Source organism: Aegilops tauschii, chromosome 7, assembly GCF_002575655.3.
Source record: "Aegilops tauschii subsp. strangulata cultivar AL8/78 chromosome 7, Aet v6.0, whole genome shotgun sequence".
In the NCBI taxonomy this organism is placed as follows: Eukaryota; Viridiplantae; Streptophyta; class Magnoliopsida; order Poales; family Poaceae; genus Aegilops; species Aegilops tauschii.
Genome location: NC_053041.3, coordinates 122,666,409 through 122,738,497, shown reverse-complemented (window position 1 = coordinate 122,738,497; position 72,089 = coordinate 122,666,409). Strand labels below are relative to the sequence as shown.

At 44.4% G+C, this 72,089-nt stretch overlaps 4 protein-coding genes across 6 annotated transcripts; 3 read left to right on the top strand and 1 right to left on the bottom strand.

The window, feature by feature from the left end:
- The first annotated feature begins 37,102 nt into the window (after positions 1–37,102).
- Positions 37,103–39,286, top strand: LOC109785527 (uncharacterized). The gene is made up of 3 exons (XM_020344117.3): positions 37,103–37,313; positions 38,424–38,584; positions 38,678–39,286. Exons 1-3 carry the CDS (start codon positions 37,224–37,226, stop codon positions 38,835–38,837), a joined length of 411 nt encoding a protein of 136 aa, XP_020199706.1. The 5' UTR covers positions 37,103–37,223; the 3' UTR covers positions 38,838–39,286.
- Positions 39,287–39,618: 332 nt separating this feature from the next.
- Positions 39,619–54,426, top strand: LOC120967855 (uncharacterized). 3 transcript variants are annotated; one of them, XR_005761677.2, is made up of 4 exons: positions 39,619–40,288; positions 40,442–40,528; positions 40,846–40,963; positions 53,931–54,426. XR_005761677.2 is itself a non-coding variant. In XM_040394107.2 (3 exons), exons 1-3 carry the CDS (start codon positions 39,866–39,868, stop codon positions 40,909–40,911), a joined length of 576 nt encoding a protein of 191 aa, XP_040250041.1. In that variant the 5' UTR covers positions 39,619–39,865; the 3' UTR covers positions 40,912–41,222. The 3 variants fall into 3 exon arrangements, 1 of the variants encoding a protein (XP_040250041.1); XM_040394107.2 differs by lacking the exon at positions 53,931–54,426 and having other exon boundaries at positions 40,846–41,222; XR_005761678.3 differs by lacking the exon at positions 53,931–54,426 and having other exon boundaries at positions 39,620–40,288; positions 40,442–40,625; positions 40,846–41,222.
- On the top strand, positions 44,311–45,165 carry LOC141026917 (uncharacterized). Its single transcript, XM_073503797.1, has 2 exons — positions 44,311–44,949; positions 45,067–45,165. The coding sequence occupies exons 1-2, from the start codon at positions 44,311–44,313 to the stop codon at positions 45,163–45,165; spliced, it is 738 nt and encodes a 245-aa protein (XP_073359898.1).
- Positions 54,427–56,946: 2,520 nt separating the features above from the next.
- Positions 56,947–59,076, bottom strand: LOC109785529 (pathogenesis-related protein 1-like). Its single transcript, XM_073503796.1, has 3 exons — positions 59,049–59,076; positions 58,772–58,971; positions 56,947–57,051 (listed from the first exon to the last, which is right to left on the bottom strand). The coding sequence occupies exons 2-3, from the start codon at positions 58,967–58,969 to the stop codon at positions 56,947–56,949; spliced, it is 303 nt and encodes a 100-aa protein (XP_073359897.1). The 5' UTR covers positions 58,970–58,971; positions 59,049–59,076.
- Between the last annotated feature and the right edge of the window lie 13,013 nt (positions 59,077–72,089).

Below are 72,089 nucleotides of genomic sequence, written 5' to 3'. Positions count from 1 at the left end.
AATTCACGGAAAATTTTAGCATGACCTTTGCTAAAAATAGGACATATGGAGTACCCGAATTTGCCGGGACGGAAGTTAATCGACATTCCGGCAAACTCAAGGGCCTCTCGGGGTACCTGCAAAATCATCACGACACGATGGTCGGAGACAAAACCCAGCAAACTAGCAAAGTTACTGACGTGTTTACACTAGTAGTGGGAAAATCTCATGGTAAGACCGGACTGGCAGTCCAACGTGAAGGCCGACACATTTTCATCTCAACCGTGCAGTACAATACAAATGCAATAGTCATGAAATTCAAAACTATTCAAACCAGAACCTTGTGGTAGGGAACCAGCTTGCAATCGTACAATAAATGTAGTAGCAAATAGGACCATTTGGACATGTCTTTTTCAAACCCTCACAAAGATCAAATACACCTCAAAAGTTATTGACAAATAAAAGTCAAAAACCACAGAAATTGTTTTCTGTAAAAGATGATCATCATCTTCACAAGTCTTTCTCAATGTGATCAATTGATGGATCAACACGTAAAACATGTCCAATAAGAGCATATAATTCAACAACTCCACTCAAAATGAGAGCTGAAAGATGCAGGGAGCACAAACAGCTCAGAAAAATCAACCTCATAAATGCCATAAAAGTAGTCTTGCAAGCACTTCATATAAGAAAGCATTTCTCTTTTTTTAGGGAAGAAAGCATTTCTCTTTAATAATGAAATAAATCATTAGATATGTTCAGAAATAAATGTTCCCCAGAAACACTGATTTGATATATAACTGAACAACACATATCAACACTGAAAATCAATTGAGGCTGCTATAGCCTACAGGTGACCCAATATTCATATGTCCTTGAGAAACATGAAGATCATGCTAAAGCAAAGTGTCCAATCCAACAACTCCAACCAGTAAAAGTTCACAAACACCTTTATCAACAATTGAGTTAGGTGGGTGATATTGTTCTTGCAACTTGTTAGCACTGTTCAAGCAAGCATCAAAAAGAACATGTCTACAACTATCAGACCATCACAAGTATCAATAGAACATGTCTACAACTATGTAACAAATCATGTCTAGTTGATCTGATGTAACAAATCTGACCATCACAAAAATCAAAAGAACATCTCTACACCATCATTCAGGCCATCACAAGCATAATAGAGCAATGGTGTTTTCTTCAGTTGCCTTTGATCTGGCTGCTCGGAATCCACTGACCTTCAGATCCGCTGACCAATCCACTAAACTGTTGTTCATCAAAAGGAAAAATAAATGAGCATATGTGGTGAGTAGAAGGGATTAGGGATTTAGGGTTTCTGTATGGGGTTAGGGATTGGGATAGGGAAGATGGCTATGGGGGGCTACAGGAAGAAGCGGCCAGGCGGAGGCTCCAGTCCCGTGACATCCGGTGATGGAGGGGAGGGGCGCCGCGCTGATGGCAAAAGCGGGCGGCCATGGGCGGCGGACGGTGGGACAAGCAGGGAGGTGGGCCGGCGGGGCGATGCGAGGCGGCAGGACTAGGCCGCATGCGGATGCGGGGGAGGGGTGGATCTATCGGCCGGAGAGAACGGAGAAGAAGGACGAGGACGTGGGTGATGGCCTGACCTGGGTTGGAGGAGGCCGGGCGGAGGACGGTAGGGCGCGTCGCGTCCGCGCTCGCTGGCCGTCGCTCGTCAGAGGGAGGAGAGAACGGGCGGGGCGGGGCTTCGAGGAACCAGGTGGACGCGGGCCTCCTCCTCCTAGTGCTCCAGTGGCGACTCCGGCGGCGGAGCGGGCGCGGGGGTCGTCGGGTGTGGGGGGTCGTCGGTGGCGGTGGAGAGCGGGCGCGGGGGGTTTGCTCGGCGGCGGTGGAGAGCGAGAGCGGGCGAGGGGGATCTGGCGAGGGAGGGGATCGATCTGGCGAGGGAGGATTAGCGAGGGGGGAAGGTTAGCAATGGCGCACCTCCTAGGGGTGCGCCATAAGTACTTTGATAGCAATGGCGCACCTTCCCCTGGTGCGCCATTACTAACCTTTTTTTAGTTGCATCTAATATATTTTTAGAAAATGACGATCAAATTTGAAAACATTTATGAATGTGAAAAAATATCATCAAATTTGTTATTTGAAAATATTTATGAATATGAAAAAATATCATCAAATTTGTTATTGGAAATATCATCAATTTTTTTGGATTTTTAGTTGCATTCACTTGTGAATTGGTAAAACATTTATGAATATGAAAAAATATCATCAAATTTGAAAAAATATTCATGAATTCAAAAAGTGCCCATGAAATTTAAAAATATTCATGAGTTCAAAAAATAACTAACTTTTTTTTGGATTTTTAGTTGCATCTAATATATTTTTAGAAAATGACGATCAAATTTGAAAACATTTATGAATGTGAAAAAATATCATCAAATTTGTTATTTGAAAATATCTATGAATATGAAAAAATATCATCAAATTTGTTATTTGAAAATATCATCAATTTTTTTTGGATTTTTAGTTGCATTCACTTGTGAATTGGTAAAACATTTATGAATATGAAAAATATCATCAAATTTGAAAAACTATTCATGAATTCAAAAAGTGCCCATGAAATTTAAAAATATTCATGAGTTCTAGAACAGAAGAAATATCATTTCAATATGTCGAAATACAATCAAGAAATAAAGACTACAATTTAAATACAATCGATCTTAGCTAGCTATCTTTTCACAATCTTCTTGCCCATCTTTTTCGCAAATGGAGTTCTTCTGTTGAACGGACGTCCTTTAGGTAGGGTGGTCCTGCTTCTTCTTGTGGTGTATGGCACTTCATCGTCGTCGTCATGTTCCATCTTCGGGTCGCCGTACTTGTCGAAGTCTTGCTCATTGGTGACTCCATCCATTCCGATGATCTTCCTTTTACCTCTCCTCATGACAACACGACTGGGCTTTGACGGGTCAGTAATGAAGAAGCATTGGTCCACTTGGGAAGCATGTACCCATGGCTCATTTTTCACGATGACGTTTGCGCCCGCGGTCTTGGATTTGGCTTCGGGTATAACCATGGTGGTGAAATACCGGTCTTCTTTTAGGACGCTCTTGGCCCATCTGACACGGAACATCGGGACCTTCTCTCCAGCGTAGCTCAGCTCCCAGATCTCCCCGATCCTTCCGTAGTATCTGTCCTTGTCGTTACCGGTGTAGGATTCCATCGTTACCCCGGAGTTCTGATAACCATCACTCTTCATGTCCTTGTCATCGGTGTAGAATGTGTAGTCGTTGATATCGTACGCCTCATAGGTCATCAGGTTGTGCTCGGCGCCCTATGACAAGGCGAATATGAGTTTTTCTTCCGCGGAAGAATCCTCATGTAAAGGGTACGACAGAAGCTTCTCCTTGAACCAACGCGTGAAACATGAGTTGTGCTCTTTGATTATATCTCCGTCTGTCCTCTGTTGGCCTCGGTCATTGTACGTCTTCTCAATAAAGGTTTTGTGCTCTACCACCCAAGGATCGACCACGTCTATGTGTTGTAGCGCGATTAGGTTTGCTCTTTCAAAGTCGGCGAGTCGACCCTCGAAGTCGACATACATTTCGCGGCGACCATCGCGGTGACCCCATCCAGCGAGCCTGCCGAGGTGCCTGTTGACGGGCAGACCAACGGGGTTCTCGATGCCTAGATAATTCGTGCAGTAGGAGATGCACTCTTCGGTCAGAAAGCCCTGGCTATGCTTCCCTCTGGACGTGACATGTTGCGAACGTATCCTTTGATGACACCATTCATCCTTTCGAACGGCATCATGCCGTGCAGGAACGTCGGCCCGAGTTGGATGATATCCTCCACGATATGGACCAGCAGATGCACCATAACATCGAAGAATGTGGGCGGGAAGTACATCTCAAGCTCGCATAGTATCACCACGATCTCTTCCTGTAGCCTTCTGAGTTGCCTCACGTCAACCGACTTCTGAGAGATGATGTTGAAAAAGTTGCATAGGCCAAATAGCGTTTCACGAACGTGCACGTCCATGATCCCACGGATTGCAACTGGAACTATCTGCATCATCAGCACGTGACAGTCGTGAGACTTCATCCCCCTGAACTTCTGCTTCGCTGAGTCTAGGTATCTGCTTATCTTCCCCGCGTAACCGTAAGGAAGTTTTACTCCTACGAGGCAGGTGAAAAACTGCTCGATCTCCTCCTGACTTAGAGTGAAGCACGCGGGAGGGTAGTCATTTCCGGTCTTCTTGCCATTTTTCCCTTTGCGACGAATTTCCGTGTCCTGCTTCGCCTCATCATCATCATCATCATTAGCGTGAAGCTCCTCCCTGATGCCCATTGATTTCAAGTCTGCCCTTGCTTTCGGCCCATCTTTGGTCCTCTCTGGCATGTTGAGCAGGGTACCAAGCAGACTCTCGCACATGTTCTTCGTGATATGCATGACATCAAGGCTGTGAGGCACACGGAGGATCTTCCAGTACGGCAAGTCCCAGAAAACAGACCTCGTTTTCCATACCTTCAGCTGTGGCTCTGGTGCCTTTCACTTCTTTCCCGGCTCTCGCGCCTTTTGCTTCTTTCCCGGCAGTGGGCAATCTTTCCAATTTTTCAATAGCTCGTCTATTTCCTCGCCGCTCCTCGTACGCGGGCGTCTTTGGGGTTGGGTTTCACCATCGAACAAATCCTTGCGTTTTCTCCATGAGTCATCGTCGCGAAGCCACCTTCGATGTCCCATGAACACGGTTTTCGAAGACCTGGGATCTCTATCTAGCTGGCGATACGTTGTGTCATCCATGCACCTCACGCATCCAGAAAATCCGTGGACCACCTGCCCCGCGACATATCCATAACCGAGATAGTCGTGCACCATCGTGAGCAGTGCGGCTCTCATAGGGAAAAATTATTTCTCTGCGGCGTCCCACGTATTGGCTGGCGTTTTCCACAGTGTGTCTAGCTCCTCTTTCAGCAGCCCTAGATACAGATTGATGTTGTTCCCTGGTTGTTTCGGCCCTTCAATTAGCATACTCATGTGAATGTACTTCCTCTTCATGCACAACCAGGGGGGAAGGTTGTACATCCACACAAACACAGGCCAGGTGCTATGTGTGCTTCTCTGGCTACCCAACAGATTGACTCCATCGGTGCTCGCGCCCAGCACGATGTTCCTTGGATCGTCCCCAAATTCTGGGTGTTCGAAGTTCAACGCTTGCCACTGGCTCGCATCCTTAGGGTGACTCAGCATCTTGTCTTTTTTATGTATCTCCGGATCATTTCCGTCATCTTCTCGCTTCTTCTCCTCCCTATCCGCGTGCCAACGCGGGAGCTTTGCTAGCTTAGGGTCTGCGAAATACCGCTGCAGACGAGGAGTGATCGGAAAGTACCACACCACTTTTCGAGGAGCTTTCTTCCTCTTCTTGTATCGAGTGACGCCGCACACCGGACATATGGTAGACTCCGCGTGATCGTCCCGATAAATGATGCAATTGTTCATGCACACATGGTATTTCACGTGCGGTAAATCCAGAGGACACACGATTTTCTTCGCCTCCTCGAAACTGGTCGGGCACTTGTTCCCCCTGGGAAGACGTTCGTGCCAGAATGACATGTTCTCGTCGAAGCATGCGTCGGTCATTTTGTGTTTTACCTTCATCTCCAGAGCCATGAGCGTTACTTTTAGGCGGGTATCCTCGGGCCTGCATCCTTCATACAATGGAGTAACCGCGTCTATCTCCAGTTGATCTAGCTTGGCTTTCTCTCGGGTGGCAGCTCTTGCGTTATCTGTCTGCTTGAGAAGCAGCTCTTGAATATGAGGGTCCTGCACCCAGACCATCGATGGTCCATCGTCGTCTGCTCCGGCATCTTCATCTTCATGATCATGCCTTTCGTCTGCTCCGACATCTTCCTCATCATCAAGTCCGGCATCTTCTACATGATGACTGTGTACTGCATCTACTTCGTGATCATGTTCTAGAGATTCTTCGTCTTCTCGCCCGCCCTCGCCGCGTTTGTCTTGCTGCCCTTCCTCATTTCTTGCCCGGCCCCAATGGACGACTTCATAATCATCTTCATCACCTTGCCACTGATAGCCATCCATGAAACCACGCAAGAGCAGGTGGTCCCGCACTTGTACGGAATCCGGGTCCATAAGGCTCTTCAGCTTGCATCTTCGACATGGACATCTTATCTCCGTCTCGTTCTTTTGAAGCATCTCGGCCTTCGCGGAGCTCAAAAACCTATTCATGATGCCTTCGGTCATCGTGTGGACCATGGTCGCCTGCGGGGTAGAGCAAAACGATATTTTAGAACCCAAAAAAATTTGGCATGACTTTGCCTAAAAATAGGACCAAAAAGAATGCATAGTGCCAAATTCTCACCGAAACGGAAATGAATCAACATTCCGGCAAAATATTGGCAACTATCGCATTTTAAATACCGGTACCTGCAAACACAAACATATGCAACACCACAGACATACGTAGATCTAGGCCATAAAAAGTGCATGTGCACGTTGTTGGAGGGAGAAAAAAGTAGATCTACAACATAAAGAAAGCTTTCCCCTTACTTACCTATCAAAAAAGGTAATTTAACCACTTAATTTGGGTGAATCTATGGTGCAAATGAGGTGAGGAGGAGGAGGCAGCCGAGACAAGCTTGGAGGAGGAGGTGGAGAAAATGAAGTGGGGAAAGTGAGTGTGGTAGGTGGATGTCCAAAATATCTAGCTGCTCTCAGGTTACTAATGGCGCACCACCTAAGAATGCACCATTAGTAACAATGGTTACTAATGGCGCACCTGTTACGTGGTGCGCCATTACTAGTTTTGCAAATAAAAAAATTGTTAGTAGTGGCGCACCGTGGTTGTGGTGCGCCATTACTAGTTTGAACTAGTAATGGCGCACTATACACTGGTGCGCCATTACTAGTTTTGAAAAAAGAAGTAAAAACTTTGTTAGTAGTGGCGCACAGAGCGTGTGGTGCGCCATTACTAGTTAAAACTAGTAATGGCGCACTATGCCCTAGTGCGCCATTACTAGTTTTGGAAAAAAAATTGTTATTAGTGGCGCACCGTGGGAGTGGTGCGCCATTAGTGATATGGACACTAATGGCGCACCTACACATGGTGCTCCACTGCTATATAGAAGTGGCGCACCACATATATGGTGCGCCATTAATGTCCATATTAGCTATAGCCCTTTTCCTAGTAGTGTGAATTCTCCAAACTACACTATATCGGAGAAGTTTGCCCTTATTAAGGATTATATTGATGGGTTGCCTTTTACCGTTGCACATGATGATTTTGATAGATATAATATGCATGTGCTTGCTGCTCCTACTTGCAATTATTATGAGAGAAGAAATATATCTCCACCTCTCTATGTTTCCCATATGATAAAATTGCAAGAAATTAACTGTTTATACTATGCATTGGTCTTTACTATGTGTGCATGAATTGTTCTTTTATGACATGCCGATGCATAGGAAGAGAGTTAGACTTCGTCATTACATGATGTATGTTACTTTGTGCTCACTACTAAATTACAAATCATTGTTGATTCAAATTGGCTTTGATATACCTTGGGATCCGGGTGGATTCACTACTTGAGCACTATATGCCTAGCTTAATGGCTTTAAAGAAAGCGCTGCCAGGGAGACAACCCGGAAGTTTTAGAGAGTCATTTATTTCTGTTGAGTTCTGTTATATAGTTTAAAAACAAAAAAATAAAGAGTGGAACCCAAAACTTTTTCAAAAAGAAAAGCGGAAGTGAGAAAGACAAGCATTGTTGAAGTGGGAGCTAGCCTTGAACTTTGTTCACGCTCACGGAAACTTTGTGAATCTTGATTACAGAAACTTTTCAACAAAAATAATTATCCCCTCGTACAATTCCATTGTATTATAAAAATAATGTGCCAAGGTTTGCCTTTACGATGTTTACAATGCTTATTGGTTTGTACGGTGCAGGACAGAAACTTTGGCTGTAGTGCGCGATTTTACATTTTTTTTACTGGAACGTCAAATGGTTCTGATTCTTTTTGCACTGTCTTTCTATACAAATTTTTTATTTTTCCTAATTTTGGCAGAATTTTTCAAGTACTAGAAGTATGGTTAAGGTTCAGATTATTACATACTGTTCTGTTTTAGACATATCCTGTTTTTGATGCATAGTTTGCTTGTTTTGATGAAACTATCAATTTATATCAGTGGATTAAGCCATGAAAAATTTATATTACAGTAGCTACAATGCCAAAACAAAATATGAATTGGTTTGCAACAGTACTTAGAGTAGTGATTTGCTTTATTATACTAACGGATCTTACCGAGTTTTCTGGTGAAGTTTTGTGTGGATGAAGTGTTCGATGATCGAGAAGGTCTCGATGTGAGGAGAAGAAGGAGAGGCAAGAGCTCAAGCTTGGGGATGCCCAAGGCACCCCAAGTAAATATTCAAGGAGACTCAAGCGTCTAAGCTTGGGGATGCCCCGGAAGGCATCCCCTCTTTCTTCAACAAGTATCGGTATGTTCTCGGATTCGTTTCATTCATGTGATATGTGCAAATCTTGGAGCATCTTTTGCATTTAGTTTTCATTTTTATTTTATGCACCATGATGGTATGAGATATTCCTTGGTTGATTTATAGAATGCTCATTGCACTTCACTTGTATCTTTTGAGTATGGCTTTTATAGAATGCTTCATGTGCTTCACTTATATCATTTGAAGTTTGGATTGCCTGTTCTCTTCACATAGAAAACCGCCATTTGTAGAATGCTCTTTTGCTTCACTTATATTTGTTAGAGCGTGGGCATATCTTTTGTAGAAAGAATTAAACTCTCTTTCTTCACTTATATCTATTTAGAGAGATGACGGGAATTGGTCATTCACATGGTTAGTCATAAAATCCTACATAAAACTTGTAGATCACTGAATATGATATGTTTGATTCCTTGCAATAGTTTTGCAATATAAAGATGGTGACATTAGAGCCATGCTAGTGGGTAGTCGTGGATTGTAGAAATACTTGTGTTGAAGTTTGTGATTCCCGTAGCATGCACGTATGGTGAACCGTTATGTGATGAAGTCGGAGCATGGTTTATTTATTGATTGTCTTCCTTATGAGTGGCGGTCGGGGACGAGCGATGATCTTTTCCTACCAATCTATCCCCCTAGGAGCATGCGCGTAGTACTTTCTTTCGATGACTAATAGATTTTTGCAATAAGTATGTGAGTTCTTTATGACTAATGTTGAGTCCATGGATTATACGCACTCTCACCCTTCCATCATTGCTAGCCTCTTCGGTACCGTGCATTGCCCTTTCTCACCTCGAGAGTTGGTGCAAACTTCGCCGGTGCATCCAAACCCCGTGATACGATACGCTCTATCAAACATAAGCCTCATTATATCTTCCTCAAAACAGCCACCATACCTACCTATTATGGCATTTCCATAGCCATTCCGAGATATATTGCCATGCAACTTCCATCATCATCATATACATGACTTGAGCATTCATTGTCATATTGCTTTGCATGATCATAAGATAGCTAGCATGATGTTTTCATGGCTTGTCCGTTTTTTGATGGCATTGCTACGCTAGATCATTGCACATCCCGGTACACCGCCGGAGGCATTCATATAGAGTCATATCTTTGTTCTAGATATCGAGTTGTAATATTGAGTTGTAAGTAAATAAAAGTGTGATGATCATCATTATTAGAACATTGTCCCATGTGAGGTTATCAAAATAAAAGAGGCCAAAGAAGCCCAAAAAAAGAGGCCAAAGAAGCCCACCAAAAAAAAAGAGAAAAATAAAATTAAAAAAAGAGAAAAAGAGAGAAGGGGCAATGTTACTATCCTTTTACCACACTTGTGCTTCAGAGTAGCACCATGTTCTTCATATAGAGAGACTCTTGAGTTATCACTTTCATATACTAGTGGGAATTTTCATTATAGAACTTGGCTTGTATATTCCGATGATGGGCTTCCTCAAATGCCCGAGGTCTTCATGAGCAAGCAAGTTGGATGCACACCCACTTAGTTTCAGTTTGAGCTTTCATACATATAGCTCTTAGTGCATCTGTTGCATGGCAATCCCTACTCCTCGCATTGACATCAATTGATGGGCATCTCCATAGCCCATTGATTAGCCGCATTGACGTGAGACTTTCTCCCTTTTTGTCTTGTCCACACAACCTCCACCATCATATTCTATTCCACCTATAGTGATATGTCCATGCCTCATGCTCATGTATTGCGTGAAAGTTGAAAAGGTTTGAGAACGTCAAAAGTATGAAACAATTGCCTGGCTTGTCATCGGGGTTGTGCATGATACGAATATTTTGTGTGGTGAAGATGGAGCATAGCTAGACTATATGATTTTGTAGGGATAACTTCCTTTGGCCATGTTATTTTGAAAAGACATGATTGCTTTATTAGTCGGCTTGAAGTATTATTGTTTTTATGTCAAATGATAGACTATTGCTTTGAATCACTCGTGTCTTAATATTCATGCCATGATTAGACATATGATCAAGATTATGCTATGTAGCATTCCACATCAAAAATTATCTTTTTTATCATTTACCTACTCGAGGACGAGCAGGAATTAAGCTTGGGGATGCTGATACGTCTCCGTCGTATCTATAATTTTTGATTGTTCCAATGCCAATATTATTCAATTTTCATATACTTTTGGCAACTTTTTATATTATTTTTTGGGACTAACATATTGATCCAGTGCCCAGTGCCAGTTCCTGTTTGTTGCATGTTTTATGTTCCGCAGAAACCCAATATCAAACGGAGTCCAAACGGGATAAAAACAGACGGAGAATTATTTTGGAATATTTATGATTTTTGGGAAGTAAAATCAACGCGAGACGGTGCCCGAGGGGGCACGGGGCAGGGGGCGCACCCCACGGGGGCAGGCATGCCCTGGTCCCTCGTGGGCACCCCGTATGGCGGTTGACACTCTTCTTTTGCCGCAAGAAAGCTAATTTTATGAGAAAAATCTGGGCGAAAGATTCAACCCAATCGGAGTTACGGATCTCCGGATATAAAAGAAACGGTGAAAGGGCAGCAGACGAGAACACAGAAACGGAGAGAAACAGACAGACAGATCCAATCTCAGAGGGGCTCTCACCCCTCCCACGCCATGGAGGCCAAGGACCAGTGGGTAAACCCTTCTCCCATCTAGGGAGGAGGTCAAGGAAGAAGAAGATGAAGGGGCCTCCTCTCCCCTTCTCTTCCGGTGGCGCCGGAACGCTGTCGTGGCCATCATCATCGCCGCAATCTTCACCAACAACTTCACCGCCATCATCACCAACTCTTCCCCCCTCTATGCAGCGGTGTAACCTCTCTCTTACCTGCTGTAATCTCTACTTAAACATGGTGCTCAACGCTATATATTATTTCCCAATGATGTATGGCTATCCTATGATGTTTGAGTAGATCCGTTTTGTCCTTTGGGTTATTTGATGATCAAGATTGGTTTGAGTTGCATGTTTTATTTTTGGTGCTGTCCTATGGTGCTCTCCGTGTCGCGCAAGCGTGAGGGATCCCCGCTATAGGGTTTGCAATATGTTCATGATTTGCTTATGGTGGGTGGCGTGAGTGACAGAAGCACAGACCCGAGTAAGTAGGTTGTTTGCGTATGGGATAAAGGGGACTTGATACTTTAATGCTATGGTTGGGTTTTACCTTAATGATCTTTAGTAGTTGCGGATGCTTGCTAGAGTTCCAATCATAAGTGCATATGATCCAAGTAGATAAAGTATGTTAGCTTATGCCTCTCCCTCAAATAAAATTGCAATAATGATTACCGGTCTAGTTATCGATTGCCTAGGGACAAATAACTTTCTCGTAACAAAAAGCTCTCTACTAAAACTAATTTAGTTGTGTCTTCATTTAAACAGCCCCTAGATTTTATTTACTCGCTCTTTATTATCACGCAAACCTATCCAAAAACACCTACAAAGTACATCTAGTTTCATAATTGTTTCCGGTAAAGCGAACGTCAAGCGCGCGTAGAGTTGTATCGGTGGTCGATAGAACTTGAAGGAATATTTGTTCTACCTTTAGCTCCTCGTTGGGTTTGACACTCTTACTTATCAAAAGACGCTACAATTGATCCCCTATACTTGTGGGTTATCAATTCTCAAGCCAATCTTCCCTCTGAGTTTTAATCCCCGTGATCACCCGGTATGCCGACCGGACCGAGAAACAACCTCTTTTATCATAGTGCCATGCCCAAAAATCGTCTTGAACTGTTGAGATGATGGGGATGTTTAATATAACTAAGATATCTGGCGCAATAAAATGCTCAGCTAGGACTTGTAGATTCCATGTTTTGGTCGCTGTATCAATTAGTTCAGCAACCATGGTCGGTGGGTTCTGTGATCGCACACATATTGGCCTTAGTTTATAAAATCTAGGCAGCCAATTTTCCAACCAGATGTTTGTGCTCGCTCCGTCCCCTGTCCTCATTATGAGGCCCAGCGACAGGACCTTACGACCTTCTCTGATCGATCGCCACACTTGTGACGGGTTTGAGCCCAATGGTGCTACAAGCAGATCACAATCAGGATAATAGCGTGCCTTCAGAACGCGAGCACTTAGCGAGTTTGGCTCCTGCATAAGCCTCCATGCTTGACGCACCAACAAAGATAGGTTGAAAAGTTTAATGTCTCGAAAACTCATTCCTCCCATAAATTTGGGTTTAGACATGGTCTTCCATGACACCCACGTCGTCTTCCTCTCACCCCTTCTACACCCCCACCAAAACTTCCTGAGAAGTCTATTTATATGTTCACAAAGACCTCGCGGGAGCTTGAAGCATGACATGGAGTATGTCGGTATTGCTTGTGCAACAGATTTGATTAAAACTTCTTTGCCACCCAAAAATAAGCACTTCTGCATCCAACCTTGGACATGTTTCCAAATTCTATCTTTCAAGTATCTAGAGCACCCTTCCTTTGCCTTGCCAACATCAGTAGGGAGGCCCAAATATCTCTCAGATAGTGATTCGTTTTGGACTTCAAGGATATTCTTAATATCAGCTCTCAAAATATTAGGCACTCCCTGTTGGGGAACGTAGTAATTTCAAAAAAATTCCTACGCACACGCAAGATCATGGTGATGCATAGCAACGAGAGGGGAGAGTGTTGTCTACGTACCCTCGTAGACCGTAAGTGGAAGCATTTATCAACGCGGTTGATGTAGTCGTACACCTTCAAGTACCGAACGTACGGCACCTCCGCGTCCAGCACACGTTCAGCTCGATGACGTCCTTGCCTTCTCGATCCAGCAATAGGGGCGAAGTAGTAGATGAGTTCCGGCAGCACGACGGTGGGGTGACGGTGTTGGTGAAGAACAACCTCCGCAGGGCTTCGCCTAAGCACTACGAAAACTATGACGGAGGATAAACTAGAGGGGACGGGGTTGCCGGCACACGGCTTGGTGTTTCTTGATGTGTCTTGGGTGCTAGCCCTACCTCTCTATTTATATGTTGAGCCTTGGGGTCGAAACTTGGAGTAAAAGCCTCCACAAAGTCGGTTTCACCCGAAAGGCAAGAGTCCTTCTCGGACTCCAGGACCAAACGCCAGGGTTCCCGGTGTCTGGCCCCTGGACTCCGCAAAACTTCCTTTTGCGCTTTCCAAAAACCTTGTGGGCTTTCCCCGTTGGCCCAAATAACGTGTTCTTGTACCCAAACATTTCGGGAAACATCCGGAACCCCTTTCGGTGAATTCCGGAACCCTTCCGGAGTCCAAACACTATTATCCCATATATCAATCTTTATCTCCGGACCATTCCGGAGTTCCTCGTCATGTCCGTGATCTTATCCGGAACTCCGAACAACATTCGGTTACCAACATACATAACTCATAAATACTATATCGTCAACTAACGTTAAGAGTGCGGACCCTATTGGTTCGAGAACTATGTAGACATGACCGAGACACTTCTCTGGTCAATAACCAATAGCGGAACCTGGATGCCCATATTGGCTCCTACATATTCTACGAAGATCTTCATCGGTCGAACCACATAACAACATACTGTTGGGGAACATAGTAATTTCAAAAAAATTCCTACGCACATGCAAGATCATGGTGATGTATAGCAACGAGAGGGGAGAGTGTTGTCCACGTACCCTCATAGACCGAAAGCGGAAGCGTTATGACAACGCGGTTGATGTAGTCGTACGTCTTCACGATCCGACCGATCCAAGTACCGAACGCACGGCACCTCTGAGTTCAGCACACGTTCAGCTCGATGACGTCCCTCGAACTCCGATCCAGCCGAGCTTTGAGGGAGAGTTTCGTCAGCACGACGGCATGGTGACGATGATGATGTTCTACCGATGCAGGGCTTCACCTAAGCACCGCTACGATATTATCGAGGTGGATTATGGTGGAGGGGGGTACCGCACACGGCTAAAAGATCAATGATCAATTGTTGTGTCTCCAAGGGGTGCCCCCCTCCCCGTATATAAAGGAGTGGAGGAGGGGGAGGGCCGGCCCTCTCTATGGTGCGCCCTAGGAGGAGTCCTACTCCCACTGGGAGTAGGATTCCCCGCCTTCCAAGTAGTAGGAGTAGGAGTCAAGGAAAGGGGAGAGAGAAGAGAAGGAAGGAGGAGCGCAGCCCCTCCCCCTAGTCCAATTCGGACTAGGCCTTGGGGGGGCGCCCAGCCTCTCCTCTCTCTTTCCCCTAAAGCCCAATAAGGCCCATATACTCCCCGGCGAATTCCCGTAACTCTCCGGTACTCCAAAAAATACCCGAATCACTCGGAACCTTTCCGATGTCCGAATATAGTCGTCCAATATATCGATCTTTATGTCTCGACCATTTCGCGACTCCTAGTCATGTCCCCGATCTCATCCGGGACTCCGAACTACCTTCGGTACATCAAAACACATAAACTCATAATATAACCGTCATCGAACTTTAAGCGTGCGGACCCTACGGGTTCGAGAACAATGTAGACATGACTGAGACACGTCTCCGGTCAATAACCAATAGCGGAACCTCGATGCTCATATTGGCTCCCACATATTCTACGAAGATCTTTATCGGTCAAACCACATAACAACATACATTGTTCCATTTGTCATCGGTATGTTACTTGCCCGAGATTCGATCGTCGGTATCCCAATACCTTGTTCAATCTCGTTACCGGCAAGTCTCTTTACTCGTTCCGTAATACATCATCCCGCAACTAACTCATTAGTTACAATGCTTGCAAGGCTTATAGTGATGTGCATTACTGAGTGGGCCCAGAGATACCTCTCCGACAATCGGAGTGACAAATCCTAATCTCGAAATACGCCAACCCAACAAGTACCTTCGGAGACACTTGTAGAGCACCTTTATAATCACCCAGTTACGTTGTGACGTTTGGTAGCACACAAAGTGTTCCTCCGGTAAACGGGAGTTGCATAATCTCATAGTCATAGGAACATGTATAAGTCATGAAGAAAGCAATAGCAGAATACTAAACGATCGAGTGCTAAGCTAACGGAATGGGTCAAGTCAATCACATCATTCTCCTAATGATGTGATCCCGTTAATCGAATGACAACTCTTGTCTATGGTTAGGAAACATAACCATGTTTAATTAACGAGCTAGTCAAGTAGAGGCATACTAGTGACACTCTGTTTGTCTATGTATTCACACATGTATTATGTTTTCGGTTAATACAATTATAGCATGAATAATAAACATTTATCATGATATAAGGAAATAAATAATAACTTTATTATTGCCTCTAGGGCATATTTCCTTCAGTCTCCCACTTGCACTAGAGTCAATAATCTAGTTCACATCACCATGTGATTTAATACCAATAGTTCACATCACCATGTGATTAACACCCATAGTTCACATCGTCATATGACCAACATGGGTAACGTAGCAGAAATTCAAAATTTTCTACGCATCACCAAGATCAATCTATGGAGTACTCTAGCAACGAGGGGAAGGGGAGTGCATCTACATACCCTTGTAGATCACGATGCGGAAGCGTTGCAAGAACGCAGATGAAGGAGTCGTACTGGTAGCGATTCAGATCGCGGTGGATTCCGATCTAAGCGCCGAACCACGGCGCCTCCGCGTTCAACACACGTGCAGCCCGGTGACGTCTCCCACGCCTTGATCCCGCAAGGAGAGAGGAAGAGGTTGGGAAGACTCCATCCAGCAGCAGCACGACGGCGTGGTGGTGATGGAGGAGCGTGGCAATCCCGCAGGGCTTCGCCAAGCACCGCGGGAGAGGAGGAGGGAGAGAGGTAGGGCTGCGCCAAGAGAGACAGGAAAACTCATGTGTTGGGCAGCCCTAGACCTCAACTATATATAGGGGGGGAGGGGGCTGCGCCCCCTCTAGGGTTCCCACCCCAAGGGGTGGCGGCCAGCCCTAGATCCCATCTAGGGGGGCGGCCAAGGGGGGAAGAGAGGGGGGCGCCACTAGGGTGGGCCTTAAGGCCCATCTGGACCTAGGGTTTGCCCCCTCCCACTCTCCCTGCGCCTTGGGCTTTGGTGGGGGGGCGCACCAGCCCACCTGGGGCTGGTCCCCTCCCACACTTAGCCCACGCAGCCTTCTAGGGCTGGTGGCCCCACCTGGTGGACCCCCGGGACCCTCCCGGTGGTCCCGGTACATTACCGATAGCACCCGAAACTTTTCCGGTGACCAAAACAGGACTTCCCATATATAAATCTTTACCTTCAGACCATTCCGGAACTCCTCGTGACGTCCGGGATCTCATCCGGGACTCCGAACAACATTCGGTAATCACGTACATACTTTCCCTATAACCCTAGCGTCATCGAACCTTAAGTGTGTAGACCCTACGGGTTCGGGAACCATGCAGACATGACCGAGACGTTCTCCGGCCAATAACCAACAGCGGGATCTGGATACCCATGTTGGCTCCCACATGTTCCACGATGATCTCATCGGATGAACCACGATGTCGGGGATTCAATCAATCCCGTATTCAATTCCCTTTGTCTATCGGTATGCTACTTGCCCGAGATTCGATCGTCGGTATCCCGATACCTTGTTCAATCTCGTTACCGGCAAGTCTGTTTACTCGTTCCATAACTCACATCATCCTGTGATCAACTCCTTGGTCACATTGTGCACATTATGATGATGTCCTACCGAGTGGGCCCAGAGATACCTCTCCGTTTACACGGAGTGACAAATCCCAGTCTCGATTCGTGCCAACCCAACAGACACTTTCGGAGATACCTGTAGTGCACCTTTATAGACACCCAGTTACGTTGTGACGTTTGGTACACCCAAAGCATTCCTACGGTATCCGGGAGTTGCACAATCTCATGGTCTAAGGAAATGATACTTGACATTAGAAAAGCTCTGAGCAAACGAACTACACGATCTTGTGCTAGGCTTAGGATTGGGTCTTGTCCATCACATCATTCTCCTAATGATGTGATCCCGTTATCAACGACATCCAATGTCCATGGTCAGGAAACCGTAACCATCTATTGATCAACGAGCTAGTCAACTAGAGGCTTACTAGGGACATGGTGTTGTCTATGTATCCACACATGTATCTGAGTTTCCTATCAATACAATTCTAGCATGGATAATAAACGATTATCATGAACAAGGAAATATAATAATAACCTATTTATTATTGCCTCTAGGGCATATTTCCAACAGTCTCCCACTTGCACTAGAGTCAGTAATCTAGTCCACAGCACCATGTGATTAACACTCACAGGTCACATCACCATGTGACCAACATCCAAAGAGTTTACTAGAGTCAACAGTCTAGTTCACATCACTATGTGATTAACACTCAATGAGTTCTGGTTTGATCATGTTATGCATGTGAGAGAGGTTATTAGTCGACGGGTCTGAACCTTTCAGATCCATGTGTGCTTTACGAATATCTATGTCATCTTGTGGATGCTACCACGCGCTACTTGGAGCCATTTCAAATAACTACTCTACTATACGAATCCGGTTTACTACTCAGAGTCATCCGGATTAGTGTCAAAGTTCGCATCGACGTAACACTTTACGACGAACTCCTTTTCACCTCCATAATCGAGAAAATTCCTTAGTCCACTAGATACTAAGGATAAGTTCGACCGCTGTCATGTGATCCATTCCCGGATCACTATTGTACCCCTTGACCAACTCATGGCAAGGCACACTACATGTGCGGTACACAGCATTGCATACTGTAGAGCCTACGTCTAAAGCATAGGGGACGACCTTCGTCCCTTCTCTCTCTTCTGATGTGGTCAGGTCTTGAGTCTTTACTAAATACACACACCTTGTAACACAGCCAAGAACTCCTTCTTTGCTGATCTATTTTGAACTCTTTCAAAATCATGTCAAGGTGTGCGTTCTTTGAAAGTATCATCAGGCGTCTTGATCTATCTCTATAGATCTTGATGCCCAATATGTAAGCAGCTTTATCCAGGTCTTCCTTTGAAAAAACTCCTTTCAAACAACCCTTTATGCTTTCCAGAAATTTTACATCATTTCGGATCAACAATATGTCATTCACATATACTTATCAAAAATGTTGTAGCGCTCCCACTCACTTTATTGTAAATACAAGTTTCTAACAAACTTTGTATAAACCCAAAAACTTTGATAACTCCATCAAAGCGTATATTCTAACTCCGAGATGCTTGCTCTAATCCATGGAAGGATCGCTGGAGCTAGCATACCTTTTAGCATCCTTAGGATCGACAAAACCTTTCTGATTGTATCACATACAACCTTTCCTTACGAAAACTGGTAAGGAAACTTGTTTCGACATCCATCTGCCAGATTTCATAAATGCAGCTAATGCTAACATGATTATCTTGCTAGAAACCTATACAAGCCACGTAAAAACTTGCAACAACAATTAGAGGACGTCTAACTGGTTTTTGCAGCATGTGCTATGTGATGTGATATGGCCAGAAGATGTGATGAATGATATATGTGATGTATGAGATTGATCATATTCTTGTAATAAGAATCACGACTTGCATGTCGATGAGTATGACAACCGGCAGGAGCCATAGGAGTTGTCTTTATTTTTTGCATGACCTGCGTGTCATTGAATAACGCCATGTAAATTACTTTACTTTATTGCTAAGCGCGTTAGCCATAGAAGTAGAAGTAATCGTTGGCGTGACAACTTCATGAAGACACAATGATGGAGATCATGATGATGGAGATCATGGTGTCATGCCGGTGACAAAGATGATCATGGTGCCCTGAAGATGGAAATCAAGTAGTGACATGATATGGCCAATATCATTTTGCTCCTTTGATCTCCATCTTCGGGGCACCATGATCATCTTTGTCACCGGCATGACACCATGATCTCCATCATTGTGTCTTCATGAAGTTGTCATGCCAACGATTACTTCTACTTCTATGGCTAACGCGCTTAGCAATAAAGTAAAGTAATTTACATGGCGTTATTCAATGACACGCAGGTCATGCAAAAAATAAAGACAACTCCTATGGCTCCTGCCGGTTGTCATACTCATCGACATGCAAGTCGTGATTCTTATTACAAGAATATGATCAATCTCATACATCACATATATCATTCATCACATCTTCTGGCCATATCACATCACATAGCACATGCTGCAAAAACAAGTTAGACGTCCTCTAATTGTTGTTGCAAGTTTTTACGTGGCTTGTATAGGTTTCTAGCAAGAACGTTTCTTACCTACGTAAAACCACAACGTGATATGCCAATTTCTATTTACCCTTCATAAGGACCCTTTTCATCGAATCCGTTCCGACTAAAGTGGGAGAGACAGACACCCGCTAGCCACCTTATGCAACTAGTGCATGTCAGTCGGTGGAACCTGTCTCACGTAAGCGTACGTGTAAGGTCGGTCCGGGCCGCTTCATCCCACAATGCCGCCGAAACAAGATATGACTAGTAGCGGCAAGAAGAATTGGCAATATCTACGCCCACAACTGCTTTGTGTTCTACTCGTGCATAGAAACTACGCATAGACCTAGCTCATGATGCCACTGTTGGGTAACGTAGTAGAAATTCAAAATTTTCTACGCATCACCAAGATCAATCTATGGAGTACTCTAGCAACGAGGGGAAGGGGAGTGCATCTACATACCCTTGTAGATCGCGATGCGGAAGCGTTGCAAGAACGCGGATGAAGGAGTCGTACTCGTAGCGATTCAGATCGCGGTTGATTCCGATCTAAGCGCCGAACCACGGCGCCTCCGCGTTCAACACACGTGCAGCCCGGTGACGTCTCCCACGCCTTGATCCAGCAAGGAGAGAGGGAGAGGTTGGGAAGACTCCATCCAGCAGCAGCATGACGGCGTGGTGGTGATGGAGGAGCGTGGCAATCCCGCAGGGCTTCGCCAAGCACCGCGGGAGAGGAGGAGGGAGAGAGGTAGGGCTGCGCCAAGAGAGACAGGAAAACTCATGTGTTGGGCAGCCCTAGACCTCAACTATATATAGGGGGGGAGGGGGCTGCGCCCCCTCTAGGGTTCCCACCCCAAGGGGTGGCGGCCAGCCCTAGATCCCATCTAGGGGGGCGGCCAAGGGGGGAAGAGAGGGGGGCGCCACTAGGGTGGGCCTTAAGGCCCATCTGGACCTAGGGTTTGCCCCCTCCCACTCTCCCTGCGCCTTGGGCTTTGGTGGGGGGGTGCACCAGCCCACCTGGGGCTGGTCCCCTCCCACACTTAGCCCACGCAGCCTTCTAGGGCTGGTGGCCCCACCTGGTGGACCCCCGGGACCCTCCCGGTGGTCCCGGTACATTACCGATAGCACCCGAAACTTTTCCGGTGACCAAAACAGGACTTCCCATATATAAATCTTTACCTCCAGACCATTCCGAAACTCCTCGTGACGTCCGGGATCTCATCCGGGACTCCTAACAACATTCGGTAACCACGTACATACTTTCGCTATAACCCTAGCGTCATCGAACCTTAAGTGTGTAGACCCTACGGGTTCGGGAACCATGCAGACATGACCGAGACGTTCTCCGGCCAATAACGAACAGCGGGATCTGGATACCCATGTTGGCTCCCACATGTTCCACGATGATCTCATCGGATGAACCACGATGTCGGGGATTCAATCAATCCCGTATTCAATTCCCTTTGTCTATCGGTATGCTACTTGCCCGAGATTCGATCGTCGGTATCCCGATACCTTGTTCAATCTCGTTACCGGCAAGTCTCTTTACTCATTCCGTAACTCACATCATCCCGTGATCAACTCCTTGGTCACATTGTGCACATTATGATGATGTCCTACCGAGTGGGCCCAGAGATACCTCTCTGTTTACACGGAGTGACAAATCCCAGTCTCGATTCGTGCCAACCCAACAGACACTTTCGGAGATACCTGTAGTGCACCTTTATAGCCACCCAGTTACGTTGTGACGTTTGGTACACCCAAAGCATTCCTACGGTATCCGGGAGTTGCACAATCTCATGGTCTAAGGAAATGATACTTGACATTAGAAAAGCTCTGAGCAAACGAACTACACGATCTTGTGCTAGGCTTAGGATTGGGTCTTGTCCATCACATCATTCTCCTAATGATGTGATCCCATTATCAACGACATCCAATGTCCATGGTCCGGAAACCGTAACCATCTATTGATCAACGAGCTAGTCAACTAGAGGCTTACTAGGGACATGGTGTTGTCTATGTATCCACACATGTATCTGAGTTTCCTATCAATACAATTCTAGCATGGATAATAAACGATTATCATGAACAAGGAAATATAATAATAACCTATTTATTATTGCCTCTAGGGCATATTTCCAACACAACACCCAAAGGGTTTACTAGAGTCAATAATCTAGTTCACATCGCTATGTGATTAACACCCAAAGAGTACTAAGGTGTGATCATGTTTTGCTTGTGAGAGAAGTTTAGTCAACGGGTCTGCCACATTCAGATCCGTATGTATTTTGCAAATTTCTATCTCAACAATGCTCTGCACGGAGGTACTCTAGCTAATTGCTCCCACTTTCAATATGTATCCAGATTTGAGACTTATAGTCATCTGGATCAGTATCAAAATTTGCATCGACGTAACCCTTTACGATGAACCTTTTTGTCACCTCCATAATCGAGAAACATATCCTTATTCCACTAAGGATAATTTTGACCGCTGTCCAGTTATCTACTCCTAGATCACTATTGTACTCCCTTGCAAAAATCAGTGTAGGGTATACAATAGATCTGGTACACTGCATGGCATACTTTATAGAACCTATGGCCAAGGCATAGGGAATGACTTTCATTCTCTTTCTATCTTCTGCCGTGGTCGGGCTTTGAGTCTTACTCAATTTCACACCTTGTAACACAGGCAAGAACTCTTTCTTTGACTGTTCCATTTTGAACTACTTCAAAACCTTGTCGAGGTATGTACTCATTGAAAAAACTTATCAAGCGTTTTGATCTATCTCCATAGATATTGATGTTCAATATGTAAGCAGCTTCACTGAGGTCTTTCTTTCAAAAACTCCTTTCAAACACTCCTTTATGCTTTGCAGAATAATTCTACATTATTTCCGATCAACAATATGTCATTCACATATACTTATCAGAAATGTTGTAGTGCTCCCTCTCACTTTCTTGTAAATACAGGCTTCACCGCAAGTCTGTATAAAACTATATGCTTTGATCAACTCATCAAAGCATATATTCCAACTCCGAGATGCTTGCACCAATCCATAGATGGATCGCTGGAGCTTGCACATTTTGTCAACACCTTTAGGATCGACAAAACCTTCTGGTTGCATCATATACAACTCTTCTTTAATAAATCTATTAAGGATTGCAGTTTTGTTATCCATTTGCCAGATTTCATAAAATGCGGCAATTGCTAACATGATTCGGACAGACTTTAAGCATCGATATGAGTGAGAAAATCTCATTGTAGTCAACACCTTGAACTTGTCAAAAACCTTTTTCGACAAGTCTAGCTTTGTAGATAGTAACACTACTATCAGCGTCCGTCTTCCTCTTGAAGATCCATTCAATCTCAATGGCTCGCCGATCATTGGGCAAGTCAATCAAAGTCCATACTTTGTTCTCATACATGGATCCCATCTCAGATTTCATGGCCTCAAACCATATCGCGGAATCTGGGCTCATCATCGCTTCCTCAAAGTTCGTAGGTTCGTCATGGTCAAGTAACATGACCTCCAGAATAGGATTACCGTACCACTCTGGTGTGGATCTCACTCTAGTTGACCTACGAGGTTCGGTAGTAACTTGATCTGAAGTTACATGATCATCATCATTAGCTTCCTCACTAATTGGTGTAGGAGTCACGGGAACATATTTTTGTGATGAACTTCTTTCCAATAAGGGAGCAGGTACAGTTACCTCATCAAGTTCTACTTTCCTCCCACTCACTTCTTTCGGGAGAAACTCCTTCTCTAGAAAGGATCCATTCTTAACAACGAATGTCTTGCCTTCGGATCTGTGATAGAAGGTGTACCCAACAGTCTCCTTTGGCTATCCTATGAAGACACATTTTTCCGACTTGGGTTTGAGCTTATCAGGATGAAACTTTTTCACATAAGCATCGCAACCCCAAACTTTAAGAAGCGACAACTTTGGTTTCTTGCCAAACCACAGTTCATAAGGCGTCGTCTCAACGGATTTAGATGGTGCCCTATTTAACGTGAATGCAGCTGTCTCTAATGCATAACCCCAAAATGATAGTGGTAAATCGGTAAGATACATCATAGATCGCACGATATCCAATAAAGTGCGGTTACGACGTTCGGACACACCATTACGCTGTGGTGTTCCAGGTGGCGTGAGTTGCGAAACTATTCCGCATTGTTTCAATTGAAGACCAAACTCGTAACTCAAACATTCTTCTCCACGATCAGATCGTAGAAACTTTATTTTCTTGTTGCGATGATTCTCCACTTCACTCTGAAATTCTTTGAACTTTTCAAATGTTTCAGACTTGTGCTTCATTAAGTAGATATACTCATATCTGCTCAAATCATCTGTGAAGGTCAGAAAATAACGATACCCGCCACGAGCATCAACACTCATTGGACCGCATACATCGGTATGTATTATTTCCAACAAGTCAGTAGCTCGTTCCATTGTTCCGGAGAACGGAGTTTTAGTCATCTTGCCCAAAAGGCACGGTTCGCAAGCATCAAATGATTCATAACCAAGTGATTCCAAAAGTCCATCTTTATGGACTTTCTTCATGCACTTTACACCGATATGACCCAAACGGCAGTGCCACAAAGAAGTTGCACTATCATTATCAACTTTGCATCTTTTGGCATCACTATTATGAATATGTGTATCACTACGATTGAGATCCAACAAACTATTTTCATTGGGTGTATGACCATCGAAGGTTTTATTCATGTAAACAGAACAACAATTATTCTCTGACTTTAAATGAATAAACGTATTGCAATAAACATGATCAAATCATATTCATGCTCAACGCAAACGCCAAATAACATTTATTTAGGTTTAACACTAATCCCGAAAGTATAGGGCGTGTGCGATGATGATTATATCAATCTTGGAACCACTTCCAACACACATCGTCACTTCACCCTCAACTAGTCTCTGTTTATTCTGTAACTCTTGTTTCGAGTTACTAATTTTTAGCAACCGAACAACTATCAAATACCCAGGGGCTACTATAAACACTAGTAAGGTACACATCAATAACCTGTATATCAAATATACCCTTGTTCACTTTGCCATCCTTCTTATTCACCAAATATTCGGGGCATTTCCGCTTCCAGTGACCATTTCCTTTGCAGTAGAAGCACTCAGTTTCAGGCTTTAGTCTAGCTTTGGGCTTCTTCACGGAAGTGACAACTTGCTTGCCATTCTACATGAAGATCTCTTTCTTCCCCTTTGCCCTTTTCTTGAAACTAGTGGTCTTGTTAATCATCAACACTTGATGCTCTTTCTTGATTTCTACCTTCATTGATTTCATCATCATGAAAAGCTCGGGAATCGTTTTCGTCATCCCTTGCATACTATAGTTCATCACGAAGTTCTATTAACTTGGTGATGGTGACTAGAGAATTCTGTCAATCACTATCTTATCTGGAAGATTAACTCCCACTTGATTCAAGCGATTGTAGTACCCAGACAATCTGAGCACATGCTCACTGCTTGAGCTATTCTCCTCCATCTTTTAGCTATAGAACTTGTTGGAGACTTCATATCTCTCAACTCGGGTATTTGCTTGAAATATTAACTTCAACTCCCGGAACATCTCATATGGTCCATGACGTTCAAAACGTCTTTGAAGTCCCGATTCTAAGCCGTTAAGAATGGTGCACTAAACTATCAAGTATTCATCATATTGAGCTAGCCAAACGTTCATAACGTCTGCATCTGCTCCTGCAATAGGTCTGTCACCTAGTGGTGCATCAAAGACATAATTCTTCTGTGCAGCAATGAGGATAATCCTCAGATCACGGATCCAATCCGCATCATTGCTACTAACATCTTTCAACTCAGTTTTCTCTAGGAACATATCAAAATAAAACAGGGGAGCTAAACGCGAGCTATTGATCTACAACATAGATATGCTAATACTACCAGGACTAAGTTCATGATAAATTAAAGTTCAATTAATCATATTACTTAAGATCTCCCACTTAGATAGACATCTCTCTAATCATCTAAGTGATCACGTGATCCAAATCAACTAAACCATGTCCGAGCATCACGTGAGATGGAGTAGTTTCAATGGTGAACATCACTATGTTGATCATATCTACTATATGATTCACGCTCGACCTTTCGGTCTTAGTGTTCCGAGGCCATATCATTTATATGCTAGGCTCGTCAAGTTTAACCTGAGTATTCCGCGTGTGCAACTGTTTTGCACCGGCCACTTGTATTTGAACGTAGAGCCTATCACACCCGATCATCACGTGGTGTCTCAGCACGCAGAACTTTTGCAACGGTGCATACTCAGGGACAACACTTATACCTTGATAATTTAGTGAGAGATCATCTTATAATGCTACCGTCAATCAAAGCAAGATAAGATGCATAAAAGATAAACATCACATGCAATCAATATAAGTGATATGATATGGCACTCATCATCTTGTGCTTGTGATCTCCATCTTCGAAGCACCGTCATGATCACCATCGTCACCGGCGCGACACCTTGATCTCCATCGTAGCATGGTTGTCGTCTCGCCAACTTATGCTTCTACGACTATCGCTATCGCTTAGTGATAAAGTAAAGCATTGCAGGGCGATTGCATTGCATACAATAAAGCGACAACCATATGGCTCCTGCCAGTTGCCGATAACTCGGTTACAAAACATGATCATCTCATACAATAAAATTTAGCATCATGCCTTGACCATATCACATCACAACATGCCCTGCAAAAACAAGTTAGACGTCCTCTACTTTGTTGTTGCAAGTTTTACGTGGCTGCTACGGGCTGAGCAAGAACCGTTCTTACCTACGCATTAAAACCACAACGATAGTTTGTCAAGTTGGTGCTGTTTTAACCTTCGCAAGGACCGGGCGTAGCCACACTCGGTTCAACTAAAGTTGGAGAAACTCACACCCGCCAGCCACCTGTGTGCAAAGCACGTCGGTAGAACCAGTATCGCGTAAGCGTACGCGTAATGTCGGTCCGGGCCGCTTCATCCAACAATACCGCCGAACCAAAGTATGACATGCTGGTAAGCAGTATGACTTATATCGCCCACAACTCACTTGTGTTCTACTCGTGCATATGACATCTACGCATAAAACCTGGCTCGGATGCCACTGTTGGGGAACGTAGTAATTTCAAAAAAATTCCTCGCACACGCAAGATCATGGTGATGTATAGCAACAAGAGGGGAGAGTGTTGTACACGTATCCTCGTAGACCGAAAGCGGAAGCGTTATGACAACGCGGTTGATGTAGTCGTACATATTCACGATCCGGCCGATCCAAGTACCGAATGCACGGCACCTCCGAGTTCAGCACACGTTCAGCTCGATGACGTCCCTCGAACTCCGATCCAGCCGAGCTTTGAGGGAGAGTTCCATCAGCAGGACGGGGTGGTGACGATGATGATGTTCTACCAACGCAGGGCTTCTCCTAAGCACCGCTATGATATTATCGAGGTGGATTATGGTGGAGGGGGCACCGCACACGGCTAAAAGATCAATGATCAATTGTTGTGTCTCCAAGGGGTGCCCCCCTCCCCGTATATAAAGGAGTGGAGGAGGGGAGGGCCGGCCCTCTCTATGGCGTGCCCTAGGAGGAGTCCTACTCCCACCGGGAGTAGGATTCCCCCCCTTCCAAGTAGTAGGAGTAGGAGTCAAGGAAAGGGGAGAGAGAAGAGAAGGAAGGAGGGGGCGCAGCCCCTCCCCCTAGTCCAATTCGGACTAGGCCTTGGGGGGCGCCCAGCCTCTCCTCTCTCTTTCCCCTAAAGCCCAATAAGGCCCATATACTCCCCGGCGAATTCCCGTAACTCTCCGGTACTCCGAAAAATACCCGAATCACTCGGAACCTTTCCGATGTCCGAATATAGTCGTCCAATATATCGATCTTTACGTCTCGACCATTTTGCGACTCCTCGTCATGTCCCCGATCTCATCCGGGACTCCGAACTACCTTCGGTACATCAAAACACGTAAACTCATAATATAACCGTCATCGAACTTTAAGCGTGCAGACCCTACGGGTTCAAGAACAATGTAGACATGACCGAGACACGTCTCCGGTCAATAACCAATAGCGGAACCTGGATGCTCATATTGGCTCCCACATATTCTACGAAGATCTTTATCGGTCAAACCGCATAACAACATACGTTGTTCCCTTTGTCATCGGTATGTTACTTGCCCGAGATTCGATTGTCGGTATCTCAATACCTAGTTCAATCTCGTTACCGACAAGTCTCTTTACTCGTTACGTAATACATCATCCCGCAACTAACTCATTAGTTACAATGCTTGCAAGGCTTATAGTGATGTGCATTACTGAGTGGCTCGAAATACGCCAACCCAACAAGTACCTTCGGAGACACCTGTAGAGCACCTTTATAATCACCCATTTACATTGTAACGTTTGGTAGCACACAAAGTGTTCCTCCGGTAAACGGGAGTTGCATAATCTCATAGTCATAGGAACATGTATAAGTCATGAAGAAAGCAATAGCAGAATACTAAACGATCGAGTGTTAAGCTAACGGAATGGGTCAATTCAATCACATCATTCTCCTAATGATGTGATCCCGTTAATCAAATGACAACTCATGTCTATGGTTAGGAAACATAACCATCTTTAATTAACGAGCTAGTCAAGTAGAGGCATACTAGTGATACTCTGTTTGTCTATGTATTCACACATGTATTATTTTTCCGGTTAATACAATTCTAGCATGAATAATAAACATTTATCATGATATAAGGAAATAAATAATAACTTTATTATTGCCTCTAGGGCATATTTCCTTCACATACGTTGTTCCCTTTGTCATCGGTATGTTACTTGCCCGAGATTCGATCGTCGGTATCTTAATACCTAGTTCAATCTCGTTACCGGCAAGTCTCTTTACTCGTTCTGTAATACATCATCCCGCAACTAACTCATTAGTTACAATGCTTGTAAGGCTTATAGTGATGTGCATTACCGAGTGGGCCCAGAGATACCTCTCCGACAATCGGAGTGACAAATCCTAATCTTGAAATACGCCAACCCAACAAGTACCTTTGGAGACACCTGTAGAGCACCTTTATAATCACCAAGTTACGTTGTGACGTTTGGTAGCACACAAAGTGTTCCCCCGGTAAACAGGAGTTGCATAATCTCATAGTCATAGGAACATGTATAAGTCATGAAGAAAGCAATAGCAGAATACTAAACGATCAAGTGCTAAGCTAACGGAATGGGTCAAGTCAATCACATCATTCTCCTAATGATGTGATCCCATTAATCAAATGACAACTCATGCCTATGGCTAGGAAACATAACCATCTTTGACCAACGATCTAGTCAAGTAGAGGCATACTAGTGACACTCTGTTTGTCTATGTATTCACACAAGTATTATGTTTCCAGTTAATACAATTCTAGCATGAATAATAAACATTTATCATGATATAAGGAAATAAATAATAACTTTATTATTGCCTCTAGGGCATATTTCCTTCAGTCTCCCACTTGCACTAGAGTCAATAATCTAGATTACACAGTAATGATTCTAACACCCATGGAGCCTTGGTGCTGATCATGTTTTGCTCGTGGAAGAGGCTTAGTCAACGGGTCTGCAACATTCAGATCCGTATGTATCTTGCAAATTTCTATGTCTCCCACCTGGACTTGATCCCGGATGGAGTTGAAGCGTCTCTCTATGTTCTTGGTTCTCTTGTGAAATCTGGATTCCTTTGCCAAGGAAATTGCACCAGTATTGTCACAAAAGATTTTCATTGGACCCAATGCACTAGGTATGACACCTAGATCGGATATGAATTCCTTCATCCAGACTCCTTCATTTGCTGCTTCCGAAGCAGCTATGTACTCCGCTTCACACGTAGATCCCGCCACAACGCTTTGTTTAGAACTGCACCAACTTACAGCTCCACCGTTCAATGTAAACACGTATCCGGTTTGCGATTTAGAATCGTCCGGATCAGCATCAAAGCTTGCATCGACGTAACCATTTACGACTAGCTCTTTGTCACCTCCATAAACGAGAAACATATCCTTAGTCCTTTTCAGGAATTTCAGGATGTTCTTGACCGTTGTCCAGTGATCCACTCCTGGATTACTTTGGTACCTCCCTACTAAAATTATAGCAAGGCACACATCAGGTCTGGTACACAGCATTGCATACATGATAGAGCCTATGGCTGAAGCATAGATAACATCTTTCATCTTCTCTCTATCTTTTGCAGTGGTCGGGCATTGAGTCTTACTCAACTTCACACCTTGTAACACAGGCAAGAACCCTTTCTTTGCTTGATCCATTTTGAACTTCTTCAAAACTTTGTCAAGGTATGTGCTTTGTGAAAGTCCAATTAAGCATCTTGATCTATCTCTATAGATCTTGATGCCCAATATGTAAGCAGCTTCACCGAGGTCTTTCATTGAAAAACTCTTATTCAAGTATCCTTTTATGCTATCCAGAAATTCTATATCATTTCCAATCAGCAATATGTCATCCACATATAATATCAGAAATGCTACAGAGCTCCCACGCACTTTCTTGTAAATACAGGCTTCTCCAAAAGTCTGTATAAAACCATATGCTTTGATCACACTATGAAAGTGTTTATTCCAACTCCGAGAGGCTTGCACCAGTCCATAAATGGATCGCTGGAGCTTGCACACTTTGTTAGCTCCCTTTGGATCGACAAAACCTTCCGGTTGCATCATATACAACTCTTCTTCCAGAAATCCATTCAGGAATGCAGTTTTGACATCCATTTGCCAAATTTCATAATCATAAAATGCGGCAATTGCCAACATGATTCGGACAGAGTTAAGCATCGCTACGGGTGAGAAAGTCTCATCGTAGTCAACCCCTTGAACTTGTCGAAAACCTTTTGCAACAAGTCGAGCTTTATAGACAGTAACATTACTGTCAGCGTCAGTCTTCTTCTTGAAGATCCATTTATTCTCAAATGCTTGCCGATCATCGGGCAAGTCAACCAAAGTCCACACTTTGTTCTCATACATGGATCCCATCTCAGATTTCATGGCCTCAAGCCATTTCGCGGAATTTGGGCTCACCATCGCTTCTTCATAGTTCGTAGGTTCGTCATGGTCTAGTAACATAACCTCCAGAACAGGATTACCGTACCACTCTGGTGTGGATCTTACTCTGCTTGACCTACGAGGTTCAGTAGTAACTTGATCTGAAGTTTCATGATCAATATCATTAGCTTCCTCACTAATTGGTGTAGGTGTCACGGGAACCGGTTTCTGTGATGAACTACTTTCCAACAAGGGAGCAGGTACAGTTACCTCATCAAGTTCTACTTTCCTCCAACTCACTTCTGTCGAGAGAAACTCCTTCTCTAGAAAGGATCCAAATTTAGCAACAAAAGTCTTGCCTTCAGATCTGTGATCGAAGGTGTACCCAACAGTTTCCTTTGGGTATCCTATGAAGACACATTTCTCCGATTTGGGTTCGAGCTTATCAGGTTGAAGCTTTTTCACATAAGAATTGCAGCCCCAAACTTTAAGAAACGACAACTTTGGTTTCTTGCCAAACCACAGTTCATAAGGCGTCGTCTCAACGGATTTCGATGGTGCCCTATTTAACGTGAATGCAGCCGTCTCTAAAGCATAACCCCAAAACGATAGCGGTAAATCAGTAAGAGACATCATAGATCGCACCATATCTAGTAAAGTAGGATTACAACATTCGGACACACCATTACGCTGTGGTGTTCCGGGTGGCGTGAGTTGCGAAACTATTCCGCATTGTTTCAAATGTAGGTCAAACTCGTAACTCAAATATTCTCCTCCACGATCAGATCGTAGAAACTTTATTTTCTTGTTACGATGATTTTCCCTTCACTCTGAAATTCTTTGAACTTTTCAAATGTTTCAGACTTATGTTTCATTAAGTAGATATACCCATATCTACTTAAATCATCTGTGAAGGTGAGAAAATAACGATACCCACCGCGAGCCTCAACATTCATAGGACCACATACATCAGTATGTATGATTTCTAACAAATCAGTTGCTCGCTCCATAGTTCCGGAGAACGGCGTTTTAGTCATCTTGCCCATGAGGCATGGTTTGCAAGTACCAAGTGATTCATAATCAAGTGATTCCAAAAGTCCATCAGTATGGAGTTTCTTCATGCTCTTTACACCAATATGACCTAAACGGCAGTGCCACAAATAAGTTGCACTATCATTATCAACTCTGCATCTTTTGGCTTCAACATTATGAATATGTGTATCACTACTATCGAGATTCAACAAAAATAGACCACTCTTCAAGGGTGCATGACCATAAAAGATATTACTTATATAAATAGAACAACCATTATTCTCTGATTTAAATGAATAACCGTCTCGCATCAAACAAGATCCAGATATAATGTTCATGGTCAACGCTGGCACCAAATAACAATTATTCAGGTCTAAAACTAATCCCGAAGGTAGATGTAGAGGTAGCGTGCCGACCGCGATCACATCAACTTTGGAACCATTTCCCACGTGCATCGTCACCTCGTCCTTAGCCAATCTTCGCTTAATCCGTAGTCCCTGTTTCGAGTTGCAAATATTAGCAACAGAACCAGTATCAAATACCCAGGTACTACTGCGAGCATTAGTAAGGTACACATCAATAACAAGTATATCACATATACCTTTGTTCACCTTGCCATCCTTCTTATCCGCCAAATACTTGGGGCAGTTCCGCTTCCAGTGACCAGTCTGCTTGCAGTAGAAGCACTCAGTTTCAGGCTTAGGTCCGGACTTGGGTTTCTTCTCTTGAGCAGCAACTTGTTTGATGTTCTTCTTGAAGTTCCCCTTCTTCTTCCCTTTGCCCTTTTTCTTGAAACTGGTGGTCTTGTTGACCATCAACACTTGATGTTCTTTCTTGATTTCTACCTCCGTAGCCTTTAGCATTGCGAAGAGCTCGGGAATTGTATTATTCATCCCTTGCATATTATAGTTCATCACGAAGCTCTTGTAGCTTGGTGGCAGTGATTGAAGAATTCTATCAATGACATTATCATCCGGAAGATTAACTACCAGTTGAATCAAATGATTGTTATACCCAGACATTCTGAGTATATGTTCACTGGCAGAACTATTCTCCTTCATCTTGCAGCTGTAGAACTTATTTGAGACTTCATATCTCTCAATCCGGGCATTTGCTTGAAATATTAACTTCAACTCCTGGAACATCTCATATGCTCCATGACGTTCAAAACGTCGTTGAAGTCCCGGTTCTAAGCCGTAAAGCGTGCCACACTGAACTATCAAGTAGTCATCAGCTTTGCTCTGCCAGACGTTCATAACATCTGGTGTTGCTCCCGCAGCAGGTCTGGCACCTAGCGGTGCTTCCAGGACGTAATTCTTCTGTGCAGCAATGAGGATAATCCTCAAGTTACGGACCCAGTCCATGTAATTGCTACCATCATCTTTCAACTTTGCTTTCTCAAGGAACGCATTAAAATTCAACGGAACAACAGCACGGGTCATCTATCTACAATCAACACAGACAAGCAAAATACTATCAGGTACTAAGTTCATGCTAAATTTAAGTTCAATTAATCATATTACTTAAGAACTCCCACTTAGATAGACATCCCTCTAATCATCTAAGTGATCACATGATCCAAATCAACTAAACCATGTCCGATCATCACGTGAGATGGAGTAGTTTTCAATGGTGAACATCACTATGTTGATCATATCTACTATATGATTCACGCTCGACCTTTCGGTCTCAGTATTCCGAGGCCATATCTGCATATGCTAGGCTCGTCAAGTTTAACCTGAGTATTCCGCGTGTGCAACTGTTTTGCACCCGTTGTATTTGAACGTAGAGCCTATCACACCCGATCGTCACGTGGTGTCTCAGCACGAAGAACTTTCGCAACGGTGCATACTCAGGGATAACACTTTTATCTTGAAATTTAGTGAGAGATCATCTTATAATGCTACCGTCAAACAAAGCAAGATAAGATGCATAAAAGATAAACATCACATGCAATCAATATAAGTGATATGATATGGCCATCATCATCCTGTGCTTGTGATCTCCATCTCCGAAGCACCGTCATGATCACCATCGTCACGGGCGCGACACCTTGATCTCCATCGTAGCATCGTTGTCGTCTCACCAACTTATGCTTCTACGACTATCGCTACCGCTTAGTGATAAAGTAAAGCATTACAGGGCGATTGCATTGCATACAATAAAGCGACAACCATATGGCTCCTGCCAGTTGCTGATAACTCGGTTACAAAACATGATCATCTCATACAATAAAATATAGCATCATGCCTTGACCATATCACATCACAACATGCCCTGCAAAAACAAGTTAGACGTCCTCTACTTTGTTGTTGCAAGTTTTACGTGGCTGCTACGGGCTGAGCAAGAACCATTCTTACCTACGCATCAAAACCACAACGATAGTTCGTCAAGTTAGTGATGTTTTAACCTTCTCAAGGACCGGGCGTAGCCACACTCGGTTCAACTAAAGTTGGAGAAACTGACACCCGCCAGCCACCTGTGTGCAAAGCACGTCGGTAGAACCAGTCTCGCGTAAGCGTACGCGTAATGTCGGTCCGGGCCGCTTCATCCAACAATACCGCCGAACCAAAGTATGACATGCTGGTAAGAAGTATGACTTGTATCGCCCACAACTCACTTGTGTTCTACTCATGCATATAACATCTACGCATAAAAACCTGGCTCGGATGCCACTGTTGGGGAACGTAGTAATTTCAAAAAAAATCCTACGCACACGCAAGATCATGGTGATGCATAGCAACGAGAGGGGAGAGTGTTGTCTACGTACCCTCGTAGACCGTAAGCGGAAGCGTTTATCAACGCGGTTGATGTAGTTGTACACCTTCACGATCCGTCCCGATCAAGTACCAAACGTACGGCACCTCCGCGTTCAGCACACGTTCAGCTCCATGACGTCCTCGCCTTCTCGATCCAGCAAGAGGGGCGGAGTAGTAGATGAGTTCCGGCAGCACGACGGCGGGGTGACGATGTTGCTGAAGAACAATCTCCGCAGGGCTTCGCCTAAGCACTACGAAAACTATGACGGAGGATAAACTAGAGGGGACGGGGTTGCCGGCACATGGCTTGGTGTTTCTTGATGTGTCTTGGGTGCTAGCCCTACCCCTCTATTTATATGTTGAGCCTTAGGGTCGAAACTTGGAGTAAAAGCCCCCACAAAGTCGGTTTCACCCGAAAGGCAAGAGTCCTTCTCGGACTCCAGGACCAGAGGCCAGGGTTCCCGGCGTCTGGACCCAGACGCCAGGGACCCTGGCGTCTGGCCCCTGGACTCCGCAAAACTTCCTTTTGCGCTTTCCAAAAACCTTGTGGGCTTTCACCTTTGGCCCAAATAAAGTGTTCTCGTACCCAAACATTTCGGGAAACACCCGGAACCCTTCCGGAGTCCAAACACTATTATCCCATATATCAATCTTTATCTCCGGACCATTCCAGAGTTCCTCGTCATATCCGTGATCTTATCCGGAACTCCGAACAACATTCGGTTACCAACATACATAACTCATAAATACTATATTGTCAACGAACGTTAAGCGTGCGGACCCTACGGGTTCGAGAACTATGTAGACATGACCGAGACACTTCTCTGGTCAATAACCAATAGCGGAACCTGGATGCCCATATTGGCTCCTACATATTCTACGAAGATCTTTATCGGTCGAACCGCATAACAACATACGTTGTTCCCTTTGTCGTCGGTATGTTACTTGCCCGAGATTCGATCGTCGGTATCTTAGTACCTAGTTCAATCTCGTTACCGGCAAGTCTCTTTACTCGTTCTGTAATACATCATCCCGCAACTAACTCATTAGTTACAATGCTTGCAAGGCTTATAGTGATGTGCATTACCGAGTGGGCCCAGAGATACCTCTCCGACAATCGGAGTGACAAATCCTAATCTTGAAATACGTCAACCCAACAAGTACCTTTGGAGACACCTGTAGAGCACCTTTATAATCACCAAGTTACGTTGTGACGTTTGGTAGCACACAAAGTGTTCCTCCGGTAAACGGGAGTTGCATAATCTCATAGTCATGGGAACATGTATAAGTCATTAAGAAAGCAATAGAAGAATACTAAACGATCAAGTGCTAAGCTAACGGAATGGGTCAAGTCAATCACATCATTCTCCTAATGATGTGATCCCGTTAATCAAATGATAACTCATGTCTATGGCTAGGAAACATAACCATCTTTGATCAACGAGCTAGTCAAGTAGAGGCATACTAGTGACACTCTGTTTGTCTATGTATTCACACAGGTATTATGTTTCCGGTTAATACAATTCTAGCATGAATAATAAACATTTATCATGATATAAGGAAATAAATGATAACTTTATTATTGCCTCTAGGGCATATTTCCTTCACTCCCTTGCTGAAATAAACTGAGGACTTATCAACATTGATTCTTTGGCCGGAAGCATTACAATACCTCTATAGTAGATCCTTGATACAAACTGAACTCTCACTTGTTTCTTCAAAAAACAGGAGGGTATCGTCCGCAAACAGGAGGTGATTCACCTCGGGTGCAGAAGAAGCCACCTTGATACCCCGCACTCCATCAATATGATTATTGAGCAAACATGATAGCCCTTCTGCAGCTAGGGGAAACAGATATGGGGATATAGGACCCCCCTACCGCAATCCTTTGGACGGCCTGAAAGCATCCAGACTTACACCATTGAACAATACCGAAAAAGAAGCTGAAGTCACTCACCTCATGACTGTATCCGTGAATCATGGGCTAATGCCCAACTTAAGCATCACCGCTTTCAAATAGGACCATTCAAGTCTATCATAACCCTTAATCATATCTAACTTTAAAGCACATAACCTATTGCTCTTCACTCCTTTTGTTTTCATGTAATGCAAACACTCATAAGCTGTTATAAAATTGTCCGTAATAACACGTCCTAGGACAAACGCCGACTGCTCTTCCGAGATTATGTCCGGAGGAATTGATTTCAACCTGTTTGTTAAAACCTTCGAAGTAATCTTGTAGATTACATTACAAAGGCTTATAGGCCGAAACTGTCCTAAGATTTTGGACTCGCGATCTTGAGAATCATAACGATGAACGTGCAGTTAATCTCCTCCGGTGAATCCTCTCCATTGAGCAATCTAATGATCATACCAGTGATCTCATCACCACATAAATCCCAATGGTTCTGAAAGAAGTGCGCCGGGAAACCATCCGGTCCCGGAGCTTTTGTGGGAAACATTTGGAACAAAGCATCTTAAACGGCCGGCCCGTTACTGTGTAGGCTCTTCGACTCCCTGAAGCGAGAAATAGCTCTCGCTGTGAGGTTGAGGTGCGAAGCAGGCCCAAGAGGCCGGACGGCCAGCCCATCCGAGTCCGTCGTCCACCAAGAAGAGCTACAAAAGGCAGCGGCTCTCGGCTGCCACAACAAAGGCGTGGCCCCGGATCGATCGAGGAAGCAAGCAACTGCACCCAAACCCTAGCCGACGCCCCCTCCTCCTCCTCCTCCGGATTCTTGCGGCGTGCGACGTGCCGGTGCCATGGCGCTGCGCTCTCCCTCCAGCACTTCGCGGCGGGATCTGGTGCCCCGTTATTCGCCGCCGGCGGACTCTCTGCCTCCCACCTCTCAGGTACCTAGTTCCGTTCTCGTTCGATCGATCCACCTACAATGCCCGCAATTCGCTGTTCGACTGCCTTGTTCTGACTTTTTCACCAAATTAACCCCAGCAAACGGGTTTTATGCTAGTAACAAATCAAATTATATGATGCGCCCTGACCTTTTTCCCAGGCAGTAACAAAGATATTGGTTTGATGCAATTTCCTAATTCAGACCCTTGTTAGGAGAGGGTTTCTGTACTTTGTCCCAATAATGGCGAATATTGCCACTGAAATGTGCACAATAAGTGCCGGATTCAAGTGGAGGCCTATCTTACAATAACAAAGATATTGGTTTGATGCAATTTCCTAGTTCAGACCCTTGTTAGGAGAGGGCTTCTGTAATTTGACCCAATAATGGTGAATATTGCCACTGAAATGTGCACAATAAGTGCTGGATTCAAGTGGAGGCCTATCTTTGATTTATGTGCTAAATTTGTTACTTTTGCTTGAAAAAGTGGTGATAATTACTCAGTGGTTGGGCTTGGCCCCTGGCCCCACTCGCACATTGACTACACAGTGGATATGATGAACCCCTTTTATATGCACATAAATCTAAGATGAAAAATTTGGTACTTTTGCGGAGCAGTTTGAAAATTTTGGTGCTTTTGCAGAGTACTCCCTCGGTCTAGTAATATAAGAACGTTTTTCAAGCTAACAGTATTATGGGACGGAGAAAGTAGTTTTTACTGAAGCAATCTGTAGTGGTTGGGCTTGGCCCCTGGCCCCGCTAGCACATTGACTACACTGCTGATATGATGAAACATTGATTCCATGATATATGGGCATTTGAATTACTTGGAGTGCAGAAGAGTATGCCATCCTTATGTTTTATGTTCGCTTAGTGACTTTTTGTGGATTTTCTACTGTACTGTTGTTAAATCATTTCCAAAACCCACTAGTAATATAAATTTGATAGCTGTAGACATATACTAGTGATCAATCTTTTGAAAGTTTGATAGTATGGATTCTAGAAGGACTATTTGCAGCCAGGCATGCTCTGTCGTTAGCATCTCCTAACACTCAGGACTAGCTGCTTTAACTCATGTATCACTATCTCATAATTATCCAATTAATCTTACCAGGGTGGATTCAGCAATGGAGCCAGAGCTGATGTTGCTAGGAAGACAAAGGAGGAGGCTGATCATTTGTTGGCAAAATTAGAAAAGGAGGGAGTGGAGATAGATGGCAAGATAACTAGTATTATTGGTGATGGGATAGGTAGAATCCAAGCTGATGCTGCGAGGTAATTAATTCTGGGGCACTACAACTTATTTGATTTATTATAATCAAATGAAACGATCCTAGCATTAATGCATCATGCACATCCTTTTTATAGGGAGCACATGAATGAACCAAAATGGAAGAGGATTAGACGGCTGCTTGCTATTGCATCTGCTGCTGTTGGTTTCGTTGTGGGTGTGAAATGTGAAATGAATAGGTACCAAAAGGAACTTGCCAAGAATAGGGGACAGATCTTTTGGCAGCTTAAAGAATAAGCTGCATCCTCCCCAGCTTTTCCCATAAGCCGCCTCTCTTATTCATTGGGGCTTCTAAACTAGTTATGGGATAACTAATTTAGAAGTCTCAACAAATTTAGGGGGTGGTTTATTTATTAATCTGTAGAGAGGCAGCTTATTTTTTAAGCCGCCCAAAGAACTGGTCCAAGCTTGTGGGTGCACTCTGTTTATGGTATGTAAAACCAAGTAGGCAATCTTAGGAAACTACTGTTGGCTAATTACTGTGGTTTTTGGCATGTATACTGTAACTCTTATTTGGTGACACCATGTTGCGGCTCTAAGCTGTGTGGAGCAGGTGCTCCATTAAGTGCCCCTGGTTAGCTAATGTTTGGTAATTGAAGAAGGTGTGTGCGATGATTATCTGTGGACCGATGGTGATAATTTATGAAATAGTCCATAATATGACAATCAGATGGTGGTTTAGGATTTGTGGCTTCACTTGCATAATTTGTTTATATTGAAATCATACATGTGTTGTCGTATATTGGAATCGTTAATTATACTGGCTTTGCCCCATGGGCTCTTCCCCAGATGGTCTTCATTTGTTACTCTTTTTTGTAAATGTTATTTTATTTGTCAGCTGAGCGTCCAAAGAAGCAATTCGGATGTTCATATTTGAAGCTGATGCCCAGCCTGTCGTCCAAGCATTTTACTTACAAAGGATGCTGGGGTGCTATGCAGCCGCGTTCGCTTCGTACAGCCGCTATGAATAGTGCAGCCAGCGCATTACTATCAGCAGTGCAGCAAGCGCGCCGCGCGAGTAAAAAAAATGAGGGGGTTTCTAGGCACTCCCGTTTGCAAGGGGAGCGAGTGGGCAGTGGGGAAAAAGGCCAATCCTCGCTCGAACCCTAGCCGCCTCCACGCTCGCTTCCTCCTCCTCCATCCTCCCGCGTCAGTTGCGCCCCCTCCACCCTCCCGCATCTCGTCCACCCTGGGATCCGGGTTATGCGGAGGCGAGCTTCCCTGGCGCCGGCGGCGCTCAGTTGGATCCGAAGGAGAGAGAGAAGATGAGAGGGAGAAAAAGGGAAGAGAGGAGGGAGAGAGAGAGGAAAGAGGAGAGGGAGGCGCCACGTCGGATGGGAGAGGGTCGCAGCCGGCGCAGGCCTGCTTCGGCGAGGTTAGGCGTGAACTGGCGGTTGGCGGCGGCTCGATCCACTCCTGGATCGAGACCTACGAGGATGCTGGGGCTCGGGCGTGAGGCACGGGAGGCTGCGCTCCGCCTCTTCCTCGCTCAACAAGAGGAGCATGTGCAGTGCGGGTGGTGCGGCGGACGGCGGCTCATGCAGTGGTGCGGCATCCGGTGGCCTCAGCGGGTGGGCAACGACACCTGCAACTGGTGCACAATGGTGACGCCATGCAGCTCCTGCACTCCGCAACCCTCTCCTTCCCGGCACAGCAGGAGCAGGAGCAAGGATGCCGAGCCATTTCAGGTTTGCCTCCACCTCCTCTCTTCCCCCCCTGCTCTCCACATCTCTGAGTTGGTTTTAGTTCTCAGATTTTTAGTTAGCCTTTTCTGGAAAAAAAAAGATGTATGAAACCTGAGATCTGGACCTCATGTTCACTGCTTTTCTTTTCATCTGCAGTTGCAAGGAAGAGTAGGAAGATCAGGCAGAGAAGGTTTAACATACCTCTTCTACACTGACAAGTCTTTGCTTCCCAGGATTGTCATGGTGAGCTGCTGCTGTAGTGCTTTATAATTTGTTGGCGACCTTCCTGAACATGTGCAGCTTGATGGTTCTGCACAATTGCTAGGAGCAGCTTGATTAGGTAAAAATGTTATGATTTTGTTTCATATATGAATAGCTAGATGCAGTGAGTTTTTTTCGTATCCTAGTACATATCATTCTAAATCTTGGCCAAAGTACATGCCTATTTTCCTTTCTTCAGGCAGTAAACTCATGTTGATTTCTAGACCCATGAAGACCTATGATGTTAGATGAAGCCTTCAGACTTTTTATTATGTGTTGACTTCGTATCTTCTACGCAGGCTCCTCCGGAGGGACATATCCCCTTTAACCCTCCACTGTCAATGATGGGAAAAACATGGTGCTAGAGGACAAAGAATCGTTAAGCAGAATCTGCTACCAGCTGTGCAAGTGTTTGTCGTAAGTTATATTGTCCTGATATTGTTCTCCCTGTAGATGTATTATGCTTCAGGATACAAACAATAGATGTGGATCATGTCCGTTTAGGGCTTGTGAAAGCTTATTTTGTTAGATACTTTCCGCCCCCAAACTTATTTAAATGCATGAATATTTATGTGCTCCTTGATCAGGTTTTTATAACTGATGAGATCTTACATTGTTGTCTTTTACCGAATAACTGGTGAACTCTTTTGCTAAATGGTGTTAGATTTCCGCTTTCTATTTACGCCAGTTTCTTTTTACAAGAGATGAGATCTTACACAATAGGTTTTTGCCTATGTTGATCTAATTCAAATTTGTCTTCAGTACGTGCTTATGATGTTAATATAAAGCTATTTAGTATTTAGAAGAACATATACATGGGCGAAAAATATTGTCATGTATTTGGTTCGTCATTTTGCTTGTGTTGATGTAATTTATTGAGCTTTTTTACACACCATGATATTATGCTCTAATTTCTACTATGTTGCTTTTACATTGAAAATTCATAGTACGATTTAAGATGGTATGTTCTGAACTTTCGTTGGTTTATGAAACGACAAAAGATGTTATATATGAATGCTACCACAGTTTAGGCATTTCTTAGTTTTCTGCATGAGCCACGGTGCCGAAGCCTTTGGACAGGCACTTTGTGGTGTGTCAAACAAAGGTCTGTTTGCTAGAATATGTGTTGTGCCGATGCTGCAACTAGCATACAGAAAATCACTTTGCTATATATTTTCATAATGCTACATTCTACCAGTTAAGTGACTTTTTATTGTTTTGAATCTACTACATAAGTGTTTAAAGATTTACTTTGTTCCAGCGTCTACTTTGGATCATACACTAGTAGAAAACAGGGCTTTTGTCACAGGGCAATATTCACATTAGTCCCGGTTCAGTCACGAACCGGGACTAATGTGAGCATTGGTCCCGGTTCGTGCGGCTAAGGCATTGGTCCCGGTTCACCTGAGCCCTTTAGTCCCGGTTTGAGACACGAACCGGGACTAAAGGGTGCCGGTTGGTGCCACCAACCGGTACTAATGGGGTTTGAGGCATTAGTATCGGTTCATGGCACGAACCGGTACTAAATGTCCCAATTTCAAACTCTACCCCCCCCCCCCCCCCCCGATCGCCTTTTCAGTTTTGTAAAAAGCAAAAGAAAATGATAAAAACTTCAAAAATTAACATCCTTCCAGATGTAGTTATGTTACTACATATACTAGTTAGGAAAATTTAAAAACTTAAATTTGGACATATTTTGCAAAAAGTGTAGGGAAAATGTAAAACGACTATAACTTTTGCATACGATGTCAGAAAAAAATGTATAATATATCAAAATGTTCAGCACGAAAATCCGCATCCGATTTTGACCGCCTATGGCCTGTTTGCAAATTTTTAGAATCCTCAAATTCTAAAAGGAAAAAAAAGTTATGCTCAAATTTCAGTTTTTTTTTTGAATTTTTGTTAAATTTGGTCAAACTACTTATTCAAGAAGTATTAGTGTTACTAAATAATTATTTGAGAATATCAGTGTTACTAAATAATTATTTCAGTTTTTTTGAATTTGGGTCAAATCTGGTCAAACTGTGGTCAAACAATGGTCAAACTAATTATTCAAGAATATTAGTGTTACTAAATAATTATTTCAGTTTTTTTGAATTTTGGTTAAATCTGGTCAAACTGTGGTCAAACAATGGTCAAACTAATTATTCAAGAAATATTAGTGTTACTAAATAATTATTTCAGTTTTTTAAAATTTTGGTCAAATCTGGTCAAACTATGGTCAAACTACTTATTCAAGAAATATTTGTGTTACTAAATAATTATTTCAGTTTTTCTGAATTTTGGTCAAATCTGGTCAAACTGTGGTCAAACTACTTATTCAAGAAATATTAGTGTTACTAAATAATTATTTCAGTTTTTCTGAATTTTGGTCAAATCTGGTCAAACTGTGGTCAAACTACTTATTCAAGAAATATTAGTGTTACTAAATAATTTTTTTTAAACAATTGTTTCAAACTTAAACAGTGAAATGTGTGACTTCATGCTCAAGCTAAATTCCTGAGGGTTAATAGGATTGACATCTTACTATTGTCAGGAAAACAACAAGTGCAGACTTGGAAACGAGGGAGAATAGAACCCGGAAGTTAAGCATGCTCAGGCTGGAGTTGTGAGAGGATGGGTGACCGTCCGGGAAGTTAGATGATTTGGAATGATGAGGGGTGATTAGAGATTAGAGGTTAAATTGAGCAGTGATGAGGGGTGGTGATTAGAGATTAGAGGTTAAAATAATTCAGAAATTTGAAAAAAAATCAAAAAAAAAAATTCAAAAAAAGTTTGAAAAAAAATCATAAAATTCCCTTTAGTCCCGGTTGGTGTGGAGCTCCAGGCTGCGGCCACGTGGACGGCCTTTAGTCTCGGTTGGTGTGGAGCTCCAGGCTGCGGCCACGTGGACGGCCTTTAGTCCCGGTTCGTGTAAGAACCGGGACTAATGGGGGAGGCTTTAGTAACGACCCTTTAGTCTCGGTTCCAGAACCGGGACTAAAGGCCCTTATAAACCAGGACAAAAGGCCTTTTTTCTACTAGTGATAGGAAACTGAAAAAAGATGGAAGATACTTCCAATGCAACAATTTATCCTATACTGAGTGGCGATTGTGTTATGTATCAGATAACTTCTGATATTAATAGTTCCCATAGAAAAAATAAAACCCTCAATGACCAGCAAAAATTTGCTGCTTATGTAGCATTGCATACACTGTGTATGAGTAGAGGAGGCACTTTTAAGAGAATTGATACGCAAGACATTGCAATTTTTTTGGAGTGGGTGTTTGGCATATACAAAGAATTTGGAGGAAAGCAATGTTGCAAGGTCAAGAGGTAGATGTTGCCAATTAGAGAAAAGGAAATTGTGGAAGAAAGCCTAAGGACATTAACCTAGAAAAAATCCTAACAATCCCATTAAACAGAAGGTATACTATTAGGTCACTAGCCTGGCAACTGGGATGTAGCCCTACCACACTTCATAAAAAGTTCATGCTGAATTTGATTAGGAGGGATACAAACTGTGTGAAACCGGCTTTAAAGGAAAAGAATAAGATGGATAGGATGAAATTTTGTTTGTCGATGCTTTATGAGGCAACAACAGCAACTGCGGGGCCTAAGTTCAAGACTATGCATAATGTTGTCCATATTGATGAGAAGTGGTTTAACATGACAAAGAAAATAGAACATATTATCTGCTGGATGGGGAGGAAGAGCCTACGAGGCCTATACACGGCAACTGTATTGGCAAGGTGATGTTCTTAACGGCCGTTGCTAGGCCAAGATGGAATGTGAAGGAAACGTGACCTTCTCTGGGAAAATCGGTATTTGGCCATTCGTGAAAGAAGTTCCTGCTCAGAGGAGAAGCGACAACAGGCCCAGAGGTACAATAGAGACAAAGTCAATAAAGGTCGACAGAACAGTGATGAGGGAGTTCCTGACAGAGATCTTGCCAGCGATACAAGAAGTTTGGCCGGAAAGTGATGTTGGACAGACCATCTACATTCAACAGGATAATGCTAAGCCCCATATCTTGCCAGATGACCAGGAATTTCTAGCAGTCGTCGCAAAAACTGGACTTGACATTAGATTAGTACAACAGCCTGCTAACAGTCCTGATTTGAATGTGCTTGACCTTGGGTTTTTCAACTCGCTGCAATCTCTGATAGATTGTCTGAGTCCTAAAACACTACAAGACCTTATTGCAGATGTTTTGGAGGAATTTGAAGGCTATGAGGTTTACAAGCTCAACAGAATTTTCCTAACTCTACAAATGTGCATGATTGAGATCATGAACCATGCAGGGGGAAATGGGTATAAAATACCACATGTTAACAAGGAAAGGCTTGAGGGTCATGGGCAACTACCTCCAAGAATAACATGCCCTAAAGAGGTTTACACAAATGCCCTATACAACTTAGAGGTAATGGGGAGGGTTCAGTGATGAGGCTTGTGCTGCTTGAGATGAGGCTTGTTCAGATGCTTGACATGATGCTTGTTCAGATGCTTGACATGAGGCTTGTTCAGATGCTTGACATAGGAGATGCTTGACATGAGGCTTGTTCAGATGCTTGAGATGAGGCTTGTTCAGATGCTTGACATGAGGCTTGTTCAGATGCTTGACATGGGAGATGCTTGACATGAGGCTTGTTCCGATGCTTGACATGGGAGATGTTTGACATGAGGCTTGTCCAGATACTTGACATGAGGCTTGTTCAGATGCTTGACATGGGAGATGCTTGACATGAGTCTTGTTCAGATGCTTGACATGAGGCTTGCTTAGATGTGGAGTATGTGTAGTTCCTTGAGGTGAGACTTGTGCGGAGTGCATTTTGTGAGACTACATTTTGTGATTACTCCGTATGTGTAACACTCCATTTTGTGATCATTTTTACTCCATTTTTTTCTCCATTTTGTGATCATTTTTACTCCATATAAAATGAAACATTTTCTTTAATTAATTAAAGAAAAGGTTTTGGTTTAATTAATTACAGGAAAGGTTTCATTTAATTAATTAAAGGAAAGGTTTCATTTTAATTAACTAAAGGAAAGGTTTCATTTTAATTAATTAAACGAAATGTTTCATTTAATTAATTAAAGGGAAGGTTCAGAAGACAAGATAAGAGAAGAGAGCAAGAAGAGAAGATAAGAGAGAATGCAAGATTACTTTTGAGTACACTAGTTTAGGAGTAGCTACTACACAAAACTTTGCTCCTCGTTAAATGAACTACTCCATTTAGATTTGTGTAGATTCATTTAGTTGAACAACATAAAAGCAAAATGGAGTAGTTCAACTACACAAAACTTGCCATGTTAAACTCTTTGATTTTGATTTTACCTGTAGTTCTTTGAATTTGATTTACACCAGTAGTTTTTTTAATTTTATTTTACCAGTAGTTCAACTGAACAGTAGTTTTACCAACAGTTCTTTGAATTTGATTTCACCAAAAGTACTCCATGAGTACAAAACTTGCCATGCTTGATTTAGAAAATGGAGTTTACTAGTACAACTATGTTTTGATCTACACTCTCGACCTCTGAAATACGCAAGGCTGCAGCAAGAACGCACACTAGTGCAGAACCGGGCTATAGCACCGGTTCGTAAGGCCCTTTAGTGCTGGTTCTGTAACCGACACTAAAGGGTGGGGACTAAAGGCCCCCCCTTTAGTACCGGTTCAAGGCGAACCGCGAGTAAAGGGCCACCACGTGGCACGAGCCAGCGCCGGGGAAACCTTTAGTACCGATTTGTAACACCAACTGGTACTAAAAGGTTTGGGGGTTTTTGTTTTATTATTTTTTCTTTAATTTTGCGTTTTCCATTTAATTTAGAGATTGTTTTTACATTATAATGAGTTATTAAATCACTAGGTGAAAGAACCGTTGATTAGTTTTAAGTGGATGGATCCTAAGTGATCAAGTAATATGGATTATTGATAATCCACATATTATTTGATCACTTAGCTAGGATCCATCCAGTTGAAACTAATCCGCGGTTCTTTCATAAATGATATATATATATAACTCATCATCATCATATTAATATAAAAACTCTTGCATCATATCATCACCAACAACACTCTAGCTAATAATCATCATAGTCATTACCACTATTTAATCATCATAGTCATTACCGCTACACCACCAACACTACCTTAAAGAAGAAACATTCACTTGTACCAAAAGCAAAGATATCACCGAGTTCAACATGGTCATGAGATTATAAGCGTTTATAAGACCACAAAAGCAAATCACTTTGAGATAGATTAAGTTCAGGACGAAGAACACGGACATGAGAGAGGACAAGTACTAAGAGCAGGAACTAGCTAATGAGTCCTGCTGCTCTCTCTCTCAAGTAAAATAGCATAGAACATGTGTAGCTCTCCTGATTCATCATATTGGAGCATGCAGATGAACCTGTCTCCTAATCGTGGGCTGTGCTTCTGATTGCTGCCCTCTAGTACTTCTCTGCGATCGTTCACAGTTTTGCTCCAGTCTTTCACTATTAAGCATTCCTCAGTTTTAGAAATCCTGAATGCACTCATGTGCGATGTAGGATGTCTTGGCCGTAAGCTAACCATTGACATGCGACCTTTAGTACCGATCCATTGAGGCACAACTATCATCGGGAGTCCCTGTTGAAGAACATCGTATAGTAACATACTTAGCAATGAAGTTTAGCTTAAAAAATAATGTATGCAAAAGATGCACTGCTATGAGCTAGATTTGTGCGTACAAGGGTAAAGAAGCGAGCAAGGCTACCTTTCCGCTGGAAACTGAGGACAAATAGTAAAAATCTTACCATCTTTCCTAAATAGATGTGACCCTAGTTCAATACGAACACTATTGGTCGCACGTTTTGAGTACTAAGATTTTCAAATTCAAGAAAATAAGTTCTCTTGACAGCATCAAGATCCTCAAGCCATGAAACATAATGACTTATCTCCTCGCAGTTTAGTTCAGCCCCAGGACAGTGGATGGTCCTGCCTACCAAGCACCGGACATGTTTGCTTGAATGGAAATAAGCTGTCAATAGAAATTAGTTGTCAACTATTTTTGAATAAACAATATTGAAGACATAAATATGGTTGAGAAACTCACATAATGGTAGATCTGGAGGCGTCTGCACATCGACCCAGATGACTCTATTACCTTCAATATAATCTTCCGGACGAATATCAAAGGTGATAACCATATCAGGCTCAAATGCATAAGCCTTGCATAGTGCTTGCCAAGTTTTGCATTCAAAATAGGTGTAGGTGTCTGCATTGTATAATTTGACGTTGAAAGTATAACCATGCTCTATCTTCAAGTAATCTCTCTTTACCTCCATAGTTTTCTTAGGACTGAAACCTATCTTATTCAAAACAAAAATTCTTGCATGGCAGGGGATACGCTAGTAGAATAGTAAAAAAAAATTAAAAATATAAGTTGAAGCAAATGAAGCATAACTCATGCTTAATTACGAAAAAGACTTGTCATTGTGACTTACCGTATCCACTTCGAAGGTCTCCTCCAGCTTGATGCTGAAGCGCCTATCATCAACTAGGAAATTTCTGTCGCACAGACCGCGCTCGTCTTCGCAGTATTCGCACATACCGAAATCATTTTCGTCGTCACACATTTTCTATGTTCATAGTTGAAACATTAATTGATAAACACTCTAGTTCTATTAATTCAACTAGTTCTATTAATTCAACTAATTCAACTAAGCACTTACTAAAAATAAACTAGTTTTATTAATTTTCTTACTAAAAATAAAGTAGCTAGTTCTATATAGTAAATTTTTAATTAGATGATCAAATCACATATACCTAAATTTAATATATGTAATTCATTTAACATTAATATATCTAATTCATCTATAACTGAAAGTATAAAAAGCTAACTCATCTAACATTAATATCTAGCTAATTCATCTAATTCATCTAACATTTGACATTAATATCTAACATTTCTATCTAATTCATCTAACATTTGACATTAATATCTAACATTTCTATATATATATAATCATCTAACAATTGACATTAATCTAACATTTATATAAACTAAAGTATAAAAAAACTAAAAATAGAATGATTAAGAAAAATCTTTCTCTCTATGTGTGTACTGTGTGTGTGTGTGAGGGCCGCCGGCCATGGCGCGGCAGGGGCGGTCTTACAGCGGGGCGGCGGCCGGCGATGTGAGGAGACGGGGGCGGCGACCGGCTGGGGAGGCGACGGGGACGGGCCGGGGCGGCGACGTACGGGGACGGGCCGGGGGCGGCGCTCGCGCGATCGACGGGGGCGGGGACGGGCGCGTGCGACGGGGGCGGCGACGGGGACGGGCGCGGCGACGACGGGGACGGGCGCGACGACGAAGCAGATGAAGAAGAAACTAACTGAAATTTTTGTGAGTGCTATATATATAGGAGGGGCCTTTAGTACTAGTTGGAGCCACCAACCGGTACTAAAGGCCTGTTTTGGCCAGGCGGAGCGGCGGGAAGGGAACCCCTTTAGTACCGGGTGGTGGCTCCAACCGGTACTAAAGATCCCCCCCTTTAGTACCAGTTGGAGCCACGACCCGGTACTAAAGGGGTGCGCTGGCGCAGGTGCGGTGCGGCAAGTTTAGTCCCACCTCGCTAGCCGAGGAGCGTCTGCACTGGTTTATAAGCCCTAGTGCGGTAGCTCTCTCGAGCTCCTCTCTATAGAAGGCTTCTGGGCCTAACTTTGCCGTGCTATCCTGTGGGCCTGCTGGGCCTTACGGGCCTGCATCCTGGCCCAAGGCCAAGCAGGCCCACTGGGTAGCGCGCAAAGTATTTTTTATATAGTTTTTTCTTTTCTGCTTTATTTATTTTGTTTTATTTATTTCTGAGTAGTTTTTTGCTGTATTTAGAGTTTCTTTGTGAATATTTTTGCTTTAGGTACAAAAAATTGCAAACTTTCTGTTAGTGCCAATAGTTCTCAAATTTGAATTATTTGAAATTTGTGTGAATCACTAGTTTGTGAATAACTTAACTTTAAAAATAGATTTTTCAGTGATTCTGTTTTCTTATGTTTAATATTAGTGTGTTTTAGCATTATATTCAAATTGGTAATACATATGGAGTTGTAATAAGTTTAAAAAATGAAGTGCCTTTGTAACAGACGAGTTTTCGTCCGAAAGCCTGATTCTTCGAAAGAGATTGTCCAGTTTGTACACGAAGTGCATCCATTTTTTGCCGTAACCCTCTCTATTTTTTTGCACATGCTATGTGGGTGAAATGATGATACCATGCCAAGTTTCAACCTTTTCAGAGTTCATTTGTAGTGCTTTCAATTTCAGGGTCATTTAGCTAAAAACAAATCAGTAAATGCATGGAAAATAGCAAATGATGTCAGAAAGGGTTGAAAGTTGATGACGTGACTTTGAATGGTGCATACTGAACGCACAAAAAGTCTGGAGTTGTAATAAGTTTAAAAAAATGAAGTGCTTTGTAACAGATGAGTTTTCGTCCGAAACCCTGATACTTCGAAAGAGATTGTCCAGTTTGTACACGAAGTGCATCCAGTTTTCTCCGTAACCCTCTCTACTTTTTTTCACATGCTATGTGGGTGAAATGATGATACCATGCCAAGTTTCAACCTTTTCAGAGTTCATTTGTAGTGCTTTCCAATTTCAGGGTCATTTAGCTCAAAACAAATCAGTAAATGCATGAAAAATAGCAAATGATGTCAGAAAGGGTTGAAAGGTGATGACGTGGCTTTGAATTGTGCATACTGAACGCACAAAAAGTCTGGAGTTGTAATAAGTTTAAAAAATGAAGTGCCTTTGTAACAGATGAGTTTTCGTCCGAAACCTTGATACTTCGAAAGAGATTGTCCAGTTTGTACACGAAGTGCATCCAGTTTTTTCCGTAACCCTCTCTACTTTTTTGCACATGCTATGTGGGTGAAATGATGATACCATGCCAAGTTTCAACCTTTTCAGAGTTCATTTGTAGTGCTTTCCAATTTCAGGGTCATTTAACTCAAAACAAATTAGTAAATTCATGAAAAATAGCAAATGATGTTAGAAAGGGTTGAAAGTTGATGACGCGGCTTTGAATGGTGCATATTGAACGCACACAAAGTTTGGAGTTGTAATAAGTTAAAAACAATGAAGTGCCGGCCTTTGTAACAGACGAGTTTTCGTCTGAAACAGTGATACTTCGAAAGAGATTGTCCAGTTTGTACACGAAGTGCATCCAGTTTTTGCCGTAACCCTCTCTACTCTTTTGCACATGCTATGTGGATGAAATGATGATACCATGCCAAGTTTCAACCTTTTTAGAGTTCATTTGTAGTGCTTTTCAATTTCAGGGTCATTTAGCTCAAAACAAATCAGTAAATTCATGAAAAATAGCAAATGATGTTAGAAAGGGTTGAAAGTAGATGACGTGGCTTTGAATGATGCACACTGAATGCACAAAAAGTCTGGAGTTGTAATAAGTTTTAGAAAATGAAGTGCGTTTGCAACAGATGAGTTTTAGTCCGAAACCCTGATACTTCGAAAGACATTGTCCAGTTTGTACACGAAGTGCATCCAGTTTTTGCCGTAACCCTCTCTAATTTTTTGCACATGCTATGTGGGTGAAATGATGATACCATGCCAAGTTTCAACCTTCTCAGAGTTCATTTGTAGTGCTTTTCAATTTTAGGGTCATTTAGCTCAAAACAAATCAGTAAATGAATGGAAAGTAGCAAATGATGTCAGAAAGGGTTGAAAGTTGATGACGTGGCTTTGAATGGTGCATACTGAACGCACAAAAAGTCTGGAGTTGTAATAAGTTTAGAAAAATGAAGTGCCGGCCTTTGTAACAGATGAGTTTTTGTCCGAAACCCTGATACTTCGAAAGATATTGTGTAAACATGTAAAAATATACATAAAAAATACATTGATCAGTAGCGCCTCTCGGCCAAAACGCGCTACTACTATGTGTAAACATGTAAAAATATACATCAAAAATACATTGATCATCAATGATCTTTTTGTGTACAATCTGAATTGTCAATATGAGTCCTCACCGGTTTAGAAACCGGAGAAGACTCATATTGCGCCCACGAATTCTACACATAGAGTTCAGTGAAGACCAAATGGTTGTGATAGTTTGAGAAGTAACATATTTAACGTGGTAAAAACCCTGTTAGCAGAGCAAGGTGGGACTAAAGAATAGACTAAAAAACTTTAGTACCGGTTCATGGCACGAACCGGTACTAAAGGTGCTGGAGGGGCCCTAGATTGATAACATCCTACAACCACTCTATTTAGTACTGGTTCGTGGCACGAATCGGTGTTAAAGGTTCGCCACGAACTGGTACTAATGAGAGCGGCCCGCCTAGCCGTTGGAACCGACACTAATGGTCACATTAGTGCCGGCTCAGATACAAACCGGGACTAATGAGCTGAACATTAGGCCCTTTTTCTACTAGTGGCAGCTCACTTCAACTAAACTAAACTGAACTTATTTAGCTACTGAAGAAATAAGCAGCGACTGAAGCTACTGAAGAAATAAGCAGCGACTGAAGGAACTGAACTGCACTTATTTAGCTACTCAAAATACTCCAGAAACGTCGAAGTAATAAGGAGCAGTAGCAAGCAATGACTGAAACTGCAGATACGCCGAGGTTAACATTGACAAACTACTGCCACCTTTCCTTATTACTCCAGCAAAACTTACTGCAAAACTAACTGAATCTTTTCACTTGAATCCACTACTGCAACCAAATTCAGTGAATTAAGTATGCAGAGATAAAAGTACTACCATAAGAGAGAAATTACTGCAACCAAACTGAATTAAGTATGCAGAGATACAACTAACTGAATCTTTTCACTTGAATGAAGTACTACTGCAACCAAACTACTGCAAAACTAACTGAATTAAGTATGCACTCCTTGTTTCTTGGCCTGCTGCAGAAAGAAAGCAAGCAAGCAAATTCAGAGTTTACAAGCAGAGGTAACAGAGGAGGGGCTTACCATCATCGATGGAGATGCCGAGGCCGCCGAGCATGGGACGTTCCGGTTTCTTGGCCTGCTGAAGCAGCCAGAGGCGGGCCACGACAGCGCATGCTTCTAGCTGGACGAGAGTGACGTCGTGTGGCGGGTCGGCGATGGTGCCCCTGCGGCGCGCCGCAGAGCTTCAGGCTATCGTCGCTCCTTGCGGAGGGCGGCGGCGGCATCCGAGAGCAGCTGCTGCACGCGGCGGGGATGCCTCTGGCCGTGCCTCCGATGCCGGGTCATGAAGAGGAAACCACATCAGGGCGTCTCCCTGCGACAGCAGCAAGGGTGGCGTACTGCAGCTGCTGGCGTTGCAGATCAAGCCGCCACGCCAGGAGGGAACTCCATCTCCCTCCACTGCTAGGGCGCCGCTCCAGAGCCACCACTCCAGATCCGCCGCTCGGGCACCACTCCACGTCCATGCCTTCGTTGCCCATATCGAGCTCTGGCACCGCTACACATCCACACGTCCGTCGCCTAGAAGCTCGTCGCCGGCACAAAAAGAATCGATATTTTGTTGACTTACGTGGTATGAGTGGAGGTGGGGTGGTGAGGAAAAAGGGCGGTGGAAGAGGGCGGCGACGAGGAGAGTGGGAGAGCGGCGACAAGCCGAGGGAGAGGGCGTTGACGGAGGGGAGAGGGAGAGAGCGGCGACGGGAAGGAGAGGGAGAGCGGCGAGCGAGCGAGCTAGTGGGAGCGAGTGAGTGGGAGGGCAAAATTGGAAAGTGAAACTTTTTTATAACGTGACAGAATCTGAACTGTGTTTCCCAACGACAATTATTTCGAAACAGATGGAGTAGGAGCTAATCATTGTGTCATGTTCAAAATTGGTACTAAAATAATAATTGAATAGCAAGTCCTGTAGAGTTACTACCATAAAGTTTATTTCTAACTGCATGATCTGAACTGCACATTCTGAAAGTATATTGGACTCTTGCCCTTGGGAAATTAGACTGCCATAGCATTACTTTGTAAATAAATGACATGCTAACTTGCTTGTTCAGTTTAAAGCTGTAGGCAAAGGCTTGCGGTAGGGAGGAAATCATTGTGCGAGTTGAAAACCAAGCCGTTTATTTGTGACTGTATGATCTGGATTGTGCTTCTCTGAAAGTATGTTAGGCTCATGCTCTTGGGAGATTTAGCTGTTGTGGTTTTGCTTGGTATGACTTGTTAAAATGTTGGTTGTTAGTACAGAGGTGGTGACACTATCTGGTCCTCTGGTATTGATTCATGATTTGTGCGTAATACATGATGTTGGTATCTGGTCTCTTTATTGCTCATGTCTCACTTGATGTTGCATGGGGTACAGGCAAAATGCCATTGGAGTGGCATATATCGTACTTCGCTACTGCCTACATATGATTCCATTTGATTTCACTTTGATTTTGTTTTTCTGCTAATTGTTTCTAGGTGGCTGCGGATGAATCATGTAAGGATGGTGCAGAACTCACAAGAGGGAAACAACCGAACCGCGGTAACCAAATCAAACAGCTGATAAGGTACAAATTTTGGAAGATATATGGTTTGCCCTAAACAAGCATATACATCAGAGTACAAAGGGGAATTACGTCTCTGTTTTATGTTATGTTTTCTGCTTGCTATCTTGTTTACAGACTCTGTAAGTGTGCCTTTCTATTGGCAAGCTTTGTGCCAATGACTCAACAGTCAGCTATCAATTAGAATAGCAGGGGTTTGAGCTTGTTTAAACTGTAGAGTACACATTCATGTACTGTTTCTCAGACATCAAGAAAACATGAGATAAACATGTATGACGATCTACCATGTTATTACTCGGGTGTTGATTAGGAAGCACACATAGGTTTAGCAGAGAAGAAACTTCCAGCGAAGAAGTTTCCGTCATTTATCAGGTCAGGCTATGGAAGTAAACGTGAGCATTGAAGCTAATTTGAGTTAGGTGGGATGAACCAAACATTTTTGCAATTGCAATTAGTGGGTCAGGGCAGGCATTTTCATGAGAATATTTATTTTAATGACGGCTAATAATTACACTACTGCCTTTGCTTCACAAGTAAAACTTTGCTGGCTTGATTTGAGACTTTTGTTTGATGCATACAAATTGAAGATAACAGTTTGTACAATACATGTAAAGATTGGGTGCCATCCATTGTGTGTCCGCGTCCGCCTGGGCCTTAGCCTTGTGCTCGTCCGCACCCACCTGCGCCTTGGCCCAGCACGCGATCCTATCGCACAAACATACCTTCCTCGAAGTTATCGGAAGCTATCCAGTCAGTCATACCCAAGATCAGATGGTGAGTTGTTGCTCTCCTCGATTGAGTCCCAATTTGGTGTTGAATGCAAGTCTGGACCAGCCATCGTTTTTTTATTTCCACGTCCTGGAAGAAGGGAAAAGAGCATGGTGGATTAAGGATCCGACTACCTGTGTACACAAAAAATGAATTTTTAAAGTTGCATAGTGTTGGTGCCCTGCTGGTTCCTTCCAGTTTTCCTTTTCATTCTTTTGATGTGTTTCTTCTCATTTTTGCGTCGGAGGTTCAAGCTGTTTTCATTTTTCATTTGCTGTTGATTTCTTAGGACCGTTCCATGGGCCATGTAAAGTAGTTGCACATGTGCACAAATCACTGGATAAGGTCCATCTAATTGATTTACCTGCTGCTAACCACCTAAATAATCAAGTGTAATGTCATTCGAAGTGCTCCATACAATGCCGCCCCACAGATAAACGGGGCCCAGGGGCAAGACAAAAAACAAGGGGCCCTTCTTGAAACACAAAAGCTCAAATTAAATATCCAATACACCTAGCATAGATTGAATGTACAACTATTTATTGAGCAAGAGAATCAATACAGCTCCACAAAAGATTGATTTCCTAATTAGCAATGGAGACATCTTTTCTTTTTTTCTGCACAAGAAATGACCTTGTCGAAACTGGTTGCTACTTAAAACATTTGTGTTACCATGAGATATAAAATTAATGCACCAACTTACATTTGTTTCTGGATCCTCCCCAATCTGCCATGTTCTTCACTCCAAAATTATACACCGAAATAATAACTCACCTCTTCCAAACTATCCCGCATAAGGCATGGCAAAGCAAACTGGCTATTTCATATGATGATCAAAACTTGGAGATTCCCTCAAGAATTACTACTAATTTTATAAAACTTAGCAATTGATCCCTTTCGGGATTCCACTACCAGACGAATAATTCCTTGAAGACATGTCACTAAACAAGCTGCATAAAAATGGTTAATACAGGTATCAAAAGCACATGGAAACCAAATGATGTGCATGTAGATGGCTTGATCTGTATGCCACGATGATCAGCACGAACAAAAAGACAACACCATGAGGTGAATACAAGTTTTTCCCTTCTCTAGTCTCCTGCCTGAGCACTCTCTCATGTTTGGATCCAATGAAGAGTAGAAGACCATGTAGATGTGGTGGATGTGCCATGAGGAATTGGAGAGGCACGACAGGGGCGGCCCTGAGCCTGCTATTGGGGAAGCAGAGTAGTCACGGGTCAAGTTTTTTTTGAGCAAAAGTTGTGGGTCAAGTGCAAAAAGATTGGCTTTGCCTTGCACGGTTCCCTGGGCCTTAAAGTTTTCATCTACTTTCTAGGCTACTTGAAAGAATACTACCTGGCTCGGGGCCCCTGCCTCTCCCCAGGGCCCAGGGCGGGTGCCCCGTTTGCCCGGCCTATGGGCCAGGCCTGGCTCCATAATTTCATGCCTTGGTCATTGTGCCAAAATTTTGTTTGAAGTGCTCCATAATTTTGTGCCTTGGTCCTAAATAATCAAGTGTAATTTCATTCTAAGGGCTTCATAACTTCGTGCCTTGGTCACCGTGCCAAAAGTAATACACATTAGATAAATGAATGGAGAGAGTTATGTTTTGCCAATCTCTAAGCCCTAGTTTCTCAGGAGAAACCTGAACCTTGGCTGAACTCTTACATCTTGGAAGTTGAAACATTAACAAAACTATACAATAGAAGAAGCTGCATGGGCTAATAGAGACACTTGCCGAATAAAGAGATGTCAATAATAAAACACAATGGCATATACATTCAACATGCTGTCTCTTCTATATCTGAAAAGAGCAAATGAAGTTACGTTCAGTTGAGCAAACATAGGACTTTCTCGGCCCATAAACTTCCATTTCGAAATATATATACAAGTTCTTTATGTGTTTCAAATACTTCATGTTATTCCAGTACAAAATCATGAGGAATATACATAAAAAAGCGGCAACATCATCAGACGACAACAAACTTTGATAGTTACAAATACACAACATTTAAACTTCTCAAGTCCATACTCTGTTCACTTCTCTCGCATCAATACTTGGAGGTTGGACCGTTGTAGCAGCTTTATTAGACGGGAAGAAAGCACACAAAAATCAAACTGGGGACAACATAATCATGTATGATTGCTCTCAACTGATTTAGTTAGGCATACGGGTTGGCGATAAGGTAGGCCTCGACGGCCTTGAAGATGGCCATGGCATAGTCCTTGGCCTTGGTGATCTCATCCTTCACCTCCACGCCTGGCAGCTGAAGAAAATATGCCCTAGAGGCAATAATAAAGTTATTATTTATTTCCTCATATCATGATAAATGTTTATTATTCATGCTAGAATTGTATTAACCGGAAACATAATACATGTGTGAATACATAGACAAACAGAGTGTCACTAGTATGCCTCTACTTGACTAGCTCGTTGATCAAAGATGGTTATGTTTCCTAGCCATAGACATGAGTTGTCATTTGATTAACGGGATCACATCATTAGGAGAATGATGTGATTGACTTGACCCATTCCGTTAGCTTAGCACTCGATCGTTTAGTATGTTGCTATTGCTTTCTTCATGACTTATACATGTTCCTATGACTATGAGATTATGCAACTCCCGTTTACCGGAGGAACACTTTGTGTGCTACCAAACGTCACAACGTAACTGGGTGATTATAAAGGTGCTCTACAGGTGTCTCCAAAGGTACTTGTTGGGTTGGCGTATTTCGAGATTAGGATTTGTCACTTCGATTGTCGGAGAGGTATCTCTGGGCCCACTTGGTAATGCACATCACTATAAGCCTTGCAAGCATTGTAACTAATGAGTTAGTTGCGGGATGATGTATTACGGAACGAGTAAAGAGACTTGCCGGTAACGAGATTGAACTAGGTATCGAGATACCGACGATCGAATCTCGGGCAAGTAACATACCGATGACAAAGGGAACAACGTATGTTGTTATGCGGTCTGACCGATAAAGATCTTCGTAGAATATGTGGGAACCAATATGAGCATCCGGGTTCCGCTATTGGTTATTGACCGGAGAGGTGTCTCGGTCATGTCTACATAGTTCTCGAACCCGTAGGGTCCGCACGCTTAACGTTACGATGACAGTTATATTATGAGTTTATATGTTTTGATGTACCGAAGGTTTTTCGGAGTCCCGGATGTGATCACGGCATGACGAGGAGTCTCGAAATGGTCGAGACATAAAGATTGATATATTGGAAGCCTATGTTTGGACATCGGAAGTGTTCCGGGTGAAATCAGGATTTTTCCGGAGTACCGGGAGGTTACCGGAACCCCCCGGTAACTTAATGGGCCTTAGTGGGCCTAGGTGGAAGAGAGGAGAGTAGGCCAGGGCAGGGCCGCGCGCCCCTTCCCCCCAGTCCGAATAGGACAAGGAGAGGGGGGCGCCCCCCCTTCCTTCCTCCCCTCCACCTCTGCCCCCTCTCTCCTAGTCCAACATGGAAGGGGGGGGGAGTCCTACTCCCGGTAGGAGTAGGACTCCTCCTAGGCGCGCCTCTCCTCCTTGGCCGGCGGCCTCCCCCTTGCTCCTTTATATACGGGGGCAGGGGGCACCTCTCGACACACAATTGATCAACGATCTTTTAGCCGTGTGCGGTGCCCTCCTCCACCATATTACACCTCGATAATATCGTAGCGGAGCTTAGGCGAAGCCCTGCGTCGGTAGAACATCATCATCGTCACCACGCCGTCGTGCTGACGAAACTCTCCCTCAACACTCGGCTGGATCGGAGTTCGAGGGACGTCATCGAGCTGAACGTGTGCTGAACTCGGAGGTGCCGTGCGTTCGGTACTTGATCGGTCGGATCGTGAAGACGTACGACTACATCAACCGCGTTGTGTTAACGCTTCCGCTTTCGGTCTACGAGGGTACGTGGGCAACACTCTCCCCTCTCGTTGCTATGCATCACCATGATCTTGTGTGTGCGTAGAATTTTTTTGAAATTACTACGTTCCCCAACAGCAGCAGCTTGTATGTTGATTCCACCTTCACCACGCTCCCGCCGTTGGCTGCCGGCTCCACCTTGATGTGCGAAGTGGCGGTCTCAATCGTCGTCCCGATGCCGCCACACTCAATGAGGGTCGACTTGCACTCGCACTTGTCCGCGTCAATGAACTCGAGCCTCTCCTTCATGAGGTTGAAGGGCATGGCTGCAACATCAACGCTGTGTGATGCTTTGACCATTTGTACCAGACTGCAGGTGATATGAGTTGTATATGATGCGTACTTGAGGTGAAGTTGAACTGCCAGACACTGCCTATGCGCGTGCTCTGCCGGCGTTTGGGGCCTGCGCACGTACATTGGGGGCCCCATATGCATGCGGTTCCACCGGGTGCGTCGCCATGATGTAGTTACGTGTGGCACGATGAAGTTACGCGCAGCAAATTAAAACTGCCATCTGGGCGTGCCGATATTCCAGGATGTCCGGCTTCCCCATTAACTCCCGTGGACATTATAACCTTAGTCTCTTTAACCTTTTGACCGCGCCCCACAACACAACAAGCACACACACGAAGACACATACAGAGAGGATATCTAGCGACGCTCCAATGGAGTTCGGTGAGCATCAAGTGGAGACCCACGTGAGGGAGACCGATCTCTCGGTGGTGTACACCATCGACCCAGCCATGGTGGAGGACTACATCAACATCGTGGAGCACTTGCTTGCTCAGGTCAAGTACAAAGTGGTCGGCATCGACCTCCAGTACACCGGCGGTCATCCCAGGAAAGATCAGAAGGTTGCTGTCACCCAGTTGTGCGTGCGCCATCATGTCCTCATCTACCACTACTACATGGCCAGAAATCCTTCCGACTGTTTCGCCAGGTTTGTCAATATCACCGACTACAAGTTCGCTAGGATGGAAACCACCGACGATGTAAAAACGCTCAAGGTTACGGGCTTGGCCTGCAAGAACCTTATCGAACTCCGTGCCCATTACAAGGTATGGGGTAGCACGAAGAAGGACTCCCTAGTTTAACTCGCCTTGTCCATCATCGACCCTTGCTACAAAAAGATGAACGAGGATGCCAATGGAATAAATCCCGTATCCTGGCACGGGGCCTGGACATGGAAACTGGATGATGCTCACCTGAAGTTTGCTGCCAAGAGCGTGTACACATGCTACGAGATGCACAGGCAGATCTTTAACATGAGGGAGTGCCTCCTTCCCTTAATCGACGAGGGTCACAAGAAGTAGATGATGATCAAATGATCGTTTATCCTAGTTAATTATGCATGTAATAGTTTACTTTGGTGTGTGCAAGTGTCATGTGTGCGCCAGCCACCTATGTAATTGGATGTTTAATTTGGTTACAATCATGTCCTTATAATATAGCATATATGTTCTTGTTCTGTATGCAATCACATTGCACACAGACTAAACTAGGGTACCCATCGGTGATGATTTCATCAATCGCTGACAATTATATACCAACAAGTGTTTTCCCACAACACACACGGCTTATTAGAAGCAATCGTGTGTGTTATTATCGGTCTTCGCAAACATTTCTGATTACGGACCTGTTTTTCGCATATCACACACATCTTGTTAAGCCGAAACTTTCCTATTCTCTTCGCTCACCGCAAACAGTTCATCCGTGTGAATTGTATGCCCTCTATCGCGCACACATTGATCTGACTGACCGTTTCTGTTGTGTAACCTAACCACAAACAGTTCATCTGTGTGAATTGTATGTCGTATATCGCACACACCTTCATCTGGCTGCCCGCTTCTGTTGCTATGCTTATCGCAAACAGTTCATTCGAGTGATCTATATGTCATGCATCGCACACACAACTATAATCCGAATCGTGTTTTATATCTCCGACGTCGCAAACAGTTTGTATCATTTTTGACAGTTTTCTTACAGCACGGTTTGCGATTAATGCATGGCACACAATTTCGTTGAAGGGTCTCTAATTGTAGTGTCACATTAGCAGCATCCTGCACTAGTGTACTATTATCTGGCAAAGATGGAAACCAAGTTTTAGCGCGGTCTCATAATGAGCACGGAAAAAAAAATTAATTTGACAATATCATTATCCACACCTTTTTTCTTTTGCACGTCACACAATTCTACCAAAGTGTTCAGATGGGATGCAGCATCTTCATTGGGACTACTAGAAAATTGTTTTTCTTTCATAACAAGATTTAGCAAAGCGGCATTAATATCACAAGACTCCGCACTAGCCGCGGGGGGAGCAATTGAAGTACTATTAAAATCATTATTATTAATATTGGAAAAATCACACAACTTAGTTTTTTCTTCAGACATCGTGACTAGGCAAACAAGAAAAATAAGCAAGCAAACAGGAAAAAGGCAAACAAAAAATATATTTTTTATTTTTCTAAAAACTTTTTAGAAGTGGGGGAGAAGAAAACGAGAGGCAAATGGAAAATTGTTGGAACACGCAGTATGCTACGCTAGCACCAAAATAATTTTGTACCGCACACCCAAGATCGTGCTGCTGGAAATAGATCAAGGGATCAGGTTTACCACTAGACGCGCAGTCACCGCAACGGAAGTAGAGTTGGTGATGCGTGTAGCCGATCTCCCGGGCCTTCTACTCCCCGCGTCGCCGATCTACGCGAACAACGAAGACCCGCGAACAGTGATCTCCCGCGAACGGTGCTTCGCGGATCCCTCAAATAGTTCATCCGAGCACCGCAAGTGCGATGCCTCCAAGGTATCCACACGTGCGGGGTGCAGCATCGGGCGGCGGACTGCTAGGTCCGGTCACACGGCATGGTCATGGGGAGTGGCGGCGGCGGCTATTTAGTGTGGAATTGATCAACCATAAGTGGTGCGCCCACTCCCCTTTATATAGCCCTCCGAGGTGGGCTCAACACTTGAGCCCACTAGGAGTCCACTTCCATTTTTAACTCGGATCCAATCCGAATGGGCTGCAGCTGTTGGAAATATGCCCTAGAGGCAATAATAAATTGGTTATTATTATATTTCCATGTTCATGATAATCGTTTATTATCCATGCTAAAATTGTATTGATAGGAAACTCAGATACATGTGTGGATACATAGACAATACCATGTCCCTAGTAAGCCTCTAGTTGACTAGCTCGTTGATCAATAGATGGTTATGGTTTCCTAACCATGGACATTGGATGTCGTTGATAACGGGATCACATAGCACAAAAGATCGTGTAGTTCTTTTGCTAGAGCTTTTCCAATGTCAAGTATCATTTCCTTAGACCATGAGATTGTGCAACTCCCGGATACCGTAGGAGTGCTTTGGGTGTACCAAACGTCACAACGTAACTGGGTGACTATAAAGGTGCACTACGGGTATCTCCGAAAGTGTCTGTTGGGTTGGCACGGATCGAGACTGGGATTTGTCACTCCGTATGACAGAGAGGTATCTCTGGGCCCACTCGGTAATGCATCATCATAATGAGCTCAATGTGACTAAGGGGTTAGCCACAGGATCATGCATTACGGTACGAGTAAAGTGATTTGCCGGTAACGAGATTGAACAAGGTATTGGGATACCGACGATCGAATCTCGGGCAAGTAAAGTACCGATTGACAAAGGGAATTGTATACGGGATTGATTGAATCCTCGACATCGTGGTTCATCCGATGAGATCATCGTGGAGCATGTGGGAGCCAACATGGGTATCCAGATCCCGCTGTTGGTTATTGACCGGAGAGGTGTCTCGGTCATGTCTGCATGTCTCCCGAACCCGTAGGGTCTACACACTTAAGGTTCGGTGACGCTAGGGTTGTAGAGATATTAGTATGCAGAAACCCGAAAGTTGTTCGGAGTCCCGGATGAGATCCCGGACGTCATGAGGAGTTCCAGAATGGTCCGGAGGTGAAGAATTATATGTGGGAAGTCCAGTTTCGGCCACCGGGAAAGTTTCGGGGGTTATCGGTATTGTACCGGGACCACCGGAAGGGTCCCGGGGGTCCACCGGGTGGGGCCACCTATCCCGGAGGGCCCCATGGGCTGAAGTGGGAAGGGAACCAGCCCTTAGTGGTCTGGGACGCCCCCCTTGGGCCCCCCTGCGCCTAGGGTTGGAAACCCTAGGGGTGGGGGGCGCCCCACTTGGCTTGGGGGGGAAGCCACCCCCCTTCCCCCTTGGCCGCCGCCCCCCCTTGGAAATCTGAACTCCCAGGGCCGGCGCCCCCCCAGGGGTCCCTATATATAGTGGGGGGGGGGGGAGGGAGGGCAGCAGCACCACAGCCCCTGGCGCCTCCCTCTCCCCCTGCAACACCTCTCCCTCTCGCAGAAGCTTGGCGAAGCCCTGCCGAGATCCCCGCTACTTCCACCACCACGCCGTCGTGCTGCTGGATCTCCATCAACCTCTCCTTCCCCCTTGCTGGATCAAGAAGGAGGAGACGTCGCTGCTCCGTACGTGTGTTGAACGCGGAGGTGCCGTCCGTTCGGCACTCGGTCATCGGTGATTTGGATCACGGCGAGTATGACTCCATCAACCCCGTTCATTGGAACGCTTCCGCTCGCGATCTACAAGGGTATGTAGATGCACTCCTTTCCTCTCGTTGCTAGTATACTCCATAGATGGATCTTGGTGATGCGTAGGAAATTTTAAAAATTCCGCTACGATCCCCAACAGTGGCATCATGAGCTAGGTCTATGCATAGTTTCTATGCATGAGTAGAACACAAAGTAGTTGTGGGCGATGATTTGTTCAATTTGCTTACCGTTACTAGTCTTATCTTGATTCGGCGGCATTGTGGGATGAAGCGGCCCGGACCGACCTTACACGTACTCTTACGTGAGACAGGTTCCACCGACTGACATGCACTTGATGCATAAGGTGGCTAGCGGGTGTCTGTCTCTCCCACTTTACTTGGATCAGATTCGATGAAAAGGGTCCTTATGAAGGGTAAATAGCAATTGGCATATCACCGTTGTGGCTTTTGCATAGGTAAGAAACGTTCTTGCTAGAATCCCGTAGCAGCCACGTAAAACATGCAACAACAATTAGAGGACGTCTAACTTGTTTTTGCAGGGTATGCTATGTGATGTGATATGGCCAAAAGGATGTGATGAATGATATATGTGATGTATGAGATTGATCATGTTCTTGTGATAGGAATCACGACTTGCATGTCGATGAGTATGACAACCGGCAGGAGCCATAGGAGTTGTCTTGATTTATTGTATGACCTGCGTGTCAATGAAAACGCCATGTAATTACTTTACTTTATTTCTAACCATTAGCCATAGTAGTAGAAGTAATAGTTGGCGAGACAACTTCATGAAGACACAATGATGGAGATCATGATGATGGAGATCATGGTGTCATGCCGGTGACGAACGTGATCATGCCGCGCCTCGAAGATGGAGATCAAAAGGCGCAAGATGATACTGGCCATATCACGTCACTTTATGATTTGCATGTGATGTTTATCATGTTTACATCTTATTTGCTTAGAACGACGGTAGCATAAATAAGATGATCCCTCACTACTAGGAAAAGGGCTATAGATGGAATGGCCACTAATGGCGCACCAGACATGTGGTGCGCCATTGCTATGTAGCAGTGGCGCACCATGTGCTGGTGCGCCATTAGTGTGAAATACACTAATGGCGCACCGGACACACGGTGCGCCATTAGTAACATTTTTTTTATTTTGCCAGACATACTAATGGCGCACTATGACATAGTGCGCCATTACTAGTTGTAACTAGTAATGGCGCACTAGCAACACAGTGCGCCACTACAATATTTTTTTTACTTTTTACTTTTTTGCAAAACTACTAATGGCGCACCTGGTGCAGTGCGCCATTACTAGTTTAAGCTAGTAATGGCGCACTGCTCCGAGGTGCGCCATTAGTGTTTTTTTTTGCAAAACTACTAATGGCGCACCACCAGAAGGTGCGCCATTAGTAACCAGGGTTACTAATGGCGCATTTTGTGGTGGTGCGCCATTAGTAACCTGGGACGAGCTAGATATTTTGGATAGCCACACCTACCCACTCACTTTCCCCACTTCATTCTCTCCTCCCTCCTCCAAGCTTGTCTCGGCTGCCTCCTCCTCCTCACCTCATTTGCACCATAAATTCATCCAAATTACGTGGTTAAACCCCCTTTTTTTGATAGGTAAGTAAGGGGGAAGCTATCTTTATCTTGTTCTCCCTCCAACAAACGTGCACATGCACTTTTTATGTCCTAGCTAGATCTGTGTATGTTTGTGGTGTTGCATATGTTTGTGGTGTTGCATATATGTTTGTGTTTGCAGGTACCGGTATTTGAAATGCGATAGTTGCCAATATTTTGCCAGAATGTTGATTCATTTCCGTTTCGGCGAGAATTTTGGCACTATGCATTCTTTTTTGTCCTATTTTTAGGGAAAGTCATGCCAAATTTTTTTCTTGGTTCTAAAATATCGTTTTGCTCTACCCCGTAGGCGACCATGGTCCACACGATGACCGAAGGCATCGTGAATAGGTTTTTGAGCTCCGCGAAGGCCGAGATGCTTGAAAAGAACGAGACGGAGATAAGATGTCCGTGTCGAAGATGCAAGCTGAAGAGCCTTATTGCGGACCCGGATTCCGGGCAGGTGTGGGACCACCTGCTCTTGCGTGGTTTCATGGATGGCTATCGGTGGCAAAGTGATGAAGATGACTACGAAGTCGTCCATGGGGGTCGGGCAAGAAATGAGGATGGGCAGCAAGACAACCACCGCGGCTCGGGTGGGCGAGAAGACGAAGAATCTCCAGGACATGATCACGACGGTGATGCTGTACACAGTCATCATGTAGAAGATGCCGGACATGATGATGAGGAAGATGCATGATCATGAAGATGAAGATGCCGGCGGAGCAGACGACGATGGACCATCGATGGGCTGGGTGCAGGACCCTCATATTCAAGAGCTGATTCTCAAGCAGACGGATAACGCAAGAGCTGCTGCCCGAGAGAAAGCCAAGCTGGATCAACTGGAGATAGACGCGGTTACTCCATTGTATGAAGGATGCAGGCCCGAGGATACCCGCTTGAAAGTAACGCTCATGGCTCTGGAGATGAAGGTAAAGCACAAAATGACCGACGCATGCTTCGACGAGAACATGTCATTCTGGCACGAACGTCTTCCCAAGGGGAACAAGTGCCCGACCAGTTTCGAGGAGGCGAAGAAAATCTTGTGTCCTCTGGATTTACCGCACGTGAAATACCATGTGTGCATGAACAATTGCATCATTTATCGGGACGAGCACACGGAGTCTACCATATGTCCGGTGTGCGGCGTCACTCGATACAAGAAGAGGAAGAAAGCTCCTCGAAAAGTGGTGTGGTACTTTCCGATCACTCCTCGTCTGCAGCGGTATTTCGCGGACCCTAAGGTAGCAAAGCTTCTGCGTTGGCACGCGGATAGGGAGGAGGAGAAGCGAGAAGATGACGCAAATGATCCAGAGATAAATAAAAAAGACAAGATGCTGAGTCACCCTAAGGATGGGAGCCAGTGGCAAGCGTTGAACTTCGAACACCCAGAATTTGGGAACGATCCAAGGAACATCGTGCTGGGCGCGAGCACCGATGGAGTCAATCCGTTTGGCAGCTAGAGAAGCACACATAGCACTTGGCCTGTGTTTGTGTGGATGTACAACCTTCCCCCCTGGTTGTGCATGAAGAGGAAGTACATTCACATGAGTATGCTAATTGAAGGGCCGAAACAACCAGGGAACGACATCAATCTGTATCTGGGGCTGCTGGAAGAGGAGCTAGACACGCTGTGGAAAACGCCAGCCAATACGTGGGACGCCGCAGAGAAAGAATATTTCCCTATGAGAGCCGCACTGCTCACGACGGTGCACGACTATCTCGGTTTCGGATATCTCGCGGGGCAGGTGGTCCACGGATTTTCTGGATGCGTCAGGTGCATGGATGACACAACGTATCGCCATCTAGATAGAGATCCCGGGTCTTCGAAAACCGTGTTCATGGGACATCGAAGGTGGCTTCGCGACGATGACCCGTGGAGGAAACGCAAGGATCTGTTCGATGGTGAAACCGAACCCCGAAGACGCCCGCGTACGAGGAGCGGCGAGGAAATAGACGAGCTGTTGAAAAATTGGAAAGATTGCCCACTGCCGGGAAAGAAGCAAAAGGCGCCAGAGCCGGTAAAGAAGCGAAAGGCGCCAGAGCCACTGCTGAAGGTATGGAAAACGAGGTCTGTTTTCTGGGACTTGCTGTACTGGAAGATCCACCGTGTGCCTCACAGCCTTGATGTCATGCATATCACGAAGAACGTGTGCGAGAGTCTGCTTGGTACCCTGCTCAACATGCCAGAGAGGACCAAAGATGGGCCGAAAGCAAGGGCAGACTTGAAATCGATGGGCATCAGGGAGGAGCTTCACGCTAATGATGATGATGATGATGAGGCGAAGCAGGACACGGAAAGTCGTCGCAAAGGCAAAAAGGCCAAGAAGACCGGAAATGACTTCCCTCCCGCGTGCTTCACTCTAAGTCAGGAGGAGATCGATAAGTTTTTCACCTGCCTCGTAGGAGTAAAACTTCCTTACGGTTACGCGGGGAAGATAAGCAGATACCTAGACTCAGTGAAGCAGAAGTTCAGCGGGATGAAGTCTCACGACTGTCACGTGCTGATGACGCAGATACTTCCAGTTGCAATCCGTGGGATCATGGACGCGCACGTCCATGAAACGCTATTTGGCCTATGCAACTTTTTCGACGTCATCTCTCGGAAGTCGGTTGGTGTGAGGCAACTCAGAAGGCTACAGGAAGAGATCGTGGTGATACTATGCGAGCTTGAGATGTACTTCCCTCCCGCATTCTTCGACGTTATGGTGCATCTGCTGGTCCATATCGTGGAGGATATCATCCAACTCGGGCCGATGTTCCTGCACAGCATGATGCCGTTCGAAAGGATGAATGGTGTCATCAAAGGATACGTTCGCAACATGTCACGTCCAGAGGGAAGCATAGCCAGGGGCTTTCTGACCGAAGAGTGCATCTCCTACTGCACGAATTATCTAGGCATCGAGAACCCCGTTGGTCTGCCCGTCAACAGGCACCTCGGCAGGCTCGCTGGATGGGGTCACCGTGAGGGTCACCGCAAAATGCATGTCGACTTCGATGGTCGACTCACCGACTTTGAAAGAGCAAACCTAGTCGCGCTACAACACATAGACGTGGTCGATCTTTGGGTGGTAGAGCACAAAACGTTTATTGAGAAGACGTACAATGACCGAGGCCAACAGAGGACGGACGGAGATATAATCAAAGAGCACAACTCATGTTTCACGCGTTGGTTCAAGCAGAAGCTTCTGTCGTACCCTTTACATGAGGATTCTTCCGCGGAAGAACAACTCATATTCGCCTTGTCACAGGGCGCCGAGCACAACCTGATGACGTATGAGGCGTACGATATCAACGGCTACACATTCTACACCGAGGACAAGGACATGAAGAGCGATGGTTATCAGAACTCCGGGGTAACAATGGAATCCTACACCGGTAACGACAAGGAAAGATACTACGGAAGGATCGAGGAGATCTGGGAGCTGAGCTACGCTGGAGAGAAGGTCCCGATGTTCCTGTCAGATGGGCCAAGAGCGTCATAAAAGAAGACCGGTATTTCACCACCATGGTTATACCCGAAGCCAAATCCAAGACCGCAGGCGCGAACGTCACCGCGAAAAATGAGCCATGGGTACTGGCTTCCCATGTGGACCAATGCTTCTTCATTACCGACCCATCAAAGCCCAGTCGTGTTGTCGTGAGGAGAGGCAAAAGGAAGATCATCGGAATGGATGGAGTCGCCAATGAGCAAGACTTCGACAAGTACGGCGACCCGAAGATGGAACATGACGACGATGATGAAGTATCAGCATACACCACAAGAAGAAGCAGGACCACCCTACCTAAAGGACGTCCGTTCAAGAGAAGAACTCCATTTACGAAAAATAAGGGCAAGAAGATTGTGAACAGATAGCTAGCTAAGATCGATTGTACTTAAATTGTAGCCTTCATTTCTCGATTGTATTTCATGGGCACTTTTTGAACTCATGAATGTTTTTAAATTTCATGGACACTCGATCTCGCACCATCTCCCCCGCTCCACCGGCCGCCGCAGCCGACCCCCCGCACCCTCCCCCGCTCGACCAGCCGCCGCCGCCGACCCCCGGCCCGCACCCTCCCCCACACCACCGTCGCCGACGACCCACCGCACCCTCCCCCGCTCCACCGGCCGTCGCCGACGACCCCCCGCACCCTCTCCCCCGCACCGTCCCCGGCCCGCTCCACCGTCACAAATGAATGCAACTAAATTTGCAAAAAAAGAAAATTTGATTATATTTTCAAATAACAAATTTGATGATATTTTTAAAAAAATCATTACTGTTTTTATAAAAAAATATTACTGTTATGATTTAAACAAGTTTGAACATATTTAAACACAAATAAATATCAAACAGCATTTTAAATGCATAAAAATAAAAATTGGGGAGCCTGGGAATCAAACCCAGGACCTCCTAGTGTGTGTGCTGCGTGCTGACCAGTCGGGCTAGTGGGCGTGTTCTAATGGAGATAGGGTTAGGTGGGATATAACCTGACCAGTCGGGCTAGTAAGTAAAACCAAATTCTAATGGCGCACTAGGGGGAGGTGCGCCATTAGAGTTGACGTACTTATGGCGCACCAGGGGAAGGTGCGCCATTAGAATCGACGTACTTGTTCCCCTCGCACTGTGGCCTCCCTCCCTCCCTCGCCAGATCCCCCACTCGACCCCAACCGTACGCCACCGCCCCCTTGCTCCGCCCCCTCCGTCCGCCGCGCCTGCACGCCGTCCGCCGCTGTGGTCTTGCGCTGCCTCGACGCCGCCGCCCCGACCCCCGCGGGACTCCACCCCCGCCGCCCCCGCGCCCCCGAACGGGATCGGCCGAGCGCGCGCCGCCCGCTCCTCTCCTCTCCTCCTCCCTCCGACGAGCGAGGGCCTCCTCCGGCCCCTGCAGCAGCCAGCGAGCGCGGCCCCGACGCGCCCATCCCGCCTGCCCCTGCCGTCCTCCGCCACCGGCCCCTGCTCTCCTTCGACCGCGGCGAGCGAGGACCCGGACGAGCTCGGACCCCGACCGCGACCCCTTCGCCGACCCGGACCCCGACCCCTCCGGCGACCAGGTACCTCTCCTCCTTCCTCCTTCCTCTGTGCTACTGCTATATATGAACTAATGGAAGTGTCATGTGAACTCTAGAGCTCTGGCACCATCATTCAACACTCTGCTTGCTTGCATGATACTCCTATGTGCTACTGTGGTGGCTGCTTTGTAATTACTAGTGCAGTGCTGCTGTTTAACCAACCTGACTGATCCTCCAACATTCATCTTACTTACTCACGCGCAGCTTACTGAACAAGTGCAAGCGCTGCAGAGGGACAAGGAGATACTCAAGACCAACCTGAACAAAGCAGAGAAGGAGGTACGATACATACCGAACCTCTCTTGTCCTTTGGCATCTAGAATTATGTCAGTTTGGGAGCCTGTAGTATTAGCCTAGAAAACAATTGTTGGTGTAGTATTAGCAAATCTGGGTCACTAGATCAAAAAAATAAACGGTCCAAAATAACTTGTTGTACTGTAAAAGGTCTCTTTTTTATGCCTAGAAAATAATTTTTCTTTCCTTTTCTTTTACAAGATGTAACATACTGCTAGGAGAATATACTTTAGACTACTCTGTCATCACTGTTATAGGAAGTAACTCCAAATTTAGCAAAAAGTGTATATTGTTATTTTCTTGTCATATTCTTTAGTTTGTATGCAATTTTTTTAGCAAAATTACTGCCAACTTATACTCTAGTTATTTTCTTGTCATATTCTTTAGTTGTATTGGCAGGGGTCACCGAAATTATTATTTTTCTGTCTTAAAATTAATTTTCATTTATATTATATCCTATAACACTATCAAGTAGCCGAGCACTTAGATCTTCATCTCATATGTTGGAAAACGAACTAGACATTCACAGAGGCCAGTTGGTCTAGAATTATCCAAATTATGTCAGTTTTTAGATGCCAAAGGAAAATTCAGTTATGGCATCTAGAATTATGTCAGTTTTGTTTTGTAACTAGAAGACCAAAGTGTTAGGAATTCTGTCCAAACTGTAGTTTTCAGTATTCTGTCCAAACTGAAAACTGTTAAAAAGACCATGTGTTTTTTGGTCAAAATCTGCATGTAAAACTGAAATAATCAGTCATAAAGAATATCCTCAAGACCATGTGTTTCTTGGATTTCTGTAATGATGATGGAACATTATAAAGCATTGTACTCTAGTGTGTATGAAGGATACAAAAAATTTAGCAACTTCTCTGATTTTATAAAGTTGTTCTTATATGGGTGAAACTTCACTTGTTTTTAGGCTAGTGCAGGGTGTTGCTTTATTGTGATGCCTCTGAATTAGTTGTGACATGAGTATTTGGCCTGCCCATCATGTTTTGTCTCCGACCATTGTGTCGTGATGAATTTGCAGGTACCCCGAGAGGCCCTTGAGTTTGCTAGAATGTCGATTAACTTCCGTTCCGGCAAATTCGGGTACTCCATATGTCCTATTTTCAGCAAAGGTCATGCTGAAATTTTCCGTGAAATTTAGCATGACTTTGCTAAAAATAGGACATATGGGGTACTTGTGACTAATGCATGGGCCGGGGTATCTTAGTACTTAGTTAAGTAGGATCAACTGCCCCGCCATTCTTGCTGCATTAAACCATAGGTGGCAATAGAGCCAAGTGATTACGCCCAACTTAGAATTCTCCTTAGCATCGATAAACCCTAGATGATAAACCCAACATAGGTGGCAATAGAGCCAAGTGATTAGTGCCAAGTGATTAGCCCCAACCTAGGGTGCCTCGGCATCGATAAACCCTAAATGATGAAAACTTAACTTAGCATTTAGGGTGCCTCGGCGTCGACAAACCCTAAATGATGAAACCTTGGCTTCTATAGGGTGCCTCGGTGTCGATGAGAACCTAAATGATGTACGCTTAGGCTTTTAGGGTGCCTCGGCATCGACAAACCCTAAATGATAAAAGCTTAGCTTTTAGGATGCCTCGCTGTCGACAAACCCTAAATGATGAGACCATGATCTTGTTCCTTGACAATAACCAACTTTTTGACCAAACTTTTTTCCTATTTAGAGCGAAACATGGCCCACAACGATGAGGCCGGCGGTTCAGGCGGCAAGCAATTCTGGGAGCTGTCCCAGGAGATGGAGGAAGAACCTCACCGCTGTGAGGACGCCGCGGAAGACACCGATCCTGACTACACAACCCCTAGTG

Excerpts from the sequence above, each read along its gene's own strand:
- LOC141026917 (XM_073503797.1), top strand. The coding sequence starts at position 44,311 with ATGGAATGTGAAGGAAACGTGACCTTCTCTGGGAAAATCGGTATTTGG. Across the intron at positions 44,950-45,066 it reads ATGCCCTATACAACTTAGAG|GAGATGCTTGACATGAGGCT; the intron begins GTAATGGGGAGG and ends TGCTTGACATAG.
- LOC120967855 (XM_040394107.2), top strand. The coding sequence starts at position 39,866 with ATGAGAGGGAGAAAAAGGGAAGAGAGGAGGGAGAGAGAGAGGAAAGAG. Across the intron at positions 40,289-40,441 it reads AGGATGCCGAGCCATTTCAG|TTGCAAGGAAGAGTAGGAAG; the intron begins GTTTGCCTCCAC and ends TTTCATCTGCAG. Across the intron at positions 40,529-40,845 it reads TGCTTCCCAGGATTGTCATG|GCTCCTCCGGAGGGACATAT; the intron begins GTGAGCTGCTGC and ends TCTTCTACGCAG.
- LOC109785529 (XM_073503796.1), bottom strand. The coding sequence starts at position 58,969 with ATGCCCTTCAACCTCATGAAGGAGAGGCTCGAGTTCATTGACGCGGAC. Across the intron at positions 57,052-58,771 it reads AGCTGCTGCTGTTGGGGAAC|CTGCCAGGCGTGGAGGTGAA; the intron begins GTAGTAATTTCA and ends TATTTTCTTCAG.
- LOC109785527 (XM_020344117.3), top strand. The coding sequence starts at position 37,224 with ATGGCGCTGCGCTCTCCCTCCAGCACTTCGCGGCGGGATCTGGTGCCC. Across the intron at positions 37,314-38,423 it reads CTCTGCCTCCCACCTCTCAG|GGTGGATTCAGCAATGGAGC; the intron begins GTACCTAGTTCC and ends TAATCTTACCAG. Across the intron at positions 38,585-38,677 it reads ATCCAAGCTGATGCTGCGAG|GGAGCACATGAATGAACCAA; the intron begins GTAATTAATTCT and ends TCCTTTTTATAG.